This window comes from Pelodiscus sinensis, chromosome 4 (genome assembly GCF_052426305.1).
Source record: "Pelodiscus sinensis isolate ZL-2025 chromosome 4, ASM5242630v1, whole genome shotgun sequence".
NCBI classification, from domain to species: domain Eukaryota; kingdom Metazoa; phylum Chordata; order Testudines; family Trionychidae; genus Pelodiscus; species Pelodiscus sinensis.
The window spans coordinates 9,103,764-9,175,852 of NC_143055.1; positions in this window are offsets into that span (position 1 = coordinate 9,103,764).

A 72,089-nucleotide genomic window follows, 5' to 3' on the forward strand; every position below is an offset into this window, starting at 1 on the left:
ATGTTCTGATTGTGCCACCAATCTAAACAGTTCTGGCCACTGCTACTTGGGGTGTTCCTGAAAATTCAGAACGAATTGGACGCAGTATTCAAAAGTTTCCATGTTAGACAAACAAACAGATATACCATCCAGGTGAGTTTAAGGCCTCATGAGCGTGGCCAATAATATATGTCTACTTTTTTTTAACCTTGCTAAATTCTTGACCTCTATCTTGGGTCAATCAGTTCAACAGGCTAATTAGACTTATGGGGGGTGGGTTTATAATTATTTCTTTTATGTCAGCTTTAAATAATACAGGCTAATATGGATCATTTGACAGCTTGCTTATCTGAGTATTTCGAGTGTGCATCATGCTGGTGAAGAAGATGGCAGGCCTCCTATTACAATAGGCAACGCGTTTATACATAAACATCTGCACACACCTACTAGCTTCTATATGTGGCTGCTTCTTTGATTAATTCAGTATAAAGGATCGTGTGAAGCAAAACAAAAACAATTTCATGTGGCAGTTCAGCTCAGCAAAACATGACAACTGGAATGTATGTTCCCTGAGTCCAGATGCATGATGCTTTTCCTTCTACCTTGAATGCTGATGAATCTGTCAGCCGTACCTCTGATGTGGACATGCTAAACAACCGATGTATGTATTTGAGCTGAAGTTCTGGTGTTTCCATGAGAGCTACAGTGAAGTGTCTCTGGACATGCTTAGGGCACCCTCTTGTGTTGAGTTGCTATAAATGCATGACTTCTACAGTGCTACAGTTGATCCACATTGATTTCACACCCTCATGGGTGTCTAAATTCAGTGTCAATCAAAGACTTCTTCACTGGTGTCTCAGAAAAGATGGGTGGGGAAAAAAGAAGACCCTTGCATTCGGGAATGGAGGGAATTCTTGGCAAGTCAGTGGTTGGTAGAAGTTTGAGTCTTATCCTTGGCTGCTGTAAATTGGTGAGTCGGTGATTTGTCAGAAGATTATGTGTCAAATCTTGAGTTGGTGTAAGTTGTTGACAGTTTATACCAGCTCAGGATCTGGCCTGATCAGTAGAAATCCTCTGAGATCTGCTTCATGATTTTAAAAAGAATCAAAATGAAAGCAGCCTGGGAAAGTTACTCCCTATAGTCGGCTTCATGAAATAAAAACTTTTCTTTAATCTCCAGCCACTCTGAATAATTGTCGTATGATGGATTCAATTCACAATCCTTTTCTCTAGGTCTTAAAAGGCTTGTAAGATCATGATCAATAATACTATGAATCTAGCCTGGTCCTCCTTAATATGCTTGTGGCCTGTCATGGGCAAATTGACCAAGTCTTACTTTCTACACTACACACATATTTCGGAAAAACAGTAGGCGTTATTCCTCGTGGGATGAGGTTTAAAGAAGTTGGAATAAACCATCCATTATTTCAAATTTATTTTGAAATAACAGAATTGCTGTATACACACTCGCATTCTTATTTCAGAATAACAGCTGTTATTCCAAAATAATGCTACTATGTACAGGTACCTTAAGTGGTGTAAGTGTCATTACGTAGGACAGTGAACTACATGCAGTAGACATGTAGGTTACATCAGCATAATTTTTTCTGATTTTCCTTTCTAGCATCCACTGTACTATTGCAGTTGTATGTTCCCAGAACATTCACCATAGTGATAGCTTTTGGGAGAGCCTCAACTGGACAGCAGATGTGCCTATTTCCAGTGAGAGAATGATAGCGAGACTTCCACTCTCTTTGCAGTTGTGCTAAATGAAAATCTAAACTGGCCTGAACAAAATCACCCTCAAATTGTCTTGGTTGGTTCATTTCCCCTCCTCCCCCTCCTGCTTTTCATAGATTGATCCAGGTTTATAAACTGGCCAATAACTCTTGCACAAGGAGGGCTACATATTCTTGCTTCATGGGCATGTCACAGTGACTGAGTCTATCTGGTGTTCTCTGCCTCTTGCCACAGGCTTCAGTGTTTTGACAAAAACCTATTCTGTTGGGGCTACCAGTGAGACGTAGTCCCCCAGCAGCTTAAATACAGACAAACTGGGAGCCAGCAGGCCTTTCAGGGGAGAGTGGTGGGTGAGAAAAGCTGACTTGAACCTAGTCTCAACCCATCACTATTCAAGGCCTGTGCTTATAATGCTTTGAGCAAGTATTGCCACTTCTTTGTTTGCAAATTTAAAGGTGAAGAGACCCAAATTCTGAGTTCTCTTGTTTAGCCATTTAAAGAGCTCATGGTTTTGCTGTTCTTCTCTGGGCAGGAGACTATAAGTATGCATTGAAGTCAAAGAAGACAGAGAACAAAATAAGGTCAACATGTGCAACATGGCAGAAAGTTTTAAGGGGGACTGCCAAAATTTTGGACTCTGCTGCAGCCTATGACGTACTATAATTTGGTCTATTTAAGTATTCTCAGATCTTAATACTGCTATTATAAATAGGATTACATTGACAGCTGGTCCAACAAACCAAAATTTGAAAATTTCTGACAAAGGAAGGGAGCAAATTTTGTGAAAATCTGTGCAAAAATATTCCCACTTTCTGATTGATTTTGTGATGCAAAGTCTTTTAAAATGACTGGAGAAAATTCTTGCACCTCAGTCTTGTGCTCTCGTCCTAGTAATGTATGGGTTTATCTGGACTTCTAAGTCAGTATCCAAAATCAACTGCAAGTTGCTTATACAGGACTTGTGTCTGTTTTATAAAGCACTGAGGAAACCGTTGGCACTCAGCACAATCACCTCAGAAGGTCAAGAAAGAGTCGCTGGGCGCTTTGATGAAATCAGTAAATGCATTTCTGTTTATCCAGATGAAAATGTGTCTTTAGCTGACAAAGGTCTACTGCAAACATTTGAATAATACGATACTTGATGCTGCCTCAGCACAGGGGTCTTCACTATATGACTGGCTGAGGTCCCTTCCAATCTGCCTTTCCACGATTCTCCTTTTTTTAAGTAACTGGGATGGGGAGGGGAGAAGCACTATGTTAATTTCAGATGAGGCCTGTATCATATGACATAATTATTGTCACTGTTGCTGCGGTAACCAACCATGATGATGTGATCAGAGGACAAGTACATTTTAGAGAACATAAACTGTTTCTGAAAAGTGGGATAAACAGATGGATTTTTGTCTTGAAAATGGACGCCTCAGCATTTGCTTTCTGACAGAACTTATGTGGAGAGAAAATAAATACACATTCACTTCCTGGTCACTGCTTAGAAGCTTGGCCACAGGACTGTGAGGTTTCTGAATTAGCCTGTACTCACTCAACAAAGCGCTTTCCTCCCCCCATAAAAACCTGATACTCTGGCCACCTAGCACTGAGGCAAGGGTCTGACCTCTGCATCTTGTTCTGCATGATGAAATTTTCTCCCTTTTAAAGATGTAGCTACACAGCAAAGTAAAGCTGACAGCTAGGCCCTGTCAGCTAGTGTGGGCTGCAAACATAAGAATGTAAGAATGTTCATACTGGGTCAGACCAAAGGTCCATCTAGCCCAGTATCCTGTCTGCCAACAGTGGCCAGCACCAGGTGCCCCAGAGAGGGTGGACCGAAGACAATGATCAAGTGATTTGTCTCCTGCCATCTCTCTCCAGCCTCTGACAAACAGAGGCCAAGGACACCATTTTATCCCCTGGCTAATCGCCTTTTATGGACCTAACCTCCATGAAATTATCTAGCTTCTCTTTAAACTCTGTTATAGTCCTAGCCTTCACAGCCTCCTCTGGCAAGGAGTTCCACAGGTTGACTACATGCTGTGTGAAGAAGAACTTTCTTTTATTAGTTTTAAACCTGCTACCCATTAACTTCATTTGGTGTCGTCTAGTTCTTCTATTTAGGGAACTAATAAATAACTTTTCTTTATCGGCCCTCTCCACACCACTCATGATTTTATATACCTCTATCATATCCCCCCTCAGTCTCCTCTCTTCTAAACTGAAGAGTCCCAGTCGCTTTAACCTCTCCTCATATGGGACCCGTTCCAAACCCCTAATCATTTTAGTTGCCCTTTTCTGAACCTTTTCCAAGGCCAAAATATCTTTTTTGAGGTGAGGAGACCACATCTGTACACAGTATTCAAGATGTGGGCGTACCATAGTTTTATACAGGGGCAGTAAGATATTCTGGGTCTTATTTTCTATCCCTTTCTTAATAATTCCTAGCATCCTTGTTGCCTTTTTGACCGTCCCTACACACTGTGAGGAAGTTTTCAGGGAACTACCCACGATAACTCCAAGATCTCTTTCCTGATTTGTCATAGCTAAATTAGCCCCTATCATACTGTACGTATAGTTGGGGTTATTTTTCCCGATGTGCATTACTTTACACTTATCCACATTAAATTTCATTTGCCATTTTGTTCCCAATCACTCAGTTTGGTGAGATCTTTTTGGAGTCCCTCACAGTCTGCTTCTGTCTTGACTATCCTAAAGAGTTTGGTATCATCTGCAAACTTTACTACCTCACTGCTTACCCCTTTCTCCAGATCATTTATGAATAAGTTGAAAAGGATTGGTCCCAGGACTGACCCTTGGGGGACACCACTAGTTACCCCTCTCCAATCTGAAAATGTACCGTTTATTCCTACTCTTTGTTTCCTGTCTTTTAACCAGTTCTCAATCCAAGAAAGGACCTTCCCTCTTATCCCATGGCCATGTAATTTACAGAAGAGCTTTTGGTGAGGGACCTTGTCAAAGGCTTTCTGAAAATCTGAAAATCTAAGTATACTATATCTATTGGATCCCCCTTGTCCGCATGTTTGTTAACCCCTTTAAAAAACTCTAATAGATTAGTAAGACAGAGATACTAGAACAATTTGTAAAGTGAGGGTGATGAGAGCCATTGAACCCAACTGTGGATCCTGTGTAGGGTAGCAGGCATCTAGTCTGAGAAGAGGCAAACAAGGAGAGGACTTTAGGGAAGAAGCCAGAGGGTCAGTGGCTTAAGGGGAGCTAAACCTCCAGGGAGAAAGCCCTGGAAGGTTGTGTTCTCTAATGTGAGCATGGAAGGGCTCTACAGCCCATGAGAGGGGTGAAGAATCGGTAGAAAACTGAGCTCAAGGAGGGCAATATAGTTCTCTTATGTTTACTTTCCACTTTGTTTTCTATCTCAGTTGGGTTTACTGTCAGTTCCACTCTCCACTTTGCTGAGACATTTGGTTTGGACTTTATTTACCCAGGAGATGTGGATGGAACTGAGGGTGACTTGCTGAAGGGGCCAAGTCACCATGCAAGATTACTGTAGCCCGGTGGTGGGCAACCTGCAGCCGATGGGCTACATGCAGCCCATTGGGGTTCTATGTGTGGCCAATGCACTCCTCCTCTTTCTCCTCCTCCCCCTTCCCGCCTCTTCCATGCTGGGGGCCTCACACTTCCCTACTTCTCCCCTTTCTGGAGTGCTGTGAATCAGCTGATTTGCACCCGGTCCCTGCTCCTTCCACCTCTCTCCCAGAGCTTGAATCATTGGATCATAGAACACTAGAACTGGAAGGGACCTTGAGAGGTCATCAAGTGCAGTCCCCTGCCCTCACAGCAGGGCCCAGTACTGTTTAGACCATCCCTGATAGATGTCTATCTAACCTGCTCTTAAATATTGCAGTGATGGAGATTCTACAACCTCCCTAGGCAACTTATTCCAGTGTTTAACCACCCTGACAGTTAGGAACTTTTTCCTAATGTCCAACCTAAGCCTGCCTTGCTGCAGTTAAAGCCCATTGCTTCTTGTTCTATCCTCAGAGGCCAAGGAAAACAAGTTTTCTCCCTCCTCCTTGTGACACCCTTTTAAATACCTGAAAACTGCTATCACGCCCCCTCCCGGTCTTCTCCTTTCCAAACTAAACAAGCCCAATTCTTTCAGCCTTCCTTCTTAGGTCATGTTCTCTAGACCTTTAATCATTCTTATTGCTCTTCTCTGGACCTTCTCCAGTTTCTCCACATCTTTCTTGAAATGTGGTGCCCAAAAGTGGACACAATATTCCAACTTAGGCCTAATCAGCACAGAGTAAAGTGGAAGAACTACTTCTCGTGTCTTGCTCACAACACTCCTGTTATCGCATCCCAGAATCATGTTTGCTTTTTTTGCAACAGCATCACACTGTTGACTCATAGTTAGTTTGTGGTCCACTATGACCCTAAATCCTTTTCTGCAGTACTCCTTCCTAGACAGTCGCTTCCCATTCCGTATGTGTGAAACTGTTCTTTCTTAAATGGAGTACTTTGCATGTGTCCTTATTAAACTTCATCCTATTTACCTCAGACCATTTCTCCAGTTTGTCCAGATCATTTTGAATTATGACCCTGTCCTCCAAAGCACTTGCAACCCCTCCCAGCTTCGTATCATCTGCAAACTTAATAAGCGTACTTTCTATGTCAATATCTAAATCCTTGATGAAGATATTGAACCGAACCGGTCCCAAAACAACGCCACGAATCAGCCAATTCACAGTGCTCCAGAAATGCTGGGAGGGAGGAGAAGGGATGGGGCATGCTCAGGGGAGGACACAGGGAAAGGTCCGGATGGGGGTTTGAGAAAAGGGGTGCCGTGGGGGGTGGGCCTGCAGTGTACGGGAGGGTCGAACAGCCTCTGGCAAAATGAGAGGTGACATACTTTAAAGCAAGGCTACAAGTGAGGAACATGCTGATTACACACAAACCGTGACAGCCATGCGCTCTTTCTGCTTCTTTATGTTACTTTTTACCAGCAACTCGATTCTGCTTCTTTACCAGGCCTTTTTCCAAACAAAGTGACTCTTTATTAGGGTCAAATTGAGTGCAATGTTATATAATCTTATTCGTGGGGTCATGGTTAGTCACCTGCCCGATTTCAGTCTTGCAGCCCACTGAGATGAAGGAAGGCTCTTCAGGTGGCCCACTTGTTTGCCCTTGTGTGCCCCTTGCTGCTGTCAGCGGAAGGAGACAGCGCTGAGTTGCTGCACTGCCACCTCATGCCAGGTGAGGGTGCCTATGGGGCGGTGAAACCTCATTACAAGTTAAGGCGCATTTGAGTGAGAGAGGCCCAAACCAGCTCTGCCTATTTTATAAACGGTCATCATGGTCCTGTATAGACAAATGAAAGAAGTTCAACAGAATTGTTCTTCTCTTTTCTCAAAAGTTGGTCTCTTCAGGCTTCCAATAATTTTTCTTCTTGGAGTTCCAGCCAATGTTTTAAACATGATCCTGGCTCAGAGCTGCTTAGGGACTTGACTTTGGCTTTACACAGGTAGTCAGCAGGACTGCCTTTTATAGGCAGATGTAGCTTTTTTTGCTACTCTGCCTGCTATTAACATGTCTGGCTCAAGTTCCTTGCTTGTCCAATCTCCTAAACACAATTTCAGGGTAGGAAAGGTTTGTTCTTGCTGGAAACGTGGATGTAGCCGATGGAGCATACTGAAAACACTCCTCCCCCCAAACATTCCAAAGCCCAAGTACATGTTTGTAGTTTTTGAATATTTTGCACTATTGTAGGCATTAAAACACCTGTTGTTACCCATCTCAACTATTTATCAGAACAGCCTGAGGCAATGACTTTAGACAAACACTTAGGAATGCTTCCTAAGATTACTTATGCACATCTGAATAGTTAGATGCCTGAAGCAGTAATAAAAGATAATCTTTCCATATGAAATATGACTAGAAGGGGCACAGGAAGGACACAGTATAGAGAACAAGAAAGAAACCTGTCCTGACCTGTTAAAATGTCAGCTGGGGTTTAATAGCCAGACTTATCTAAGTACTTTGAAAGTAAATTATATCTGTAAACAACAGGAGGCAGTTGTGGGCTGTGGAGGCAAAGTAATCCAGCTTGGTTTTCTTTTCAGTGCTCATAATTTATTGAGTGCAGTAACAGTCACTGTCTCTCAAGGTGAAAACCAAAAATCAACCTTGCAGTCAATAAATATTTAGCCCTTTCAGATAGCAATGTGAGGCCGATGTGAGAGCACTGAATCTGTCGGTATCATTCCCTTTTCAAATGTTTTCATTAAGACAAGGGCTGTATAATACACACATATATTTTTGTACTTATGCATGCCTAATTGATTCACATTGTATGAACATATTGCTATCTGTGAAAAGATACCTTCGCAGTGTCCTTAAAACCTCATTAGCTTCTGCTTAATATCCATTTAAGCTTGAGTTTTATTCACAAATGCTAATTACAAACATTCTTAATTGTATGTCACACATCACTGTGATTACAACTCCATTTCCTCTGTCTTCACAGAATGCGGATTTAATATTTTGCTAAGTCACCAGCCTAGATAATGCATAATGACTTATCACGTATACGAAGGCAAATTTTTCCCATTGTACTGTGGATTTGGTTAATATGTGCAGCCGGAAAAGAGAGTTTGCAAACAGCAGAAGCAAACTAATTTTAGCCACTTTCATGGTTCAGTGTAAGAGCAATATAGCACCGACTTTCAAACAGGAATCAGTAAGTGACCCTTTGCTAAGCAAAATAAACATCAGAATACACAAGCGACAAGGAGTCCTGTAGCACCTGCATAGACTAACAGATGTATTGGAGCATGCTGCAGGACTCCTTGTCACTTTTGCAGATCCAGACTAACACGGCTACCCCTCTGATACTTATCAGAATACACAGTTCAGCTTTATTTTGTGCTGCATTGTCCAACAGAAACTATCCCTCCGTGTTAAATGATAAAATTAAAAGCAAAATAGAAGGCGAGGGAGAGAGATTGGAAGGTTCAGACTGTATCAATTACATCGCTAGCCTGCTTTGGACGTGCAGAGAACTCAGAATACAGTTCAGGGCTAGATTGTGCCTTTAGGAATAGCTGATGAAGGGGTGTTGCATAAGCTGTACCATTCTAGATGGTGCTTGGTCCTGCCATAGGGCAGGGGACTGGACTCGATGACCTCTCAAGGTCCCTTCCAGTCCTAGTGTTCTATGATTCTATGATTCTATTTGCTGCCTCAAGAGAGATTATGCTTCAGAGATACCCTTCTCAGTGAGAATGGCTCTCCTGGTTCCTCCTTACTCTCTGTAGGGAAGGGGTAGTCAATTCTCTGTTGGCCTACACTATTAATACATTACCATGACTAACCTTCCTCTGCCCAGGCCCACTGATGGGGGGAGCACAGGGGACAATTGCCCCCCATGACTAATGATTCTAAAGAGTCTGGGGATCCCGGCTGCTATGTGGAAGCAGCAGTGCCCAGAGACCCGGGCCCTTTATATCGCTGCTGGATCCTGGCATGCTCTGGGCAGCTCAAAGGGTGGGGCGAGACGGACAGCGTGCCACAGTCCAGGCAGTGATAAGGCCTGATTGCCCCACCTCTTCCACTGAGGCTCCGCCCCTTCTGGGAGCAGGGAACTGGAACCCAACCCATCACCTTGTCCAGGGACCCAGCATAGCTGTTAGCCCCCCCCCTGCTTCTGGCCCCCCCTTTGCTTATGAATTTTACACGGACAATAAGTTATGGAAGGGGGGGACAGAGGCTGAATTAAATCACTGCCCCACTCTTATAGGGAGGAAATAAATCATAGCATAGACCTTCTGACCATTTTGCAGGGAAACATATTTTCTGTCTTAGCTAGGGCTTATCTAGACTACGCGGGGCAGTCAAATGAGGATATGCAAATTCTGCAGAAAATTGCATATCTTCTTCCGATCGCACTTTCAAAAGCAGAGCTTTCAAAAGTGAAAGTAGTTTAGATGCTGCTTTTTTGGCGAACCTCCCTCCCCCTTGTCGAAAAGCTGCGTAAACCTCATTTTTTTGAGGAAGAGCTGCTTTTCAACCAAGGGAGGGGGGTTCGCTAAAAAAGTCTCCTCTAAACTACTTTCACTTTCGATGGTGGAATTTGCATATCCTCTTTCGACTGTTCTGCATAGTCTAGATTAGCCCTTAGAACAGTGTTTCTTAAAGTGTGTTCCCGGCACACTGATGTGCCGCGAGGCAGTTGGAGGTGTGCTGCAGAGAACAACAGAGTTAAAAATGGTCACCCTTAAAGGGCAGGCGACCCTTTTTTTTTTCTCTCAATAACTTTTTTGTGTGTGTGCTCCACATAAAAAAACATTATTGTTTGGTGTTCCTCCATCTTATAAAGTTTAAGAAACACTGCCATAGAAAGTTTAAGAAACACTGCCATAGACTCCGCCACATCCCTAATTAAGCTGTTTGAATGATTAATTACCCACACTTAAAAATTTGCACCTCATTTCTTAATGTATGTATCTAGCTTTAGTTTCTCTCCTTTGAATTTGCTTATATCTTGGTGTGCTAAAGATTTCGGAGAGGTCTTTTATCAGAAATCTCCCTCATTAGTGTTTATCCCCTGCTTAACCTTCTCTTTGATAAATGGAAGAAATTGATTTTACTCCTATGCCGTGAGGCAGTTTTCCCAACCCCTAGCATCCTCCTTGCAGCCTTTGTCTGACCATTTTCCATTTGGTCAACATCCTTTTCAAAATATGGACACCAGTCTTGGACACGCTAATGTTAGATGGAGTCCAGATATCCAGAAGGTCATTTCCAGGTGATAAGAGCTATAGAGGAGAAACCCGAATGTGATGGGACAGGGACACCACTGTTAATTGAGTGAAACTAGCTGCAAAGGGAGTTGTGAGACACAGGGCCTTGAGCAAGATGACTCCAGGACTTAAATATTGTATGTGTTGCCTCTGATGTGCTTAGCTAACTTGACAGATGAAATATCCCTCTGCCCATTTTTCACTCTATATACTTTATTTGCAGCTTTATAGCTGGTATCTTGTTTCTTATCGTTACAGGCTTATGGAGTTGAAAGTAATTAATCATAATGAACAGAGACTCTGCCAACAAAGGAGGAATGGGCAGTTTTGCGGACTGCTAGATAATAAAGAGATTTTAAAGGCATTATTAATTGTTAGCTATTTGTCCCCAGCTTACAAGCAGCAAACCTCCAATTCACCCCGCTGCAAAAAGGGCACCTGATCCATCAGGTTAGAGACATCAAAGACCATCATGTGATGCTGGACACATCACTTCCTTGTGTACCATTGATTGTGAAACAGACCTGCCTTAAGCACGTCAGCCCAATGAGCCGTTGGCTTGGGGGAATCTGACATTCCTTGGAGTGCAAGCGGGGCTGCTGTGGTCCCTTAGCTCTCCAGACTTTTACACGGCTTTGCTGCTGAACACCAACCTCTCCAGGTTCTGCTAACAGCATGTAAAATAATTTCCAGCTGGATACTATGCTCAGCCATCCGTAAATTGCATAAAGGATGAAACCCACATCTCTCCAACCCCAGGTTTGATTACTTTCGTTACAATTCTGTACCTTCCTGGGCTGTGCAAGCTCACAGATCGTCTGTCATTCCAACACTGTCCATCAGCTCTTGAGAGATTCCCAAGCACTTCCACCCAAACGCCCTGGTTTAGGTAAAACAAAAACTTTTTGGTTAATCAACTTGTTTTATTAAGTGATTACAAGTGATAAGGCATCAAAATCAGACTGGGTTAAGAAAATAAAAGGATGAACACATGAGCTAATTCCAAACTTTACTAAGGCTAATAGGTTTGATGAGAAAAATTCCTTTCTTGATTTTAAACGTCTACTGCAGTCTGTTCTGGCTGGAAAATGTCCAGCTAGGACCAGGCCCCAATTCAGTGGTGATTCTTTTGTCTTTCTCATTGCTGTGAGTAGAGATGGAGGGAGAGAGGAGATGTGGAAATCACTATCTTTTATTTTATACCCTCCTCCTTTCTTGTAGAATTACTCCCCACTAGGGAGCAGACAAACAGTCTACTGTGTACATGAGGTTTGACATGTTTCTGGGATTAAATGTAAATTCTCTGTTTATACCTTCCGTCCTTCTGCCAGTTGGCCAATTAAGCAGGGAATGGATGTTTAGCACCTTGCCAGCCAGTCAGCATGCCTTTGTCTACAACATATTTCAGTAACTACCATATATTATAATCTCATCATGTTACACACACTTTAATTGGATAATAATATTCAGCAGATTATGAGTTTTTAAATGGTACCACACAGGGCATATAGCATAACCTTACAAAAGTGGTGAACGTGGGGTATAGGGTATCACTGGAAACTTTGTCTTTAAAATGGTTGCTAATGGCACCCTTGCAGGACTTAGGACTTGTAAGCAAATGGGGATTGATAAATGAAAGAAATTGTCTCCAGTTATTCCTTTTCCTAAGCTAGTCTTTCTTCTCTTCAAATTCAGACCTTGAAAAATCTAAAGTAGCATAAAAATGCTGGGCTAAAGGTCACCTTTTTGTCAAAGATGTAGGTAGAATCTGAGCACCATATGAAAAAAATCAAGAAAGGATAGTAAGTTTAGGTAGAAGAAGGGAAGTGAAGGCAGAGAATTAAAGTAGAAAACCATCAAAGAACTAAAGACGCCAGTAGACAGAATTTGTGGAAACAAACTTTAGCAATGTAAAAGTTTTTAGGGAGGACCAAAGAACAACTAAAAGACTCCTGAGATGGAACACTATTCCCACACTGAGTTATCATGAACACACTGTGAAAATAGTTGTGCTGAGGCTCCAAACTGATGAGGTGAAGTTAAGCATGAAAAGAACAATATAGGAAAAATATTCTGGCACAGCAAGATCTATTAGGCTGGAGAACAGTCTCCTAAGGGAACTGATGAAAGACTAGTCATTTGACACAAGCCTACGATGAAGAATCTGTAGTGCTTGGAAAACTATAAAACAGACTTTGTTAGATTGGAGAAGACATTCTAGTTTCTGTGATCTAAATTGTAACATCATCTTCAGACATGTGGAAGAGAATAAGGGGCTATTTACTGATCATTTTTATTACAGTGGTACCTAGGGAGCAACTCAGAATGAAACCCCACTGCCCTAGGTTTTCCACAGCTTCAGAGTAAGAGACAATCCTGCCCTGAGGAGCTTACACTAATTGACAACATTGTCCGAGGTTAGTTGTAAAGCGGTGCAGCCCTGGGTTGTACCTAAGTCCGAAAATTGTAGTCTATCCCTATTATATTACATGGCCTATTATCTAACAAATAATCTATAATGGTACAAATACCGGTAAGTATATGTGTGACGGGGCGGACAGGCCCCGCACTGAGGAACAGGGGATAGCCCAGGCCCAGCTGGCAGAGGAAGCTCCGCCCCTCCGACCCTGCTGGGCATGCTCCTAGCAGCGGCAGGCTATAAAGGCAGAAGGAGCCCTGCAGTCAGGGGGCAGGGTGAGGGAGGAGACCAGGCCAGGCCCGTGTTCCTGCAGCAGCTGGGACCAGAGGCGCCGCCCGCACCTGACACGGAGAAAGCAGCTGCCGACCCAGGACGTCAGGAGCGCGCCCCAACCCCGACAGGTGCAGCCTCAGAGGCGAATGGGCCCCAGGGGAACCGGGGCGTGGTAGGAAGCAGCCCAGGGCAAGGGCTGCAAGGCCTGGCTCGGCCTGTATCGGCCGGATTCCCCGCCGAGCCGGCAGGAGCCACAAACCCTCTTATACCATATATCCCCTGGTAGAGGGGCCTGGACTTTTGCCCTGGGACTTTGTATACCGTATATCCCCTGTTAGAGGGGCCCGGACTTTTACGTTGGAACTTTGGGTACTGTGTAGACCCAGTGAGAAGGGGCCGAAAGCCCTGACAGGGGCGCAGCCCTTGACAATATGCATTAAGGCATACACACAAGCCAATATAGTCAAGGTTGAGCTTTCAAGCCTTAACATTGATTTTGTCTGTTTGAATGTTTACAAGGAATTATTACATCTGCACTGCATTACAGATATTTTTTTTAAAATCATTGGAAAGGCAAGTCCTTCAAGTAAAAAATCTGCAATACGCGACAACCGTCAAGGTACAGCACGCTAAGTGTTTCGTTCCAACAGCCTCCCTTTAAGTGCCATCAGAGAAAACAATCTTTAGCATAATGATCCAGAAAGGAGGCTTTGGCAGCAATTGAAGACGTGGTTCTTTGACTGTTTTAGGAAGGAGAGTCTGCAAAAAAGCTGAAGATGAGAAATGCTGAGAGGCAGCCATTGTGTCTATTTGAAAATGGTGCATAGGGGATGTGTACAGAAAACCACATTGGAGTCATATGGCATGAGCCCCTTTGGGTCACTGTTCTCTAGTGTTTAAAACTGAGTGACCTTTCATGGAAGTTAAGAAGCACTATCCAGCAGTTTGCTCCTGAGCTGCTGCTAAAGGGAACTTAGGTACATGGAAAAACTTGAAAAACAACGAGTAGTCTAGCAGCTCCTTCAAGACTAATAAAACATGTAGATGGTATCATGAGCTTTTGTGGGTACCACCCACTTCTTCAGGTGACTGGAGTGTTAAAAGTCCAGATCCAAAAATAAATAGGAGATGGGGAGGGCGGACAGAAAGGAAAAAAATAGTGAATAAGTGTTCAAGTTACAAGAAGCTGATAGAGGAGGTGCAAATTGTTCTTAACCAACTAAACAATGGGTGCTTAAGTCATTGGGATGTGGAAGGTGGTGTGCTAGCCAGGTAATGTCTTTATTCATACCTTTGTGATGGGTCCCAAACTTGTAAATGAAGCTAAATATACAGAGTGTGCATGCACAGAGCATCACAGCAGTCCCTTTAGGCCGGCTCCTTTACCCCAATCTCTGACCTTCAGCCCCATGATCAGTCCAGTCTGAATGGACTGTGCTGTGCACACAACTGCTGGCAATGAACCAGCAATGGGAAACCTAACAGAGCGAGGGTATGTCTACACTGCGAGGGTATGTCTAACGGCCATTTTTCTGAAAAAAAACCCTTCACTTATGTCCACACTGCAATCGCGTTCTTTCGAAAGAAAGTCGAAAGAACGAAGGGGTTTTTCTGACATTGGTAAACCTCTTTCTGCAAGGAAGAAGTCTTTTTCTAAAAGAGCTTTCGGAAAAAGGCATGTGTGGATGGGGGAAGAGGGAGTTTTTTCGAAAGAAGAAGAAAAAGCACAGGTGCCCCGGTGGCCACTCCATTCATAGTAATCACAGCTTAAATGGAAGATAGTGTCCATTCAGTGTGGACACTAGCTTTCACACAGCGCTTTGGCTGCGTAGACGCTGTCTTTCGGAAGACGTTTTTTTCAGAAGATCTCTTCCGGAAAAGCTTCTTCCAAAAGAAGCCTGAAGTCTAGACATAGCCTGAATGGGACACACAGGTAGCCCTCCTTCATCTCAGTGGGCCACAAGACTGTTCCAGCCAAGACAGTCTCGGAGGATATAGTAATTTTGCTAACTGCGCTCCGTGCTTTGCGAACAACATCGCTAGCTGGCTTATCAACAGGATGTGAAAAGAGGAACATTTCATAGCTACTGTTCCAACTAAAGGTCAAAGGGCTTGAGCCAAAGGACACTGAATTGAATGAGTCTTTCCACTGATTCTGGGCTGTGTTTAAGTCCATTATTTGGAAGTTGTAGAGCAGTGGTTCTCAATGTGTGATCTGCGACCGTTTTGCAGGGGGGCTCTGGGCTCGGAGCTCACCCCCCACGCCTGCAGCAGGGAGCCCGTGCTGGCGCTTCAGTCCTGCTCCTCCCCCGGCAAGGTTGGAGCACCAGGTCTGGCTTCCTGCTGCACGGGGGTGGCGGCTGGTGGGAGGGATCTGGCTTATGGGGAAAGGAAGCAGCTCCCTGTTTCCTCGGCTGGGGGACAAGCAAAGTAGGAAACTGCTCACCTGGAGGCTCTCTCCACTACTCCCATTGGCCGGAATTACACCAAATGGGAACAACAGGGGCCAGTACCTGGGAGCAGTGGGAGACATGGAGCCAGGGAAGCACCCCTCCCATTCCCTTCCTGACAAGAAGCTGCCCCCCCCATTGCCCTCACACACATCCTTCCTGCCTAGACCCCGCACGGCCACCCTGTTCCTCACTCTCCCTCCCTCCCAGACCACCCATCCTCAGCCTCCTCCTGCACCCAAACCCCCTCCCAGATCTCACCCCTAGCCCACTCCTATACCCAACCTCCTGGACAGACCCCGCACCCCAGCCCCCTCCTGCACCTATTTTCTCATCATGGGTAGTTGGCTGGTGGTATGCAGAAAGGTCTGCATTGAGCAGGATTGGCCAGGGGCCACAAAGTCTGAGAACCACTGCTGTAGAGAACTGATCAATGTAGGCATGGGAAGTAGGAGTGTGGGGGGCGCTGCAGCACCCCCACTGATTTTGTGCTTTGCACTGGGGTCCTAACCAGCAGCTTGCACCCAGGAGCCCACTTCCAGAGGCAGTGGAGCTGGCACCCAGGACTCCAGATGGAAGTCCCAGTTGCTGGCCCTGTGGGTTCCACTGTCATTCTGATGGTCCCAGCTGCCAGGTGCTCCACTGCCCCCCACGATGGTCCCAGACTTGGGCAATGAGGGGCACAGATAAGGCAAGGTGGGGGGTGGGAGGTGCAAGTCAGCATCCCCACCCTAAAAATTGTTCTAGCGCCACTGCTGTTAAGCCTCTAATGTGGCCACACCATTATTCAGGGAGACCCTGACTGTGTTAATAAGACTTCCATAGAGTTGAAAGGTTGATTCTGTTCTACATCGCTGGCATCAGACTCCCAACATTTTCTGTCAAAAATCCCCTGTCAGGCTGGACATGTCCATCACTGGTCTCGAGTCAAATGTTGGTTGGCTGTTTTTTTTTTCTTGACTATTTAAGGCTGAACTTCATCTAGCCAATTACACGTATTTTCCCATTTCAAGGAGAATTCTACCCACATTTTTTTCTTTAAAGTCCCAACTAAAGTCAAAACAGCTGCAGCTTGAGAACTGGCATGGAAACATCTTTTAGCGCTTTTGCTAGGGTTGCTTAAGTTTAAACATCACATTGAAGGTTTTTTGGTGGGTGTGTGATTAAAAAATAGAGCTTAATATTGCCTTGTCCACGAGAAAACTATGTACGTACACAAAATCGCGTAGCGTGTTATTTTAGTGTCTCTCTTCTGTTTGTACTGCAAACTTGTTAGAAATGCCACACTTGTTCAAAAATAAAATAAAAAGTGCAAAAAACAATTGGGTATCTCTTATTTTTTTTCAACTATCCCCACTAATATTAGGTGCTATATAAACACACAGTGGAGCTTTCAGTCTAAATAAACAAAAGGGGAAAGCGATCAAATATACAAACATAAATTTGGGGGCTAAACTGGGGGAAGATCAAGGCCAGGACTTTCAAAGGAGCCTGCCTCAATGAAAGGTGAATGCTGAACCCTCAGTTGCAACCCCTTGAAAATCCCAAGATAGAGGATTGCTTTAAAGTAATCTGGGAAACCTGGGTTAGAAGCAGGAATCAAACCAAGGTTTCTTGAACCCCTGGCTGGTCCTTAGTTGTGACAGTTGTCATGCTACCTCATTAACTAGATGAAAGCAGAAAACTGAGTTGATCTTGTGGCTGTGTCCAGTCAACCAGTAGCAGCAAAAGAGGTGGGGAAAGTCGGGACAAAGCTGACAGTATAGAGTCCACACCACTGTTCATTGAGTCATGAATAAATGGTTTATGGACATAAAATTCATTACTTTAGTTCGTCCTCACATTTAGCAAGCGAGTTTTGTAGGAAGGATTTGTAGGAAGTGGTGAGAAATGCATTCGTCTCAGAGATGCTAAACCCCTTCTCAAAGAGGTACATATATTACTCAGGTTGATGGCATAGGAAGAGCTGAGGGTAGTGGAGGATTTGAAATAATACAAAGCCCACAATGTAAGCAGTGTCTGTGTGATAAAGATAGGCAATTACATTAAGTGGTCTTACAACCATGAGGGTGAAGTTACTGCAACATCAATAATGGAAGGGTCTATATGAAATTCCTTAGCTGAAGAAGAAAAAATCCTTTTGTTCTGGTTTGTTTTTCAATGGGTGGAACTTAATGAGGCCAAGTTTTTCAACGTACTTACAGACATGTCTCTCGGTAAGAACTTAATCCAAGGCCCACCGAAGTCCAGGGAAATACTATTTCTGATGTCAGTGGTTTTTGGATCAGGTCCTAAGGAAATTATTCTCTCTTCCACTAACTTTAAAATCTTTTGACATTGGGGGTATGTCTAGACTACATGCCTCTGCCGACCAAGGCATGTAAATTAGACATTCCGACACAGTCAGTGAAGCAGGGATTTAAATATCCCCCACTCCATTAGAATAAAAATGGCTGCCACGTTGTGCCGGCTCAGCTGTTTGTTGGCACGAAGGGTCAGTCAAGACAGGGATCGGTTGGCAAGAAAAGCCTTCGCCCACCGATCCTGTAAACCTCGTTGCACGAGGCATAAGGGATCAGTTGGCAAAGGCTTTCCTTGCCATCCGATCCCCGTCTTGACTGCCGCTTCGTGCCGACAAACAGCTGAGCCGGCACAACACGGTGGCCATTTTTATTCTAAATCCCCTCTTCATTGACTATGTCAGTATATCTAATTTACATGCCTCGGCTGGCAGAGGCATGTAGTCTAGACTTACCTTGAGGGGTGCATCTACACAGCAGGGCTTAACTCGAAATAAGCTATGCAAATTTAGCTACGTCAATTGTGTACACAGCACTTATTTTGAGGAAGGTTACAGGAGTCAGAATAAGAAGTCTTCCAGTTTGACAGTATCTTGACATTATTTCAAAATAATTGCCTGTTAGTCCATGTCTACATAAGTTATTTCAAAATAATGCTAGTTATTTTGAAATGTTGCTGTTCAGATATACTCTGGACAAGAAGTATAAAGTAAATGACAATCAGATACTAAATGAGGAAACAAAGAGAGAGACACCTCCTCCAGAGATGACCCCCATGCCCTACAAGCCTCCATTCTTGGTTTGAGAATGAAGCAGTTTCAATGCATCTTGCCTCTACTATAGTCCAGAAACCACCCCGCATGGAGACCAACGTAGCATGCTACAGCTATACAATGACATAGTTATGACATCATTACAATGACATCATTAGTATGCTACCTTATCCTGTGTTCATGACTAATAAAATTCAGTGTCTAATGCTAGGTGGGTTGAAGTTTATTCACATGCTCCCTTTCCCCGAGTTTATAATTCCTTGCACCGATAACATTTAGTGCCAAAGATAAAATGTGTGTAAAGCAGAGAAATTGGCTGATGACTAATCCCTGCTCCGAAATGAGAAAGCAATAGCTATTGCCTACTTGCACATTTTGCTCTGCGGGTTTCCTCTACACAGGGTGGTATAAAACTTCTAACCAATTTACCTAATAATAATATCCACAAAATGAATTTCTTCATACTGGCAAATAAAATTAAATGTAACCGAAGGTCTGACATGATTAATGAAACCTTGGGAAAAATCAATTCCTCTTCAATCCCTAAACGACACACACAAAATGATATCAGTAGTGTAAGGATCTAATTCTTAATTGTGTATGTGTGTGGATTTTTTTTTATTCGAATAGCTTATTATGATAAATGGGATCTGTAAACTTCAGTACCACACAGCAGATATTTTTAAATAATATTAGAATCATGTTTATGATGTTAGTTATCAGGAAGGACAAAAAGGTTCATGGTTAGTACAGTAATAAGGAGGCTAAATTGAGAAAGTAGCTAATTCCACCCTCTTGAAGCAGTGGGTATGTGCAAGACCATCTCTGTGAGGGATTATTACTGGAAAGAATATTTGCTATAGGCCTCACCTGAAGCCCATTGAAGTCAATGAAAAGGCTCTCACTGAACCATAGGGCCGCAGGAGGTCATCGAGTCCAGCCCCCTGCCCAAAGCAGGACCAACCCCAACTCAATCATCCCAGCCAGGGCTTTGTCAAGCTGGGACTTAAAAACCTCCGGGGATGGAATTCATATCATTAGACGCCTCTTTATTAATACACAGAAAAATCTATCGGCACGTTTCCCAAAATTCCCAACATGACCCCCATAGTCATAGAATTCATAGCCAGCTACAGGTTAACCTGGCAAGTATGGATGGGCCGGGGCAATATCTGCCCATTAAACAAAGTGTGTAGAATATATAATTACTTCTATGTAATGACATTAAAAGAATATAAAGCTGTGATGTCAAGCACTCAAAAGTTGAGAAGTGTCAGAAATGAGGTTCCCTGTGCAATCTTAATTTCCTCTTTTGTATATATGTGTTATGGTACAGCCTTGGATTACTTGATCACATCCTATTTTCTCCACGGGATTCCTGCATCATTCAGTGCATGGGATGAATGAGTGTTCGCTTAATGAGCAGTTCTTTTGTTTTATCTTCATTGTTCACTGTGTGGTCCCACGCTGGTAGAGGTAAAACATTGTTAGTAGCTGACATAATAAGTCCTTTTCCTGTAGGCCAGCAGAGAGCTATTAAGTGGTCACAAGGCAGCTCCTATATCTAATCTATCTATGGTATTTGTGTCACCATAATATCTGAGTGTCTCATAATCCTGAATGTATTTAAATTCACTATGCCCCTGGGAGATACAGAAGTGCCATTATCTCTGTTTTACAGAGATGAGCTAAGGCACAAAGATATTATGCATTTTGCCGAAGGTCCACAGGAAGTCTGTAGCAGGGAATTGTAGCTGGATTGCCTAAATTCCAGGCCAGCACCCTAAACTCTGGACAACTCTAACTTCCCACAAAAGCCTCTCTCCTAATTAGCGATCTCGCCTGTGTTCCCAGAAGAGAGGCTAAGGTTTGCGCCAAACTGGTTTCACTGACTATGGGATATGGCAAAGCTTCCCCTTTCTTTTTTCTTTCCCTGTTTTCTGGATGAACAGATGACTTCCTTCTCCAGTGCTGTACTATTTGGCTACCTCCCATAGACTAACTAAACTTCACTGAAAATGAAAAAAAAATCTTTCTACCTTAGCTGACATGTGCCGGTTGAAAATGCAGTCTTCATGTGTCATCCGTGTGTAATGTCACAGTATAATCTGATCTGACAAACCATCCACATGCCACGTCAAGCCAAGGAAACCTGAAGGACACTGTTACATTTTTTTTTGCAGCTTTTATATCTTTTCCATTTTTCATAACAGACATCTTTTCAAAGTGGCATAATGTTCTTTGATCAGTGCCTTGCTCAGAAGTTTGATGTGAGAGCCCCGTGAAGAGACGCAGGGTTCATTCAGCTATGTCGCTGTGATGTCAGAACCTGTGGGTCCTATGAACTGAATGGGGGGGAAAAGGGGACTTTTTCTCTGAGGGTATGTCTACACTACAGCGTTATTTCTAAATATCTAATTTAGAAATAACGCATCTTCACACAAAATGCATTTCAAAATAGCTTTTTGCTATTTCAAAATAGCACATCCACACTGATTGGATGCTGAATCGCATTTAAGGCCAGCCAGAACTGGTTCCGGCAGGGCATCAGGTCAGAAGTTACCTTGTGACCAGGGCGGCCAGCAGGGTACCCTGGGAAGGGCTAGAGGCCCCCTATTTCGAAATAAGCATCTACACAGCACTTATTTCGAAACAGCAGTTTCAAAATTGACGCTATTCCTTGTGGAATGAGGTTTACCAATTTCTAAATAAGCCCTCCACTATTTCAAATTAATTTTGAAATAGCAGTTGGCTTGTGTAGATGCTAGGAAAGTTATTTTGAAATAATGGCTGTTATTTCAAAATAACTTTGCTGTGTAGACATACCCTGAAGTACAAAGAAATTTGGCCAGGGACAACTTCTACAAAAAGAACCTTAACTGAAAAGCTCAGGAGAAAACCTGTATTTCATTTGATCCAAGAAAACAGGTAAGATAGGACCATCTCCTCTGGGTCAGTGCTAATGGGAGTAGAATGGGAACTCCAGTTGCTTTCAGGGTTTCATGTACTTATTTTAACAGTGGATTGGGCACAAGGGACAGCAGATATAACTCCAGCTTGATACACAGCCATTTTACATGGTCACCCCCTGAAAAAGCATGACACTGGTCTGGCTAAATTGGGCTCCTTGAAACTGCTGATGCTGAAATACCCTCTAGATGATATGAAGTATCAGCAGGGTAGCCGTGTTAGTCTGAATCTGCAAAAGCAACGAGGAGTCCTGTGGCACCTTATAGACTAACTGAAGTGTAGGAGCATGAGCTTTTGTGGGCAAAGACCCACTTCGTCAGATGCATGTCCATCTGACGAAGTGGGTCTTTGCCCACGAAAGCTTATGCTCCACACTTCAGTTAGTCTATAAGGTGCCACAGGACTCCTCGTCCCTCTAGATGATGAATTTCAAACCTGAGGGGTTTCAAAAAGACCAGCTTTGGCTCACAAGAGCAGGGAGCGCCTGGGGTAGGTGCCTTGCAAGTGATTGCTTGTGAGCTTTTGGAGAACCTAAGACTCCACTATTGTCCTAGCAGATGGCAGCCACATCTCTCTACTAGTGGGAACCAAATGGGGGGGGGGAACATCTGGTCCTATTCCCTCCCCTTCCTATCTCAGCATGAGGACCAGAGGTTGAGGAAGTTCACTGCCTGCACAACAACCCTCCACTGGTAATGTGACCTAAACGTTGAGCACTCAGACCCTAAGGCTACGTCTACACTGGCCCCTTTTCCGGAAGGGGCATGTTAATTTCAGAGATCGCAATAGGGAAATCCGCGGGGGATTTAAATATCCCCCGCGGCATTTAAATAAAAATGTCCGCCGCTTTTTTCCGGCACCTTGGAACTCTGCCTTTACAGGTTGGTCGAATGCAGTCACGCAGCCCAGTAAAGTCCAGTTCCAGAGTCTCCTTTTGGATCTCTCAAAGTTCCAACAGACATAACTCCAGGATTTTGGCTCGTTCCATTTTACAGAGATAGGGGGCACCGGCCAAACGGAGATCTGGATTTCAGATTTTCCTAAGGTTCATGGATGGATGTTGGTTCTGGGGAAAGGATTGGTATAGATTGCCTCAAGCGGGAATGTCCAGCAGTTAATCACTGTTGGTTTCTGGTGGAGTATCTCCCCACACCTGTTCACCTGCAAGTCTGAGGCTATGGCTACACTACGGGGGGTTTCCAGGATACATCTGTAGATGGGCCAAATTTTGGAAAAGCATTTTCCGAAAAAAAACTATGAGAAAAAGGTATGCAAATTGCGGAGTGTAATTTGGGCACCTTTTTCTGATAGATCATTGTAGTGTAGACATAGCCTGATTGTCGTCTTGTTTGTATTGGTTTTGCTCTGGTGTAACTCTACTGCCTCCAGCAGAGTCACTTCTAATTTATACTGGTGTAAGTGAGAGGAAAATCAGGTTCCTTCCTCTCTTGTGTCTTTTTCCTTTATATTCTATCAGTTTATTTTCACCTTCCTCTTCTTTTTTTTTCATTTCCACCACTGACTTCAGTAGCTTAGTCCATGACAGTTATTTTGTTTTTGTTCATCTCCTATATAATTGGTTCTAAAAGGTTTAAGGTAAACAAGGAGCAAAAGCCTGATAAACAACTGCTGAAAGAAAGCCAAGTACAATAAAAGATAGCAGGGTGGAGTAATATTTGGGAGTAAGATGTAATTTTAAAGGTCAATAATGCACCAAGGAAATTTTGCCTGCAGCATGGCTTACATTGATAACAGAGAGTTTGGTATCTTTAGAATTTTTTTTTTTTTTTTTTGTGAACTGCTAAATGAGTTTAGCAGCCTTCCTCTGAGTTTTATCGTTCTGTCTCCCGTATCTGGCTTCAGGCTAACATCTTCCCTTTTTTTCTACCTGGTTTATCATCTGAGCTTTTAAAGTCTTTTACTAAGTCCTGAAGTTTGGTGTTTATTAAAATTATTTTTCATTTCTAGCTCTGAGGGAGTCATCGTGTGCCAGGGCTCCCAGGAACCACAGTAACAAGAGAGAGTTTTGGCTTTAGATTGCGAGGCACGGTGGTCTAGCGAGGAAGGATCAGTTCCTGGCAGATTTGAGTTCTGATGCCAGTTCTGTGATCAACTTACTCTGCAACCTTGGAAAGAGCATCTCACCTCACTGGGCTTCTGTTTCCTCATCCTATCCTTCATCTTGGCTATGTCAACAGTGAGCTCTTGCAGGTAGAGACTATTGCTTACATTGTGCCTAGCATGAAAGAGCCTTGATCTCAGTGTGGTTTCTTCCAGTGGGGTCTGATTATCTGAATGGGGCGGGAGACTGGGGCTGACATGGGGAAACCAAGGGGGTAACTGGAAACAAAATGGCAGATGAATTTTAATGTTCATAAATGCAAAGCGATGCATACTGGAAAACATAATCTCAACTCTACAGATACAATGATGGGGACTAAATTAGCGCTTACCTCAAGAGAGAGAGAGCTCTTGGAGTCATTGTGGATAGTTCTCTGAAAACATCCACTCAATGTGCAGCAAGAGTCAAAGAAGTAAACAGAATGTCAGAAATCATTTTAAAAAGAGATAGATCTCTGTATAAATCCATGTTACACCCACATCTTGAATACTGCATGCAGATGTGGTCACCTTCTCTCAAAAAAATGTGTCTTGGTGCTGGAAAAAAATCAGAAAAGGGCAACACAAATGATTAGAAGTTTGGAACAGCTGCTGTATGAGGAAAGATTAATAAAAACGGGGGCATTTCATCTAAGAAAAGAGGAGATTAAGGGGGGATATGAAAGAGGTCTGTAAAATCATGACTGGTGTGGAGAAAGTGAATAAGGAAAAGTTATTTACTTGTTCCCATAACATAAACACTAGGACTCCCCAAATGAAATTAATAGGTAGCAGGTTTAAAACAAACAAAAGGAAGTATTTCTCCACATAAAGCACAGTCAACCTGTGGAACTGCTTGCCAGAGGGTGTGGTGAAGACCCGGACTTTAACAAAGGTTCCAAAAAGAACTAGATAGATTCCTGGAGGTGAGGTCCATCAATGGCTATTAGCCAGGATAGGTAGGAATGGTGTCCCTGGCCTCTGTTTTTCAGAAGCTTGGAATGGGCAACACGGCTTGAACCTGTTCTGTTCACTCCCTCTGAGACATGGCATTTGCCACTGTCGGAAAACCGGATACTGGGCTAGATGGACTTTTGGTCTGACCCAGTGTGGCCATTCTTATGTTCTTATCTTCTTAAGATCTTATGTTCATGATTGACCAGAAAGCTGCCCCGGCACCCAGCAATTCAAAAAGGTCTGGGCCTCCTGGACACTGCAGCTGTTGGTTTACACTGATCAACTACAGGCACAACCTCCCGCAGCTCTCAGTGGCCCGGAACAGCCAACCGAAGCCACGGAGTGCTCCAGGGCCCACGCCGGTGAAAGCTCAATGTAAACTAACTGTCTCCTGGGCTGCGTGGCTTGCCCTGTGAGGCCACATGTGGCCCATGGGCTGCAGGTTGCCCACCTCTGCTGTATGCGATTAGAGTATTTCAATTTTCCTCAGCAAGGACCTAGGAATCAGTTCCAGGAGCCAACTAAAGACAGGAGCGAGGTTTAGTGGCTGTGTTGCTATTCATTTGCACGTGACAGGGTTTGGGGGAGGGGAGGTTTGGCTTGTGTTACATCAGACAAGAGGATTATAGATAGTAAAGCCAGAAAGAACCAATATGAACGCACTTGTTGCACCGCTCTATTTCCATAGACGCAGGCTGCACAGCCCATGCTAAGTGTCATGTGGTAGAGCAGGGTAGGCAATATTCGGCCCGTGGGCCAGATGCGTTTCACCAGAGTTAGCCCCGGCAAACCACTGGCACTTTATTTACTTATGCGTCCACAGGTACAACTGCTTGCAGTTCCCATTGGCCACCAATTGCCATTGCTGGCTATTGGGAGTTGTGGGAAGTGGTATCCTGAGCCATGCCACTTCTCACAGCTCCCACTGGCTAAGAATGGCCATCAGTGGCCAACAGGAGCTACAAGTGGCCATACCTGCAGAGACGCAGGCACATAAAGGACTGACGGCCTGCCAGGGGATAACTCTGGTGAACCACCTCCGGCTTATTGTCCACCCTTGTGGTAGGAGAAACAGGGCTATAAAGACTGAAGCACTTGGATTCACCCACTGCTAAAATGCCCCCATCTCTGGGGCAGAACACAGGCTCTGTCAAAGTGCACAGAAGTGATACCTGGCAAACATGATAATATTTTTGGAGCATGATGTGCAGCTGTTGCAGGAGTTATTTGTTCAAAGTGCTTTATCACTAAGAAAATGGAAGGCTTTATTATTCCTAAACATCACCAGTGGAATCTTCAGATATATGAGATGCATTTTTTAATTAAAGTTTTAGCCAATAAAAACCCCATAAAATATTAAAATAAAAGTCATTACTATTATAAAGTTCTAACAAGAATATTACAACACTCGTTGGGTTTTTGTGGGGGAGGGGTTTGTTTGGCTTGGTCAGTTGTTAGGGGTGTGTGTGTGTGTGTGTGTGTGTGAGTGTGTGTGTGGAGGGGCTGAGGGTTCAAGCTTTTCACAGCCTAGGGCTTGTCTGTGCCAACAAATATCAGAGTAGGGCTGCATTTTCAACTGAACTCACTGCATCTAATAACACAAACACAAAGGTAATTAATACCATCAGCACCAATTAATATTGCTAAAAAAACAACGCCCAGAAGGCAATCACATATGAATTTTAACATAAGAAAATAATCTTAGCAACGAGAGATTATTTTTGTAATAACTAATTATATGCTGTTAAAGGTGCTTTTCCTCAATCCTCACAGTAAGATTTGTTAGTGTAATAAAGTGTCAAAGCTTTGAGTGGTCTCTGTCTAGGACTCGGCTATAGTGAAAACCTATTAAGGGAAGTATATCAAGGAAAGTACAGACCAGTCAGTTTAACTTCTGTGCCAGGAAAGATAATGGAGCAAGTAATTAAGGAAATCATCCGCAAACACTTGGAAGATAATAAGGTGATAGGGAACAGCCAACATGTATTTGTAAAGAACAAATCATGTCAAACCAATCTGATAGCTTGCTTAGATAGAATAACGAGTCTTGTGGATAAGGGAGAAGCGGTGGACGTGGTATACCTAGACTTTAGTAAGGCATTTGATACGGTCTCACATGATATTCTTATCAATAAACTAGGTAAATACAACTTAGGCTACTATCAGGTGGGTGCATAACTGGCTGGATAACTGTTCCCAGAAAGAAGTTATTAACAGTTCACAATCCTGCTGGAAAGGAGTAACAAGTGGGGTTCCACAGGGGTCTGTTTTGGGACTAGTTCTGGTCAATATCTTCATCAACGATTTAGATATCGGCATAGAGGGTATGCTTATTTAGTTTGCAGAGGATACCAAGCTTGGAGGGGTTGCAACTGCTTTGGAGGATAGGGTCATAATTCAAAATGATCTGGAGAAATGGTCTGAGGTAAAGAGGATGAAGTTTAATAAGGACAAATGCAAAGTGCTCCACTTAGGAAGGAACAATCAGTTTCACACATACAGAATGGGAAGCGACTGTCTAGGAAGGAGTACGGCAGAAAGGGATCTAGGGATTATAGTGGACCACAAGCTGAATATGAGTCAGCAATGTGATGCTGTTGCAAAAAAAGCAAACATGATTCTGGGATTCATTAGCAGGTGTGTTCTGAGCAAGACATGAGAAGTCATTCTCTGTGCTGTCTACGCGGTGCTGATTAGGCCTCAATTGGACTATTGTGTCCATTTCTGGGAACCACATTTCAAGAAAGATGTGGAGAAATTGGAGAAGGTTCAGAGAAGAGCAACAAGAATGATTAAAGGTCTAGAGAACATGACCTATGAAGGAAGGCTGAAAGAATTGGGCTTGTTTCGTTTGGAAAAGAGAAGATTGAGAGGGGACATGATAGCGGTTTTCAGGTATCTAAAAGGGTGTCACAAGGAGGAGGGAGAAAACTTCTTCTTCCTGGCCTCTGAGGATAGGACAAGAAGCAATGGGCTTTAACTGCAGCAAAGGAGGTTTAGGTTGGACATTAGGAAAAAGTTCCTAACTGTCAGGGTGGTCAGACACTGGAATAAATTGCCTAGGGTAGTTATGGAATCTCCATCTCTGGAGATATTTAAGAGTAGGTTAGATAAATGTCTATCAGGGATGGTCTAGACAGTACTGGGTCCTGCCATGGGGGCAGGGGATTGGACTTGATGACCTCTCGAGGTCCCTTCCAGTCCTAGTATTCTATGATTCTATATCAACAACAGCAATCTCATAATTACCTTCACATTAAAGATCTGAATTTCCCTTGCAGAAATTCAGTTTTGCCTTTTCATTATGATTTTATTTTATACTAAATACTTGACTCAGTAAAATGCAGCAGAAAATTCAGATCAGATTGCCATGTTTCTCAAGATGAGTAAGGCTATATCTTCATTGCCAAAAAGATAATGGGGGGGGGGGGGCACTGAGGTGAGGAAGGGAGGTTTTCAGATGATAAAGCCTTAGCTATCCCAGGGTATGTCTACACTACAGAGTTTTGTCAGAAAAACGGCCATTTTTTCAACAAAACCTGGGTAACGTCCACACTGCAATTGTGTTCTTCCAAAAGTAAATCAGAAGAACCGAGGGGTTTTTCTGGTGTTGGTAAACCTCTTTTGGTAAACCTCTGAAAGAACTCTTTTGGAAAAAGGCGTGTCAGGACAGGAAAGAGGGAATTCTTTCAAAAAAAGAGGAAAAAACACAGGTGCCCTGGTGGCCACTCCATCCTTAGCAAGTACAGCTTAAATGCAAGATAGCGTCTATTCAATGTGGACGCTATCTTTTGAAAAAGCAGATTGCTTTTTCAATGTGCTCTTGTGTGTGGACATGCTCTTATGGAAGATATTTCTTTGGAAGATCTCTTCCCAAAGATCTCTTCCCAAAGAAGTTTCTTCCAAAAGAAGTCTGCCTTCTAGACATGACCCCACTGGAAAATCATAAGTGGAAACAAGCCTCCTCTAGTTTTTAACCATAATCTTGCTGCAGTCACTATTACTTCTCAAGCACTTGACTGGAACCCAGAATCTTCAGGATTTTAATCTCACTTGATCTCACGCTGAAAGCTATTTCTGTTCACCCAGCTGCAAATGGGTACCTGACCCATCACATTAGGAGAATCAAAGGCAGTCAGACGTGATGCCACATTGTTTCCTTCTCTACTATTGTCTATGAAACTGATGTGCCTTAATTGCATCATTATCTCAGTGGAACCTTTGCCATGGTTACCTGCCTAGTTATGTCCACAATAAGACCATAGTGTCTTGTCTCCACTCTGATGTTTACAGCTAGCTAGTGAACACATTCATTCTCCCATGGTCAAAACACACCTTTTTTGGGACAAAGCCTGAATTAATGCCTTTTGCTCTGAATCGGGCTCCCAGCCTTTCAGAACAAGCCTTGCAAGAATATTAGGTCAACACCATACTCAGTTAGAATGAGTCAGACATTGTGTTGGGGTGTAACAAAACATGGGATTTTTGACAAAACGGGAATACTCCTTGAATTTTTTTTCTGAATATTTTCTGTTTTGGACTGAAAACCAAATAAACTTTACTTTTCTGTGGTGTAAAGCCAAACAGGGTCAGTTTTAAACCAAAACTGTTACAGTGGGAGAGGTCTAGGTTGAACATTAAGAAAAACTATTTCACTAGAAGGGTGGTGAAGCACTGGAATGAGTTACCTATGGAGGTGGTGGAATCTCCATCCCTAGAGGTTTTTAAGTCTCAGCTTGACAAAGCCCTGGCTAGTTTGACATAGTTGGGATTGGTCCTGCCTTGGTGAGGGGGTTGGACTTGATGATCTCCTGAGGTCTCTTCCAGCTCTATGATTCTATGATTCTAAAACATTTAAGTTCTCAGTTGCCCAGAACAGAAACATTTTGACATGAAAGGAAGGGACTGGAGTTAATCCCATTTGTGCAATCATAGCTCCTAGCCAGGGTGTAAAAGAAAAAAGTGAAATGATAAGCATTTGTCTACCCTGTTCTCAATCACCAACCTTGGAAACTGATTTTGAGACGCTACATGTCCTTCATGATATCAGGAATTTTGCCTCGCTCAATGCTCTGGAGTATCGTGACTATAGTGGGTGCTAATACACTGCTCCTTTCGCAGATAATTTTCCCGCCCAAAAGTCAAATCATAATGTCAGACTTCAGGGTATCCTGTGAAAAGTTACATGCAAAAACATAACCTCTCCTGATAGCAATAAGATCAATGTGTAGACTTTTAGAAATAAAGGAATGAGATTACTTGGAAGTATTTTCAAAAGCAAAGGATTTTTCTGAGGAAAAGAGGAGAAGGAATACATGGTTAATATAGAATAAAAGACAGTAATAGTTCCTATAGCTGTTGTTAGTTGAAGGTTATTCCATTAATATATTAACTTGCATTATCAATAAACATGCAACAAATCATTCTCTCTTCCTCTCTCACTTCATATAGAAGTGTATGTCCCCCCACTTTTAATTTACTTCTAAGGGTTTTCCTTTTACTCTTACTCCTATTTCCACTGTCCCTGCCATATTTTGAGGTTGGAAGGATGGTGAGCAGGATTTTAGATTTATCCTATTTTCATTTATATTAGGCATAGCTTTTTAAAAACTGATGCTGAACTTTATAAACATGCTGATAAATTCAAAGAGGCATCTCATAAAAATGTCTGGTTATGGCAGTGCTTCCCTTAGTTATTTTATATTTTCTGATTACCCTTGTTTTGATGCTTTTGAATATGTTTATCTGATGTGAAAGGCCTTCTAGAAACATTGTTCCAACACCATTGGGTGTGCTGTGATGTGCTATGCTTCTGAACATCCAGTCAGAGTCTGCCTTACTCTAACTAGTTCTGCTCCTGACAGGTCGATCAGAACTGCACCTTGCCATATAAGGCAAAAGCCACCTGCTCAAGTCCCTGATCTTGCACTGCTTATCAATAATTATTAATAGATAACTAGTAATATATCAATAATCAATAACACGTTGATAATCAATAACTGGGAAGAGTTTTAACTGAGACTGTGTGCTTAGAGAAGTTCTCCGAGAGTCTGGGTTTAGTTGAATCAATAAATCCAGTCACAGGTGACTTATCAGTTTGTTATGATTAAACAGCAGTTTTAAAAATACACTAATGTTTGAAACACTATGAAAAATTCCACTTAGTCCACAGATAGAAGTTGTGGTCCTCTAGTGCTTTGCTATCTTAAATATCAGCCTCACGCAGCTCTTTCCCCTAGAAGCTGGGGATAGGTGCATAAAAGAACAGGCATCCTTTTCCCTAGTCCCTAATTTGGTGGGCTGTAGAAGACATTAATTAACACCCTGTCTTGTGCTTCATGAATTAAGGACACAACAGAAAATGGTTTTGAATTCTAATGGGTCAGAGTTATTTGTCAAAAATGGCATTATTTGTTTCCAAGTCACTAAAAAGTGCTATTCTCCCTTCTCTTTTGCCCACTCAGTCCTTTCTAAATGGGTTATAATAATTGATTTTAACACTCCATTTGTGTGAATCATCTCACCAGGGTTGAGAAATACCAACTAGCCTGAATTTATGCAGCTAAATGAGCAATTCTAATTCCCCCTGTTTGTTGCCCAGACTAATTTAGTGGCCTTTTCACCAGTGCTATGAAAGAACTTTCCCTCTTCATGTACTCTGGTTTCTTGAAAAATGTGGTTCTCAACAGCTAGCTTCACTATTAAATAAATGCACATATCACCCCTCTTTTTAGCTTTCCCTTTTGCTATTGGTTTAACACTCCCTTGACTGCTCTAGCCAACCTGTCCCTGAGGAGCTTCATTTCCAAACTACTAAAGTGGAGGACTTCCAGACTATTCAGTCCTATCTTCCTATAGAAAGGGAACTAATGTTCCATAAAACCAAAACCTTCCACCTCCCGCTACTTTCTAGCCAGGAGTTCACTTTCAGAATCTTCAGCCATCTGTTTCCCTTTGCTTGTGGTACAGGAAGGATCTCTGTGAAGATCATTTAGATACAGGCAGTCCCCGACTTACGCGGATCCGACTTATGTCGGATCCGCAGTTATGAACGGGGCTTTTCTCGCCCGGGAGGACACGGACTGCGGGACCTTGCAGTCCCGCCACCTGTGTACTCCGGGGCGAGAAAAGCTTCTCCGCGTCTCCCTGGTCTGCAGACCAGGAAGACGCGGAGCAAAGCCGCGGAGGGGCTCGGGCTTCGGAGCAGCAAAGCCTCGGGGGAAGCTGGCAGCGGGGCAGCCCAGACGCGCCACAGCTGTCCCTCTGCCGGCGTCCTCAGAGGCTTTGCTCCCCGTCTCCCTGGTCTGCTGGTCTTCTCCCTGGTCTGCTGGTCTCCAGCAGACCAGGGAGACGGGGAGCAAAGCCGCGGAGGACACGGGCGGCGGGACCGCGGTGCGTCTTGGTCCGCCGCCCACGTCTTCCTGGTCTGCTGGGGGGGGGCGCAGCTAGTACGCCCCCCCCCCAGAAGACAAGGCTTTTCTCTGGATGCCTGTGGCAGAGCAGCTGGGGTGCTGCAGGTTGGTCCCGCAGCGCCGCTCTGGGCGCTACTGGACCAACCCGGCAGCACCCCAGCTGCTCTGCCCCAGGCGTCCTGATTCAGCCGCTGCTAGTCAGTTTCAGCAGCGGCTGCATCAGGATGCCTGGGGCAAAGCAGCTGGGGTGCTGCTGGGTTGCTCCAGTAGCGCCGAGGAGCGGCGCTACTGGAGCAACCCAGCAGCACCCCAGCTGCTCTGCCCCAGGCGTCCCCAAGTCAGCTGCTGCTGAAACTGACCAGCACTGACTACAGGAAGCCCGAGGCAGAGTTGCTCTGCCCCAGGCTTCCTGGAATCAGCCACTGATCATTTTCAGCAGCAGCTGACTTGGGGACGCTTGGGGTTCTTAAGTTCTTAAGCAGCTGAATCTGGACACCAGTTCCAACTTACATACAGAGTCAACTTAAGAACAAACCTACAGTCCCTATCTTGTACGTAACCCGGGGACTGCCTGTATTCTAGCTCTCTGGTCAGTTCCTAGGAGCTAACATAGCTGCAACAGCCTTTCTTGGCTACCCTTTAAAACACAGAATCCAGAAGTTAATACAAATAAACAAACAACTGGAATTCTGTCAAAAGCAAGTGAAAGTGTAGTTGTCTTTGGAGCTTCACAATGGCAACAGGTGTTGACAACATTGGCCAGGTGTGTCTATTTTGTGTGCTCTTCTGGGCCATGGTTCCTCATCAAATGTCTCCTGTTTGCAGCCTCTGTTTGTGGCTCTCGAGTTCACCTATCATGTACCTTTTTAAATCATGACAATTTTCTTCCACTATTTGATCTGAGGAAGTGGGTCTGGCCCACGAAAGCTCATCATCTAATAAACCATCTTGTTAGTCTTTCAAGTGCTGCATAGTCCTGTCTTTTGTTTCAGCGAGACCAGACTAACACGGCTACATCTCTATTACTTTTTAAACCAAGCAAAATGCAGGACAATGTAGCACTTTAAAGACTAACAAGATGGTTTATTAGATGATGAGCTTTCGTGGGCCAGACCCACTTCCTCAGATCAAATAGTGGAAGAAAGTAGTCACAACCATATATACCAAAGGATACAATTAAAAAAAATGAACAAATATGAAAAGGACAAATCACATTGCAGAACAGAAGGGGGATGCGGGGGGGTGGGAAGGGGGAGGAAGGAAGGTAAGTGTCTGTGAATTGCTGATATTAAAGGTAGGGAGAGTGGGATGTTTGTGAGTTAATGGTATTACAGGTGATAATTGGGGAAACTGTCTTGGTAATGGGTGAGAAAGTTCAAAGACTTGTTAAGTCCTTGTTGGCAAGTGTCGAATTTTAACATGAATGACAGTTCAGAGGATTCCCTTTCAAGTGCAGATGTAAAAGGTCTTTGTAGCAGAATGCAGGTGGCTAAGTCATTTAGAGAGTGTCCTTTCTGGTTAAAGTGGCAAGAAACTGTTTTCTCTTTGTGATCTTGTCTGATATCTGTTTTGTGGGCATTAATCCTTTGGCGAAGTGTCTGAGATGTTTGTCCAATGTACATAGCAGACGGACACTTTCGGCACATGATAGCATAGATTATATTTCTGGATGCGCAGGAATATGTGTTCTTGATCTTATAACTCACTTGGTTAGGTCCAATAATGGTATCAGCAGAATGAATATGTGGACAAAGCTGGCAACGGGGTTTGTTGCAAGGGAAGGTACCAGGGTTGGTATTAGTGTGGTATGTCCTGTGGTGGTTGGTAAGAATCATCTTGAGGTTAGGTGGTTGTCTATAGGAGACTATGGGTCTGTCTCCCAGAGCCTCTTTGAGTATGGTATCCTGTTCCAATATAGGCTGTAGTTTATTGATAATGTGTTGGACAGGTTTAAGTTGGGGGTTGTAGGTGATGACAAGTGGTGTTCTATTGTTGGTTTTCTTGGGTCTGTCTTGAAGTAGATGGTTTCTAGGTATTCGTCTGGCTCTTTCAATTTGCTTTTTTATTTCTCTGGGTGGGTAGTTGAGATTTATAAATGCTTGGTAGAGATCCTGAAGCTTCTGGTCTCTGTCAGTGGGGTTAGAGCAGATTCGGTTGTATCGAAGGGCTTGTCTATAGACGATGGATCGTGTGGTGTGTTCTGGATGGGAGCTGGATGCATGTAGGTAACTGTATGAGTCGGTGGGTTTTCTGTAGAGAGTGGTGTCTAATTTTCCATTGTTGATTTGTACGGTGGTGTCCAGGAAGTGGATCTCTCGTGTAGAATGGTCCAGGCTGAGGTTGATGGTGGGGTGTAGGTTGTTGAAATCTCTGTGGAATATCTCCAGTGTTTCTTGGCCATGTGTCCAGATCATAAAGATGTCATCGATGTACCGTAGGTAGAGGAGGGGTGAAAGGGGACGGGAGTTGAGGAAACGTTGTTCTAGGTCAGCCATAAAGATGTTAGCATACTGTGGGGCCATGCGTGTACCCATGGCTGTGCCGCTGATCTGGAGGTATAAGTTGTTCTCAAACTGGAAATAATTGTGGGTGAGAACAAAGTTACATAGGTCTGCTATCAGGTTGGCAGTAGTGTCCTCTGGGATAGTGTTTCTAATTGCTTGTAATCCGTCTTCATGTGGGATGTTGGTATATAGAGCTTCTACATCCATGGTGGCAAGGATGGTATTATTGGGGAGGTTATCGATGTTTTGTAGTTTCCTTAGGAAGTCAGTAGTGTCTCGGATATAGCTGGGGGTATTGGTTACGAAGGGTTTGAGAAGAGTGTCTACATAGCTGGATAGACCAGTAGTGAGCGTGCCAATACCAGAGATGATGGGACGTCCGGGGTGCCCAGGTTTATGGATCTTGGGAAGTAGATAGAACAATCCTGGTCGGGGGTCAGAAGGTGATTCTGTGAGGATTTGTTCCCGAGTAGCTGTGGGGAGGCTTTTAAGGAGACAGTGTAGTTTCTTTTGGTAGTCCAAGGTGGGGTCAGAGGGGAGAGGTTTGTAAAATGTGGTGTTTGAGAGTTGTCTGGTTGCCTCCTGGTTATAGTCGGCCTTATTCATAATGACCACAGCACCCCCTTTGTCAGCTGGTTTGATTACAATGTCCAGGTTGTTTTTGAGACTCTGGATGGCATGGTGTTCAGCACGGCTAAGATTGTGTGTCGCTTGTTGTCGTTTGCGAATAATGTCAGTCTGTGCGTTGTTGCGGAAGCTGTGTATATAGAAATCCAGATTGTAATTCCGACCGTCAGGGGGAGTCCATATAGAATTATTTTTCCTTTGGTGTTGGTAGGGGGGATCTGGTAGGTCAGATTGATGTTCAGTGGTGGTTTGGAAATATTCTCGGAGACGGAGGCGGCGAAAAAAAGCCTCAAGGTCACCACAAAATTGTATCCAGTTTGTGGGGGACGTGGGGCAGAAAGAGAGACCCCGGGACAAGACAGACTCTTCTGCTGGATTGAGTTTGTAGCTGGAGAGGTTAACAATATTATCCGGTGGGTTGAGGCAGTTGCTGTTGTAGCCAGTGGTATGGAGCAGGTTAGAAAATTTATTGTCTTTTCTTTGTTGTAGGGAATAGAAGTGTGTATAGTAGATTTCTTGTCTGGTGGAACAAAAGTCTTGCAAGGTGTCAGTCGGTGTGGATGTTTGTCTTGAGATGAGACGATCTAAGTTAGAAATGTCATTCTTGATGGTTTTCTGTTTCTTGTATAAAATATTTATCAGGTGGTTTCTTAATTTCTTGGATAGTGTGAGGCAGAGTCTTTCACTGTAGTCAGTGAAGTATGTTGATCTTAGTGGATTGTTCACTTTCAGTCCTTTGGGTACGATGTCCATTTTCTTGCACTTGGATAGAAAGATGATGTCTGTCTGTATCTGTGCGAGTTTCTTCATATGGTTGATGGATTTCCATTCCAAACGGCTAAATGTAGTGCCTTGCATGTAGAATAGTGATAGAAATGTAGCCGTGTTAGTCTGGGGTAGTTGAAGCAAAATGCAGGACAATGTAGCACTTTAAAGACTAACAAGATGGTTTATTAGATGATGAGCTTTCGTGGGCCAGACCCACTTCCTCAGATCAAATAGTGGAAGAAAGTAGTCACAACCATATATACCAAAGGATACAATTAAAAAAAATGAACAAATATGAAAAGGACATATTTGTTCATTTTTTTTAATTGTATCCTTTGGTATATATGGTTGTGACTACTTTCTTCCACTATTTGATCTGAGGAAGTGGGTCTGGCCCACGAAAGCTCATCATCTAATAAACCATCTTGTTAGTCTTTAAAGTGCTACATTGTCCTGCATTTTGCTTCAACTACCCCAGACTAACACGGCTACATTTCTATCACTATTTTTAAACCAAGTCACTTTGCTTAGCTCAGCTCCTCTCCTTCCTTTCAGGGAGGCGATAAACCATTCAAAGACGGCAAACAGCAGCTCCAAAAGTCAGAGCCTCCTGGCCCTTGCCCAAGGCACCACCAAAGGGATGTCTCTCCCCTGTTTACTCAGAGGCCTACTTTCCAGCTACCCAGCCATACACAGAGAAGAAACAAATACACAATCAAACCTCCCACAGATGGACCAAACAGAACACTCACCCAGTCCTGCTACCTCCAAATGCAGCATCTCCAGCTGTGTGCTCCAAAACTCTCCTGGTAGCTGTCATTGACAGCAGCTGACACTGCCATGTTCACCTAGCAAATGAGTTAGTTTTATACTAAGTCTAGGCACTTTCATCATCATCATCATCATCTCAGGCTGATGGTTAGCCTACATTTTGTTTACCTTCTTCCCATTATTTCCAGTTATATCCCCTGCACATGTCAGTATTTCTGGTATGGACCTTTTAGCCATCCCTTAGAGGATCACGTGGTTCCCGCTCAGACAATCTATACCTCTCCTTTTCTTTCTTTAGAAATCAGTTTCTTCAGGTCCTTAATCATTACCTTTGTGCGTCTCTGAGCTTCCTTTGCTCTGTTTGCTTCTTTCTGGCAATGAGATACCCTGCACTGAACCCCGACCGAGACAAATCACTTTTGTGATGTGTAGCAGGTTGCCAGATAAACAAACCCCGGTCAACATCTTTACACAGTCAGCAGCTTTTGTATTGAAGGAAAGGTTAGGATCTACAAAATGCAGCCATAGCTAAGGAAAGTGGGTAAGTATGGATTTTCCATGTCCTCACTGATTTCTCTTAGCGCTGTTTAATTATTTGGACCAGTCCAATTCTAGTTTTGCCATTGATTTTAACGGGCCTAAAATTTGCCTTTATTGCGGAAGGCAACAGCCAGTCTCCCATTTTTCAAAATGCAATGACATAATCAGGTGTTTATCACAGAGCCTGCCATCCACTTGTCCTTTCTCTGTACTCTTTGGGTAATAGGCTGTGTTTGAGTATGTGCGCCTAAAGAAAGATAAACTGAGCTGGTATTAAACAAACACACAAAGCTATTTCCTGCTGCAGTGAATAATTTAACATGATTCAGAATTCTCAGCTCACTGGAGGTGGCTTAGACACTGCAATTAACATGGCTATGGATTGCTTCTCTCACGTTAGACTTTCTCTACAATTAAAATCTGCTGCCTTTTTGCATAACATCCATTATGCTCGGAAGAAACTCCCTCCTCAAATCTGGCTTCATTCTATTACTCTTTTATCATATGTCAGAGGGGTAGCCGTGTTAGTCTGGATCTGCAAAAGCGACGAGGAGTCCTGTGGCACCGTATAGACTAGCAGATTTATTGGAGGATAAGCTTTCATGGGCAAAGACCCACTTCGTCAGATGCTTGTAGTGGAAATTCCAGAGGCAGGTATAAATATACAGGCATAAGAAAAGAGTACTAATCAAGAGTAAGGCTAGAGATAACGAGGTCAATTCAGTCAGGGAGGATGAGGCCCACTTCTAGCAGCTGATGTGGAGGTATGAATACCAAGGGTGTGTCTAAACTACACCCCTCTGCCAACAGAGGGATGTAGATTAGGCACATCGCTATTGCAAATGAAGCGGGGATTTAAATATCCCGCGCTTCATTTGAATAAAAATGGCTGCCACTTTTTGCTGCTGTGGCACTTTGCTGGCAAAAAGCAGCAGTCTAGACGGGGATTGGTCGACAAGGAAAGCCTTTTCCAACCAACCCCTTATGCCTTGTGCAATGAGGTTTACAGAATCTGTTGATAGAGGGGTGTAGTTTAAACACACCCCAAGACAGGAGAAACTGCTTTTGCATTTGGCTACCCATTCAGTCTTTGTTTTATCCTAATATTATCATATGATGGTTTCTGGGGGCACCGCTGAGATGGTCAAATCAGAGTGAATTGCTTAGAAACATAGCTACTTACAGCCCAAGACTGGGGGTTCTTCTTTATAAGGCCACTAAACCAGTCACACAGAGCACTTCTGTTTGCCACCCGGGCTAGCAAGAAGTTACACCGGCATCCCCCCTTAGATACTCCAGCTTTTCATCTGTGTAAGGTGCAGTAATGGTTCCGGCACAGGAAAAGTTATGAAAAACAATTACACCACATCTGAACAGGTTCTTCTGATCTGAAAGAATGAGCTACAGTCCCAGGTCAATTTACACCTCAGATCTTACCCAGAAGAGCATGCTGTGCCAATCCTTTCGAATCTAAAATCCAAAGGTTCATTAGTAAAAGAAAGAAATTAACAATTTTTACTGTCAACTTTTTAACTTTTGAGGCAAGCGGCCATGGGTTACCTGTTTGACTGCAGGTTTGCAGCAGAATTCCTCAAAGGTGTATTGGCAACACATAAAGTCCCTTGTCAATGAAGTACTGCTAGTCACTTAAGTATCCAGACTTTCACTGTAGGTAGGCGAAGCCTATTGATATCTCTCAGAAGCAAATACTCGAAATAGAAGTACAAAGACAATACTCATAACTTCACACACAAACATCATACAGGCATACGAATGATATAAACAGAAACAACAAAGCATAAGCTTTCAATAGACACCACACTTGGCCCATTTTGTACGAAACATGGGGCAAACACACAACGATGCGGACAACAATGTTCTGCCGGTTCACATCAAAAATCCAATAATGTCACACCTTCCATGACCAACCTCTTCGTGGCAGTTAATCACACCCATATGCTTGACCTTATATTTTCCCATTAAAAAAAATTCTAGTATTCGCTTGGTGCATTTGCAATGATGATTTTTTCTCTCCTGGAACTTCATTTAAGTTACTGTGATACCACCAAGGAAAACGTAACAAATAGGCTGTGTCTACATTGGCCTCCCTTTCCGGAAAAGGGATGCTAATGAGACACTTCAGAATTGCAAATCCACGGGGGATTTAAATATCCCCCACGGCATTTGCATTTACATGGCTGCCGCTTTTTTCTGGCTCGGGGTTATTCCGGAGAAAAGCGCCAGTCTAGACGCGATTTTCCGGAAAATAAGCCTTTTCCAGAAGAACCCTTATTCCTACTTGATCTTCCGGAAAATTCCAAAGTGTCTCATTAGCATCCCTTTTCCGGAAAGGGATGCCAATGTAGACACAGCCCTAAAGATAATGGGTTATTTCTTCGTCCTCCCCTTCCTGCGCTGCAAATAACTTTATTAAACTCTTCAGGCCACAAGGAGGGCACCGTGTGCCAGGGGCATCCCGGAGCTTAGCCCTGCTTCCCCCCGGATAGCCTGCAGACCATAGGGGAGGGGGGCTGCTGCAGGCCAGGGACAACTCCTGGATCCTCACTTCCTCCAAAGGCTGCCGGCCACAGGGAGAACACTTGAGACCAGGGCCAGCACCTGGAGCCTGCCCTTCCCCCTGGACAGGAGCTGGCCTGGGGAAGAAGGACTTCTGGATGTGGGGGCATTCCCTGGAGGCTGCCTCCCCGAAAGCTGATGGACACAGGCAGCCCACAGCACCCTGCCCTAAGTCCCCCACATCCAAAGTACTGTGCAGACTTCTACCCTCTACTCCCTTCCCTCCACCTCTGCCCTGAGCTCCCCCCAGCCCTCCCAACCCCCTCTACCATGAGCCCCCATCTTCTGCTCTCACTCCTGCACCCCCACCCCTTTCCCTGAGGCCCCTACACACCGAACCCTGTGCCCTCAACCTCCCAACTCCTGTCCTCACTGCATCCCCTATCATGAGCCCCCAACCCTTCCAGCCCCCATCCTCACTCAAGCACCCCACCCCCTTTTTGTGCTAGCAAAAGACAAACTGCAAATATTGTCTACCAACAAATGTTATCTATTGTTTGCATTAAGAAAAGAAGGAAAGTGATTCACACTTCTTTTTTCCTTCATTTTTGAAAAACTACAATCATTTAACTAAAGCATGTACATTTTCCTTTTATTTTCCACACTAACCCCAAAACCCCAATAACTTCGCTTAAAGACCTGAGCAACGCCAGGTACATCTGCTAGTACAGTGTGTCTCAACCAGTGGTACGTGTACCCTTAGATGTACTCGAGAGTCGTCTGGGGGGTTCGTCAACACAACTGAAATTTGGAGAAAACTGAATTTTTGTTTTAAGTTTTACAGCTTTTGATTATTTTTGTATTTTTTATACCCAAAAATTTCATCGCCCGCCAGGCTACGATTAAGCTGTTATACAAATGTGTTGCAACGGTAGAAAAAAATGGTCCGTGTCTGAAAACTGTAGGTACTGGAGGTACTTAAAACCTTTTTTTTAAGGGGTACTTTATTATTATTTATACAGCACCGTAAGGGGTATCTGGTGCTTTATGACTGCTAGCACAGTGTTTCTCAACCTTTTTTTATAAAGAAGGCCACCGCATCATAATATTGGTGTGTCTCAGAGTATGCAGAGTTAGGGGGAAGTCAGTACGGGGCAATGTACAAGTACACACAGTCAGATTTACTGTCATTCATTTTCTATCTGTTTAAACATAATGGGTGTGTCTAGACAGCATCCCTTTTCCGTAAAAGGGATGCAAATTAGACACATTGCAATTGCAAATTAAGCAGGGATTTAAATCCCTCCCCCCCGCTTCATTTGCATAAACATGGCTGCCGCATTTTTCCAGCTCGGAGCTTTGCCGGAAAAAAGCACCAGTCTAGACGTGGATCTTTCGGAAAATAAAGCCTTTTCCAAAAGATCCCTTAACCCTCTTAAAATATGGGATAAGGGATCTCTCGGAAAAGGCTTTATTTTCCGAAAGATCTGCGTCTAGACTGGCATTTTTTTCCGGCAGCCATTTTTATGCAAATGAAGAGGGGGGGATTTAAATCCCCACTTTATTTGCAATTGCGATGTGTCTAATTTGCATCCCTTTTACGGAAAAGGGATGCAGTCTAGACACAGCCAAGGAACTTACTGCACAGGCTTTGTGCCTAGGCATGAACAGGTTGCCATTCCACTCCAGTTGGTGGCTGCAGTAGGGAGACCAGGGCTGCCCAAATCCACTGGGAACCAGCCCAGGGTCCAGCAGCGGTGAGGGTTCTGCCATTGGGTGAGCAGGGATTCCAGCCACAACACGCTGACCCCTGTTCTGGCAACAAAACCAGATTAGAGTCTGGTTTCCGTGGGCTCCTCCTACAGCCTGGAGAGAAGGGTCTGTAGTTCAAGGGGCCTCTGTTTCCCAGAGTATATTGCAGATAGCAGCCTTGGTGACTACCCCCTCCTTAGAATATGTTTAACTACTTACGCTAAACTATTGGTTCGATCTTTTATTTATCTCTGGCACTTAGCATAAGTTTCCCAGACCTAAAGAAGAGCTCTGTGTAGCCTGAAAACTTGTCATTCTTGAAGGGATGTCTTGCTGATGAACAGAAGTTGGTTCAATGAAAGATATCTAAAGATCTATTAGAGAGACAAGGGGTATGAGGTAATGACTAGTATCTCTCGGGAAAATGATGAAAACGTCAAGGATATGTGAGAACCAGGCAACCCTCCATTTCTAAGATGTATTCATTGACCTGTCCATTCCAATGGTGAATGTTCACCATCATACAGAAGAACAATGTGTCCAGGTTGGAGTCTTTCTCTTTCTGCCGTTAAGCTACGATGGAAGCTTTTTTGACAAATCCAGCCTGAGTTTTGGTAATAATACAAAAAAAATGACTCAAAAAACTTGAAAGCAATCGGATGGAATATGAAATGTATACGTTAGACCAATCTTTTTTTATTCATAATGAATAGTTCTGTGGCACCTTAGAGACTAACAAATATATATATAGGATCATGAGCTTTCTTGGGCAAAACCCACTTCTTCAGATGATGAGCTGGAGAGGACAACAGGAACCCAAAATGTATAAAAAAAAAATAGCGGGGGAGGGGAGAGAGGGGGGAGGGGAAGGTACCTGTCAATTGTAGGGCTGGTGCTGATGACACGAATTAAGTGGGCTGGAAGTGTCCCATATTTAGCTTTTGATGTAAAAATGGGGTGCTTAAAAAAAGAAAGCCAGCCTTCCCTTCTTTTATTGTTAGCTCTTAAGGGGACACGTCCTTTTCATTACATCCCGTCAATGAACGTTGTATAAAGCTTCCCCATTCGAAACATTAGGAAATTCTGCATAAAAACTAATAGCCAGAACAGACCCAAACATTTCACTTGTGATAAAGTCTTTCATGCTTAGCATTTGGAGAAGTCATACAGCACGTGTTATAATGGTAACAGAGGCTAATTTAGAGTAATGACACCCCGTTACTTTTGCAAAGTGCTTTCGATGTCTGTGTACAAATGTTGTGTATGAACTGAATGTCAGTTCACTTAAAGATGCAGCAACACCATGATAAAACACAATGCACTTTTCTTCTAATAAGGCATAGGACTAAGGTCCAAGTTAGAGCAGGCGTTCTAAACTCAGTGTATTGGCAAAATTCCAAATGGATAATTACTTTGTGCCGGACTAAATTCCTCCTGAAGGTTATATTGGGTAAAGCATTTCTCATGGAGCAGAGCTGTTTTAAGACTGCTGTCTTCCAGACCAGTGCTAGCTGCATTCCAATGATGGGGGAAATACTCCTCATAGAAATATAATTTTTAATGAGTGCTTTGGGATCATTGACTTCAAGGTGATATGTCCAATACTATAAATGTCAAATATGTTTTCTAGTTATTACGTGCATGGAATAAAATCCTATAATACAAAAAAAAGTCCCTCAAATGTGTGATTTCAATGAGCAACATAACCACAGGCACTGGGAAAAAATGCTTTTGGGCAATTCACATTTGTTTTAAAAAAAATAATTATTTCAACATTCTGCTCCATAAATAGCTTTTAATGAAATGACATTTCAGAGGTGTATGTTGCATGTAAAAATAAACAGCTGTTCACCTGCTGAAAATTCCATTTGAAAAAACCCAAGCGAGATGAAGTACAATTAATAAAAATCAGTGAACTTCCTTGAAATTTGGTTTAAAAGTTTCCAGTTAAGCAAATCATTAATTGGCACAGGATTCTGTTTCAGTTCAGAAACAAAAACTTTTGGATCATAGTGTGCATGCACTTCACTTAGTGATGATCCTCAGGGCATCAAAACCTACCTGTTAGGTGTCAATATAAGGCAGAGCCCTGAATAGCAGAACTGTCGCTTATAAAATCACATTTGCTGTCTGGTCACGCCCCTACCTGTGTTGGGAAAAGCAGAACAGAATAGGCAAATACAACACTAAAACTGACAACTAGTATACATAAGGTGTGCAGGGATTGCCGTCTTTCCAAAATATAGTCCCGGCATTCTTGCTTGTTGTCAGCACAATGCTGAGTAGTCACATGTGGTTTGCTTTTGTCCTTGCTTGCAACTGATAATGCTCTTTAGAAGAAGCAAATGATGCAGTAAATATTTTCCTACTGTGACTTTTCCACAGAATCACAAAGGTGTTACTCTGTCAGCACTGGGGAGGGAAAGCGGTTCATACCATCATGAAAGAGAGGGGAATTTGTTTATGCCATAAAGAAAAAATGAAACAATGAAAGAAAAATCATAGACATCATTCATTGCAATGTATTTAACTGCAAAATGGAAAAGGTAGGAAAAAAGGGGAGGGAATAGAAGGAACATTTAAAAACAAACCTGAAAATGTCAAAAATTAAATAAAAATGCTGAAATATGTGGAATGGTAATTATTCCAGAATTTTTCTCAGAGTTTCTACTTCCCCCCCACTCCTCCGACTGGCTCTGCGCATTTCTCTTGCAGGAAGAGTTGTTTGTAAACAATTTAAGTGTACTTGTTATATGAGCAATGAGTAGTCCTGTGGCACCTTAGGGCATGTGTACACAGCAAGGCAAAAGTTGAATTAAGCTACGCAACTTCAGCTATGTCAATTGAGAAGCTAAAATCAAAATAACTTAATTTGGCTTTTGGCACTTGTGACAGACTGCTGGCTAAGCCAGAACTCTGCCACTGTAGCCTGGCTAAAGAGGCTGAGGGGAAACACATGAGCAAGCCCCCAGGCCTGAAGGGCTATTAGAAGCAGGTATGGGCCTCACTGGGAGAGGACTATATAAGACAGAGGAAGGAAGCTAGAAGGAGGGCAAAGAGGAGCCAGGATGTGGCTGAGTGTGGACAAAACTCACTTCTTCAGATGAGCTAGAATGGAAATAAAAATTCTGGGTTCCTGTTAACAGAAGAAGAAGGGGAGAGGGGAAAAAAGGTACCTGTCAATGGTAGTACCAGTGCTAATGAGACTAATTGAGTGGGCTGGAAGCAGGATTTGCCCACAAACTCATGATACTGTATATATTTTTGTTAATCTCTAAGGCCTGGTCTACAGTAAAACTGTAGTACAAAATTAGCCCCTTGAGGTCGATTTTATAAGTGATGCGTCCACACTACCAAGCCTGTTATTCCAGAATAAAGGGTCACAGAATTGAACTCTGTAGTCTTGCTTTTCACAAGGAGTAACGCTATTCCCAAACTTGTAAGTCCAAAATAACATTATTATAGACACTCCAGTGCTGCTAATTTGAACTCATTGGTCTCTGGGAGGCCTCCCGCAGCTTCCCAGAGGGCTTCTGTGGACTCTGAGTCCGAGTCAGGCTCTATTAATGTGGATGCTCTACCTCAGAGCAAATTCAGTTCTTCCCCATAGGGTACGTCTAGACTACAAGCCTCTTTTGAAAGAGAGCGTCTAGATAGCAACCAGTATTTTTTTAAAAGAGAGCCACTTTTTTGAAAGACAGCACCCAAGCAGTCTGGATGCTCTCTTTCAAAAAAGCACTGTTTGCGTTCAATAACGCCTTTTTTCAAAAGAAGGCATTATTCCTTGTAAAATGAGGTTTTCTGCGGTCGAAAAAACTGCCGTGTTCTTTCGATTTAATTTAGAAAGAACATGGTAGCAGTCTAGACACAGGTGAATTTTTTTTGAAAAAAAGCCACTTTTTAAAAAAAAAACGCTGTAGTCTAGACACACGTAGTAAGGACACGGAACTTTGAATTTGTAAAATTGGGTGCTCAGAAGTCAAACTTAGTAAATTTGAAATAATCACCTCATGTAGACAGGGCATAAAGTACCACAGGACTATTCATTGCTTTTAAAGTTACAGTATATCCTGGGTACCTCTCTGAGACTTTTAACGTGTTATATGAGGTGTCCAAAGTCTGCCAATGAGGGCTTTCAAAGTTTCTCCTTACCTTCGCAGACTGCAACCAGCTGCTTTTCCAGCACTTTTTGGAAATGATGGTCCTGCCTTTGCTGCTTGAATAGAACTTGCTCCTGGCCCCAAAAGAGACTGGTGTCATCATGTCAATGTCGAGAATCATTAAAAAAGGGATAGAGATTAAGACAAAGAATATCTTGTTGCCTTTATATAAATCCACGGCACGCCCACATTTTGAATACTGCGTACAGATGTGGTCGCCTCATCTAAAAAAAGATATATTGGCATTGGAAAAGGTTCAGAAAAGGGCAACAAAAATGATTAGGGGTTTGGAACAGGTCCCATATGAAGAAAGATTAAAAAGACTTGGACTTTTCCTTATTCATTTTTTCCATACAAGTCATTATTTTATAGACCTCTATCATATCTCCCCATAGTCTTCTCTTTTCTAAGCTGAAAAGCTATTTAATTATTCCTACAATAGAAGAACTAGCGGTCACCAAATGTAATGAATAGGCAGCAGGTTTAAAACAAACAAAAGAAAATTTTTCTTCACTCAGTGCACAGTCAACTTCTGGAACTCCTTGCCAGAGGACGTAGTGAAGACCAGGACTTTAACAAGGTTCAGAAAAAGGTAAATTCATGGAGGTTAATTCCATCAATGGCTATTAGCCAAGATGGGTAGGAATGGTGTCCCTGGCCTCTGTTTGTCTGTAAATGGGTGACAGGAGAGGGATCATGTGAGGATTTTCCTGTTGCATTCCTTCCTTCTGGGGTGTCTGGTATTGGCCACTATCGGTGGACAGGATACTGGGCTGGATGGACCTTAGTTCTGACCCAGTATGGCCATTCTTATGTCCTTATGACCAATGGTTAATGGTCTGCATAAATTTGTTTCAAGCAGAGTTTTATTGCTGAAAAATGCAGATTTGGGTCAAACAAAAGTATTCACAAATTCAGGTAATTGTTGACAACTTTGGTTCAAACCAATTTTTTGAAAGATAAAATCAGAAAAGTCAAAAGATGATTATTTTTTATTTCCAAAACAAAAGGTTTCAACTTTTCACTTCAAAAAGAAGTTTTGTTTTGAGTTTTTGATCGTTTGATTTTAAAACACTTTTTTGGGTGGAGGTAGGTGTTAACATTTTAAAAAGTGTCTTTTTTCTTTACTTCTGTGTTACATTGAGAAATTTTTAAAAAATTCATTTCTTGGTTCAAGCTGAAATGATTCCCACCTGTCTATTTCCCCGGGGCTGGCTCCTGAACAAACAAAAGGTTATTCACCTAGTTCTAGTCGATAGGCCTCTTTAGCTTCCAAGAGATTGCATTTGACAGAGAAATTACAAAATTACACAGAATAAATTATAACTAATCTTATGACTAGGTAACAGCAACTCCAGCTAAGCCAAATCATGTAATTACAAGATAGTGATTAAACAGGATTAAACATTTTACATGTTAATGGCGCCTCAGTTTTTGTACTTATTTTCTGACTAAAAAACATGGCACTAAACTCCCAGAGTGAAATCCTGAAGCCAGTGAAGTCGAGGGCAAAATACCCTTGCCCCCAGTTGATCCAGGATTTCACTCCCATTTGGTGTTTATATTCTTTATTTTTGAGGTATTTGGGGTATATTCAACCTCATAGTATCTGAGTGTAGCCCACACACCTACTGGTGTGGTTCACTGTCCCATGTAGTGGCACTTATTCTCTTGCTCTCTCTTTAAGAGATCTGAGTTTGCTCTACATCCTTCGCTGGCTTTTTGCTCAAGCTATAGAGGTGCATGCACTAAGCTCCAGAGGTCCCAGGTTCAGTTCTACTGGTGGATGCTACAAGAGCACCAATGTGTAAGTGTGGCGGGGTAGCCCCACCACCCCCGGAAACCGCCGCAGGCCCGCGGCAACCCGGGTGCGGAGCCGGAGCCGAACCAGGGCAGGAAGCCCCGGCCAAGCCAGGACGGGCGATAGCGGCACCCGGACCCGGACGCGGGGACTCCGGGGGGGGCGGGCGCCCGTTCGGGACGGCACCGGGGGTGGCGTCACCAGCGCGCCCCGGGGGCAGGATGCCGGCCGATGACATGGGGCGGCCCGTCATCTCCCCGCACCGGTGGGGACTTTAAAAATGGACTCCGGGCCAGGAAACGGGGAAGGCCTGGGGAAGGGAGGAGTGGCCCAGGCGGAGGCGGACAGAACGAGGTACTGGCGGCCCTGGGTGCAGTTTAACCCGGGGGGGCCAGGCCTAGAGGAAGACTCTGGCTGGGGGGGAAGAAGCGGCCCAGGGCAGGGCCGCAGAACCCGTGAGCGGGGGAGTTTAGGGTTCCCAGATCCCGCCCCCCCGTTTTGAGTGAGGACAGGTGTCCTGACTCTAGGGCCCTGGGTCGGGGTCAGGAGCGAGGGCGGGCCCGGACCTCCTTCCCCCCAACCAGCCGGGTAGGTTGGTGCGTGGCCTGGGCCTTGAGAGGCGCAACGATACCAGGCGTAATTGGAGTTATATTGGAACGAGAGGGGAGACCAGGGAGGAGGGTTGTCAAGGGGAGAGGGTTCCCCCCCTTTCTCCGCAAGGGCGCCTTACAGTAAGTAAATCTTTATCGGCCTGCCAAAAGCCTTGCTGATATATCAGACTTCTAAGCAAATAGCCAAACAAAATGAGCTCTGAGATATTACCAGTCCAGTTTCTGATCCCTAAGAGAAATGCCTCCTCCGTTAGCTTTTGAACAGTAATTAGAAAAAAAATCTTAAGTCTGTAAATTGTTTTCACTGGGGGCTGTGTCTTTCTGTGATTTCACATTGCTAGCACCATGGGATTCCAAGCCTTGCTTCGGGTGTTTGAGTGAGACTGAATTACAAATGTAGAATAATAATAATAATAATAATATGGATTAAAATATCAAAGAGAACTGTTGAATACCGTATAAGAGTTCAGTAAACACATGTATTAAGAGTTTCATCCTAGGTGTTGTTTGCCTTCCCAAAGGCCAGCCATCCCCTGCTGTGGCTTGAGCAAACATCCCATTTTGAATAGGCCTATTAGCATTGTAATCACCTCTTCATCTCCCCGACTGTCTCTACATTCCCTAGCGGAGCAGTCATTTTGCATATTTATTTTACACACTAGCTCCAAGTTTAATCCTGCTGCAATAAGTACAGGGTTTTTTTAATCTCACAATCAAGTTTTAGGATTGCCACAGTAAAGAAGCTGAGAAGCAAATCGAGCACCTTACTCCTGCGAATTTAAATTCCAGGCACTGTCACAGTTAGAACATACCTTGGGACATATTTTAGCTAGCAGGGGAGCTCAAGATAAGATTGCTTTGTAGCCACGGGCTTGATTCCAAGCCCATTGGAAAGACTCCAGTCAACTTCACTGGTCTGTGAATCAGGACCCATAGGAATGATCCACTGGTCATTGGACGAGGCCCTCTTTGGATGGTTCCTCAAACACATTCATTTTACTGGCAGATTTATGACACTTGCATTATGCTCTATACCATAAGAGTATATAGAAGAGAATGGTGACTGTGTAGCAATAGGCATTTGAAGTGTCTCAGTTATCTACACAACTGTCAATGTTCTTGGGCTATCTGGGACTCAGCTAGTCTGGCTATATTAATAGAGTACATTAATATAGTAATATAAAATACACAGAGAAAGACTGGAACTCCACTTCATTTACAAGTTTAATTCTCATGCTAATGTTCTAAACTGTGATTTCGGATGGCTCACAACGTTATCAACCAACCAAACAATGAAGGTGCCAATGGTTCTTGATGTCTGTGTAGATCCTGGTGTTAGTACTCTTCCTTTCCTAGTGCATGCACATGGTTCTTATAAGCCTCTTTTAACCATTTAGTCTTTAAGGTGCTGATAGACTATTGGTTGTTTTTTAAGTTTTTCCTGTTACAGACTGGCTCCGCTATCCCTTTTAAACTTATCTACCCACTGTCTTCCTCCTCCCCCCTTCCAATCCTAGTGCATGAACATGGTTCTTATCAGCCTCTTTTAACTATTTAGTGTTATGTCGTGGGGAGTTTCACAGTATAGGAAGAAATCAGTGGAAAGGCAGAGAGCTGGAGTAGGTGCAAGTGTCCATTTTATTGCATAGCACAGAACTCACCAGAACAAGCCCAGACTAGCTGGACTGACCCCAGTGACCTACTCAGTTACCATAACAACAGATCTATATCTACAACCCAATATACAACATTTAGTCTTTAAGGTACTGATAGACTATTGGTTGTTTTTTAAGTTTTTCCTGTTACAGACTGGCTCTGCTATCTCTTTTAAACTTATCTACCCACTGTCTCCCCCCCCTTCCAGTTTTTTCTATCTTCCCTCCCACCTCCCTTCCCTCTTTCCGTAATTTATTCTCGGTTCTTGGTTCTGGACTTCCAAAGTTCTGGTCATCTGAAGAAGTGGGCTGTAACTAGAAAAACTTTAAAAATAACTAATCGTGTAGTAGCACCTTAAAGACTAACTCGGCTATCCATCTGAAACTTTTGAATAATAATGTAAGACATTTGTAGACTGGGTCCTAAATTTCAGACATGAGAAAATGAACAAGAGTGGTCCTGTGGTTAGAGACTAACCAAAATATATAGAATCATGAGCTTTCATGGGAAAAACCCACTACATCAGGTGGACTGGAGTGGAAATAACAGAAAACAAGAGATATCTACAACAGCAGAAATACCCATAAATTGTAGGACCTGTATTAATAAGGCTAATTAAAGGCTATGTATGGAACACATCCAGCCCACTTAATGTGGAAATACAATTGTTAATAGCTTCAGAGGGGTAGTAGAGTTAGTCTGTAACTGGAAAAACTTAAAAAACAATGAATATTCTTGTAGCACCATAGAGACTAATAAAACAAAACAGTTGTTAATGGCAGGAGAAACTGGCTTTGTAATGTGCCAGCCAGATAATGTCTTTGTGAACAATGAACAATGTAAACAACAGACTGTACGAAGCAGAAGAGGAGGAGAAATGGGAACTGATGTGCTGAATCAGACCACTGACGATCTAGTCTTGCGATGTCCCAGCTCTGGCAATGATCAATATTAGCTCCTTTGTCTAAAGATGCAAAGAACCCTGCAATAGATAGTGATAGGGTAACTTTCCCCCAGAGGAAGTAAGAGTCTGTGTTCTGCCCTGAAGTTGGATGGTTTGCCTGTTCCAAAAGTCTTTCTTTCTTTTAATCCTTTCCTTTCTCCCTTTAGACAGTTTTGTTGCCCATGTAGCTCCCCAGTTCTTTTCTGAATCATCTTAAGCTCTTAGCTTCTTTGCTGCTTTGTGGCAACAAGTTCCACAGGATGTGTGCGACAGCAAAAATGCCCAGGGGAGACTTGGTTTATGAATGTGCATATGTTGGCAGTTCTGTAATGTTTGATTTTTAATCTAAAACAATAATAAAGATAACATTACTGACTTCCTAATCCAGGGAGAATTCGGTTTTCAGAGGAATATAAATGAGAGAAAAGCAGCTGCTTGGTGGAGCAGACTGAGGCCTTGTTTATAATAACCCCCACCATTGATCTAATCTACGTCACTTCAGCTTCGCGAATAGCATAGCTGAAGTGGACATACTTACCACAGTGCCTTGTGTGCAATAAAGTCAACAGGGGCTGCTCTCCCGTCAATGCCAGCTACTCTACTCATCCTGGTGGAGTGCGAGCATCGATGGGAGAGCACTCAGGCATGATAAATCAATCTCTAAAAAGAGGCGATAAATCAAAAGCAAGTGGATTGATCGCTGCAGTGTTGATCTCCAGCATAGTGGATACAAAGTTTTAGAAAGGCATGCACGTAGGCAGCAAGCAGAAAATGTTCAGGCTTTTGAGAAATGGGGCTGGTTTCAATAGTGAATGGGGGGGGGAGGTCAGAGGAGTGATGCAGTAAAAGACATGAAGGTTCAGATTTGTGATTGGTTCATGAGTGAAGACAAGAAGAATGAATTTGATTTGCTGGGCCAAGGCAGCTAATAGAGAGCTTTAAAAAGCGAGACGGCTAGAAAGATCATGTTAGCCATCACATTTTGGAGGGATAATTTTCAGGAGATAAGAATGGCTACTCTGGATCAGATCAATGGCCCTTCTAGCCGAGTATCCTGTCTTCTCAGAGAGACTGGTGCCAGAAGTTTAAGAGGGAATGAAAAGAAAAGGTCAATTTCAAGTGACCCATGTTGTCCAGTGTCAACGTCTGGCATTTGGAGGATTAGGGATGTGCGAAGCACAGGGTTGTGTCCATGAATGTCTTAGCCAAATTCATGGAGGATACGCCCATCAATGGTTGATAGCTAATTATTTTTAACCCAGTTATATTTCATGACATCTCATGGCAACAAGGAACCTGAATTGACTGTGCGTTATGTGAAGAATTACTTCCTTTCCCTGTTTAAAACTGCTGCCTATTAATAGCATTCAAGTGACCCTTAATTCTTGTGTTTTGTGAAGGGGTAAATAGCACGTCCTTAGTTATTTTCTCCAGAGCACTCATGATTTTACAGACTTCTATTATGCCCACCACCCTTGGTCCTCTCTTTTTTAAGATGAACAGAAAGCACTTTCTTAAGTCTCAGATCACAGAAGCAGTGGCACACCACTAATCATTTTGCTGCCTTCCTCCACACCTTTTCCAACTCTAATATATCTTTTTTTGTAATGGAGTTGACCAGAATTTCCTGCAGCATCCAAGATGTGGGTGTAACCATGCATTTATATAGTGGCATTATGACATTTTCTGTTTTATTATCTGTTTCCTAATAGTTCTCTGAAAATATCTGCTTTATGTGCAGTGGCAATCAAAAAGGCTAACTGTGTGTTAGGAACTATCAGCAATGACTGCTAGATTAAATTAGCTGATGCCACTCAGCAAAGAAGACACCCATCATTTTGTATGTATACTTGGAATTATTTTTTCCATGTCCATTACTTTGCACTTAATCATCGTTTCATTTCATCTACCACTTCGTTGCTCAATCAGTAAGTTTAGTGAGATCCCATTGTAAATCTTCAGTTAGCTTTAGCCTTAATTATGAGTATTTTTGTATTGTCTGTACTGATCATCTCCTTTTCTAGATCACTTATCAATATGCAGAACAAGTCCTAGTACTGATCCTTCGGGAAAACTGTCCATTTATTTCTACCCTTTATTTCCTATCTTTTAATCACTTATTGATCCATGAGAGGACCTTCCCTCATAACCCGTAATTGCCTACCTTGCTTAGAATGTATGGTATGTGTCTCTGTCAGATTTCTTCTGAAAGTCCAAGCACATTATATTAACTGGATACACATGCTTGTTGAAATCCTCAAGGAATTTTAAGAGGATGGTGAGTCATGATTTCCCTTTACCAAGTAGCTGACTCTTCACCAACTTATCATGTTCATCTACATGTCTATTGAGTCTGGTTTTTTACTATAATTTCAATCACTGGCCTATAAGCAATAAGATCACCTCTTGAGCATTTTACAGTCACTGTCACCATCCTGATCAGCAAAAGCGACAAGGAGTCCTGAAGCACCTAGTCTGTCACTTTTGCAGATCTAGACTAACACGGCTACCTCTCTGATACTTGACACCCTGATCAGCTGGCCGGTAGCATATTCTTACCACTATGCTCTTATTGTTCAAGCATGGAATGTCTATCTATAGAGATTCTGTGCTACAGTTTAGTTCATTTAAGATTTTGATTTTGTTTGACTCTAAAATTTCTTTCACATATGGAGCCATTCTTCCCAGTGTGACCTAGTCTGTCATTCCTATATATTATACTAGAAGATTTACCTGGTGCTACTCAGGTCTACAACTCAAATAAGTTTTGTTTTTCTTCATTTAAATCATTGTTCTGAGGTGGGACTAGGGATGAGGGGTTCAGCATGAAGACTTCCCCAGAGAAAGGACTTATTCCAGCCCTCTCTCACCATAGCAGCTTGGGGCCAAATGAAAAGCTCCTCTCCATGGACATTGTAGCTGTAGCAGGCACAGCGAGGGGAGGGGTGCATGTTCCCTAGCTGGGGGACAGACAAACAGACACATAAACAGACTAGCACTCTGAAATATATAGTGGATAGCTGTGCTTTTCTCCATCCCCTGCCCTTGCTGGCCCAGTGGGATTACAGCTGTCCTGGTCCCCATTTCTGTCCTATTGGTGCCCCGTGTGATCATTCAGCAGTATAACTCCCTCCTGCCAGACCACTCCCATTCCATTTTATGAGAAACACTTGAATTCCAGGGTCATCTCATTGTCTTGGCACAACCAAATCCTTACCTTGCTTTAAGTTATGATAAGAAGAAGCTGCACACCAAAAGTGGATCGAGGAAGATATATCAAGGGCAGAGATGTGGAGTTGTGTGCACTCAGGCTGTGCCTAGACTACATGCCTCTGTCGGCAGAGGCATGTAGATTAGACAGATCAGCAAAGGCAAATGAAGCCGCGATTTAAATGATCGCGGATTCATTTACATTGACATGGCTGCCGCGCTGAGCCGACAAACAGCTAATCAGCTGTTTGTCGGCTCGCACGCTAGTGTGGACGTTCCCTCTGTCGACATCAAAGCCCTTTGTCGGCAGCCCCATTATTCCTCGTGGAATGAGGTTTACCGGGGCTGCCGACAAAGGGCTTTGATGTCGACAGGGGGAACGTCCAGACTAGCGCGCGAGCCAACAAACAGCTGATCACCTGTTTGTCGGCTCAGCACAGCAGCCATGTAAATGTAAATGAAGCCTCAATCATTTAAATCGCGGCTTCATTTGCCTTTGCTGAACAAACAAATCTACATGCCTCTGCCGACAGAGGCAAGTAGTTTAGACGTACCCTCAGAGAGATGGTGATACTTGTCATCTCTCAGCCAGACCAGAAGGATCCTAGAATGCTTTGTACTCGGTGTATATTATGTGGGCATTAATTCATCTGCTATTAAACTCCAGCCACCTCTCTGGTGATTTGTCCCATCCATTCCATGCCAGGAATAATAGACAAAAGTTTTATGAGAGGGAGTGAATAGTTTCCCCCATTGAAACTATTACAGGAATTTATGTGAGCAAAATGTAATTATGCACACCATAATTCAGGCAGCACAGTGGTGTTATGTCTCATCCAAAAGACAACACCTGTAAAGCCTTATGCCCTTCAAACACAAAACTGGGACGTGCTTTCAGTCCTGATTCGGCAGGAAACGTGCTCCCAAAGAGCCTGATTGTGGCAAGTCCTGAACGCACTCAGCTCTTCATGTCTTTATGGAAGAGAGAAGGGTGCTTAGCTCCTGGCAGATTTGTATCCTAATGAGGTTGGTGGAAGGGGTGAGTCAAACGGCCAGATCCTGCTCCCATAAAGGCAATGGAAGTTTTGCCGTTCATTTCAAAAGGAGAATGATCTGCTCCCAGGACATATTCCTTTGCACCTGTGTTTTGCTTGAAGGTCTGTCATCTAGCACAGGCCAAACCTGACTCTGCTGGGAGTCATAAACACCGGTCATCTGAAGAAGTGGGCTGTGCCCACGAAAGCTCATGATACCAGCTACATGTTTTGTTAGCCTGTACAAGATAAACTTAAAAAACCAACAAATGGTCTGGTAGCACTGTACAGACTAACTCAGCTACCCCCTGAAGCTTCTGTTGAGGGTGTCAGATCTGACAAAGTCAGAGGCCTGAAAAGTACAGCTGGAAGGGGTATTGCGCCTTATGTGGGGCTGTGAAAACTTGGGGCCAGATTCACAAGGTAGTCCTGACTCTTTTATGCCACCATGAAGCAGTCTGGGACTCAGCCACAAATGACCAGCAAAGAATTTCCCGGACAAACTCCTCGCTGGCTTATCTGCAATGCAGCTAGGCCCTACACCCATGTCCTTCTGTTGGTCTAAGGGACATATTGGAGGCAGAAGGAAGCCTAACAGATGCAGGAGGGGTTGTGCTGGTGTCCTGTCCTGCCATGGCAACCTTGCACTGGCATAGCTTTGCTCCATGCAGAGAGCCATACAACCCTTTATAGTTATATTTTTTAAAATGGGTCTGTATGAAGCAAGTCCCTCAAGCCTCTGTATCACTCTATATTTCGCCGTGTTTCATTTTTACTAGGCACCATCCCATTGAAGGTATTGAGCTGATGCTTGCATCATTCATTGCAGCATTATCATGTGGAAAGATGCCCCCAAATCAGAAGAACCAACAGCCTCCACGGGCCTCTGGCAAGGTGGAGTGGGGAGGGTGGCTCTGCTCTTTTGGAAGGGGCGGGTATAAGGGGTGGGACCAATGGCAGCCAGCTCTCAGTGCTGCTCAGAGTTCAGTGACACCCCCCTGCCCCAGCCAGCCCTTAGCACTGCCCAGAATGTGTGGCACAGCACTCCGGTGAAGATTTAAAGGGCCCAGGGCAACGGCTTCCTTTGTCCCCCCTCGCCCTCTCATTGGTGGGCCTGCCCATAATAAAACTAATATAAGAGAATCTTAGACTTGTTGGACTGGAAGGGACCTTTTAGTCCGCCCCCCTGCACTCAAGTCAAGTTACGGCTGCTGCTGCCTCGTATCATGGGATTAGAGCAATGAATCTGTCTATTCAATTGGCTCATAAACTACTCGCTTAAAAATGAAAGAAAAAAACAAAGAGTAAATTAAAAACATTCAGTTGTCAGAATTATCCACCTAACTATCCTTACCCACTGTGCCCCGCAGAGAGGTTGTGAAGGTTAATTAGGGAATGCTCATGAAGTGGTCTGAAGATGAAAAGCGCTGTGTAAATGAGTAACATCAGAGGTGCCATTTTTCTCCGAGAGACACTTTTCCTCATTTATCTGCCCCTTTGTGACCTCAGGATTGATTACTGCAACAATCTACCCTCGAAGACCACTCAGAAGCTGTCGCTGGTAAAGTTGTTTCCTTGCTTCTTGAATTTGACCATAGAAAGCATCCAATTTCTCAGGCACTGTACCAGCTTCCTTATAGCTTCTGGGTTCTGCTTTTGATCTTATATGATTTGATACCCTTCCCGTGGGTGTTCTGAAGACTACGTGTGACGGACCGCCCTTCCCCCTCCCCCATGCTTCATGAAATGGACTTATGGACATAAATATACATAACTCAAAGGTGCTTTGGGCAAATTATTTCACATGACTTATCAATCTTCATGTCATAATCCGCTGGTTCTGTTTAATTTATTTTGGCATATGTATCGCTCTTGCGTGTATAGTTAGACATGTGTAGTAGGGAATACTTTGATGGCTTTCCATTTACATGTTTAAAAGTCATAAAGGCTTTTGGAGGCCTCAGTGTTTGGAGGCCTCAGTGCCTGGGCAATCATATGCAAATAGCCTTTTGTACTTAAGTCTGAGCAATGGTTGGTGGGGAGCAGTCAGGTGACTCCCCATGCAATAAGACTCATAGACTTTAAGGTCAGAAGGGACCGTTATGATCATCTAGTCTGACCCTCTGCACAGTGCAGGCCCCAGAATCTCACCCACCCCTCTTAGAATAATCCTCTCACCTATATCTCAGATATTGAAGCCTTCAAATACTTTGAAGGCCCCAAGATGCAGAGAGTCCTCCAGCTGTGATCTGTGCCCCATGCTACAGAGGACGGCGAAAAACCTCCAGGGCCTCTGCCAATCTACCCTGGAGGAAAATTCCTTCCCGACCCCAAATATGGTGATCAGCTAAACCCTGAGCATGTGGGCAAGACTCACCATCCAGACACCCAAAAAGTTCTCTATAGTAACTCCTATCATCCCTCCATTGACCTATTTCCCACTGATAATGAATGGTCAATTAGTTACCAAGATCATGTTATTTCATCCAACCATCCCCTTATCATAGAATCATAGAACTTGAAGAGACCCCAGAAGGTCGTCAAGTCCAGCCCCCTGCTCTAGGCAGGACCAATTCCAACTAAATCAACCCGGCCAGGGCTTTGTCAAGCCGAGACTTAAACACCTCTAGGGATGGAGACTCCACTACTTCCCTCTGTAACCCATTCCAATGCTTCACCACCCTCCTAGTGAAATTGTTTTTCCTAATATCCAACCTGGACCTCTCCCACTACAACTTGAGACCATTGCTCCTTGTTCTGCCATCTGTCACTACTGATAAGGGGATTCACCCTCCTCCGATGTATCCAGCCAGCCCAAAGACAAAAGACCTTCCTATTCTTTTTAAAGACCTTAGGGTGAGGGATTTCCCTGGTTTGGAAGGAAGTTGGAACAAAAACAGTTTTAGGGTGAGTTTGTAATAAGTTTCTGCCTAGGATTTAGTGTTAGAATTAGCTAAGCATTTTTTGTTTCTTTTGATTTGTAATCTACTTTGCTCTGCCTGTTTTCACTTAAACCCTACTGCTTGTACTTAACAAAATCACTTTTACTTACTATCAAGCCCAGTGTAAATAATTGTAACCTGGGGGAGCAATCGGTGTGTACATTCCCCCTTTCATTGTTAAAGGGAGTTACTAACTAATTCTTTGGGACTTGATCCCATTTGGGGAGTGGTATCCCAGGAAGCTGGGCCCTAAATTACCCTCTCCTTAGACCTGAAGAGATTCAGTTTCTGTACTACTTCTCAGGAAGACAGGGATCTCAGCAGGACTGAACGGTGAGAAGCCACAGAGAGGAAGAAGGAGGGTAGCCGTGGCTTTGACAGCACCCCAGGAACCACCCCCAAGGAGTCGTCTGTGACCTCAACCCATCACACTACGTTAAAAGAACAAGCTGTCACTCTAAATTCTCTGGGATTTTCTACGCCCTCGTCACAGGCTAAGGGGCTCTGTAGGACAGCATGTGATCTATTCCTTCCAAAATCAGTCTGCAGAAAGCCAGCCTAGAGCAAGATGGGTGAGTTGTGCCTTTCAGTTGTGCCTCCCTAAGGAGCAGCCTGCTTTGTCTCCCTGTGTTTTTTCTTAAAATTCAGGGCTTCACCTTACAAGAATCAAAAACAAACAGTGTTAGGTCGCAACCTTCCAGAAAGTAACATAAAGTATTCCAACGTTTCTCTTGGTATGTGGTGCAGATATTTCCCACCTAAGGTGCCTTTTCTCTTCCTGTGGACACAGCCAGGATGGGAAGGGAAGGGGTCCTTAGCCTCATTGGTCAGAAGCTGGAAATGAGCAACAGGGGATGGGTCACTTGACTGTGTCCTGTTCTGCCCATTCCTTCTGAACACTTGGCATTAGCCACACTCAGCAGACAGGACATTGGGTTGAATGGACTGTTGGTCTGACCCAGTGTGGCTGTTCTTATGTTCTTATCTGCTACAGCAGAGAGAAGAGGTCACTCAGGATGTTGGTGTTCACAAACCCCAAACAGGAATGTCTGGCGGCAAGATGTGCTAAGACGAGGGCCCTCGCTTCTGACATTTCCTCCCTGCAATGAGCCTGGAGGACAGTGCCCTTTCCCAGTGTGACCATATGAAAGGAAACCAATTATTGGTAAATATTAATGTTTCATGATTTTTCATGCTTAAATGCTCATCGTACTTTGCATATTCATCTTTTCTGTATTGTCTGGGCCCACTGTGTTGGTTCTTGAACTTAGTGTGTGACCCGTGTTCAGGAATTTATATATTGGGTCATACTTAATTCTCCTCAGCACCTTTCAGTCTGTGGAGATCCAAATGCCCAGGAAAAGGACCCCTCAGAACTAATGAACGATGCCTCTAGAAGTATGTGTGATTAAATGTTTTTATTTGACCAGGTTATTTTGACGTCTGGCATTGTGATTATCGCTATTAAGTTCAACACACAACAGCGTCTTCTAAAGTGGAAAGTGAACGGTAGCTAATGCTGCCTCTAGCTCTTACTAGCTATCAGCAGAGACATTTCTAGAAGGATGGTTTGGCTTTACTGTGAATCAAGATGGCTACAGTATGGGCAGGGGAGCCAACAGGCTCGCCGGCTCCACTGGGCAAGGTGGAACTCCCCGGCTCATCTCTTCTGGAAGGGCTGGTGCCTCAGTTGGAAGGGGCAGGGCTGGGGCAGCCAGCTCTAAGCGCCATCCAAACTGCAGGGCACCTCTTTCCAGCCCTCACAGATGCCCAGTGTGCGCAGCATGGGCTCCAGAGGCAATTTAAAGGGCCCAGCAGCGGTGACTGGGAACCCTAGGCCCTTTTGAATCACCAGACCCAGAGCAGTTGCCCCGTTACCTCCCCACCCCCATTTGCAGACCTGGCTATGGGGAGAGTGCTTGCCACATCTTTTAAAAAAGCATAGCAAGGGGAGAGTGCTACCTACTGTGTTACTAGCAACACTTTTACTACATAGCAATGCCTTAGAGGCTATATCTAGACTTCAGGCTTCTTTCAGAAGAACCTTTTTTCAGAAGAGATCTTCTGAAAAAAATTCTTCCGAAAAAGAGCTTCCACACACAAAAGCACATTGAAAAAGCGATCTGCTTTTTCGAAAGATAGCGTCCACACTGAATGGACGCTATCTCACATTTAAACTGTGATTACTATGGATGGTAGTTTTTCCTCTTTCCTCTTCTTTAGAAAGAATTCCCTCTTCCCCATCCACACACTCCTTTTTCTGAAAGAACTCTTTTGGAAAAAAGCTTCTTCCTGGTAGAAAGAGGATTACCAATGCCAGAAAAACCCTTCTGATCCTTCGATTTACTTTCGGAAGAATGCGATTGCCGTGTGGATGTAACTCAGGTTTTGTCAGAAAAACGGCCTTTTTCCAACAAAACTCTGTAGTGTAGACATAGAGAGGTGAATTTCATCTAAATACTGAACTAGCCCAACTTGTTTCCATTGGGAAGTCAGGTTGAATGGTTTGGAAGTCTGAAAGAAGCAACCATGCTGAAGTCCAATTGATCCTGGGTGCTATTCATTTCATCTTTTGGAATGTGTTTGTGTTTCTAAAAGCCTGAATTGTTTCTTTTTTCTCTAATGGAGTCTAGTCTGCTATCATGGCTCATTGGTTTGCTTGTCTATGGATAGGTTTGTTTTTTTGTTTTTTTGTTTTTTTACTGCTTGGAGTGCCTATTTAAAGCCACGAGAGAAGTGTGACTTAGTATTTTATTTTGTCTTTTCCTTTTCCTCTTCTCTGTAGGAAATAAAATTCTGGTCACCAAAGACTATATAATGGGGAAATAAAATAAAAGTTTCAGCTCATATGATGTAGAATAAAGAGCTCCCTAGAGCAAAGTAGCTGACAATGTAGCACCAATTCAGTGGGTAAAAGTTAAAAGCAATGTCTTGTTAATATAGAGTGTAAATGCTCTCTAAGGGTTAAGTATCTTCGTGCTTGTATTTGAGGCCTTAAAAATAATCCATGGGTCAAATTCAGACTAATGGATATGAGGATTTGGCCATATATCATTCAGAAAGTTTCAGAGAGCATTGAAAGTACTGGCTAGAGAGTTCTGCTGAGAGAGGGTGTCAGCCGACGGTCAGGGCTCCCTATATCTGTCCCTTAAGACCGGCTGAAGTTCTTTTAAATTGTGCTTGGTTCTATTACAGCAACTGAAGGAGTCAGGTTAAAACTTAAACAGTTACAGGTTTATTAAAGAAGCTTATAAATCATATGGTTACAATGGCTATTGCTCTATTTCTTAACTACTAGCAAAATATAGATCTTAAAATTATAGATGGTTACAAAGAAGATAAAGATAGAAAAATAGAAATAATGGTACCAAGTAACAGCTTACTCTTTCTATGTGTACACTTAAGACAGAGGACCACATCCAGGTACAATTTTTACCCCCTTCTGTGCCTCTCGACTCCAGCATGTCAGGCCAGGGCTGGTCCCTCAATTCCTAGGAAAGACGAAAATACGAGGTGGGCGTCCCCATAGAACCTCGGGAGGTCAAACACCTAACCCGACCAGCAGGTAGAGGGTAGAATGACACTCAAAGTGAGTGTGTGCTGGGCCCATCTTATATACCCATGGGGTCACATATTTCTCTTTCTTGTCTGTCATGCCAAATGGGGCTGGTCTGTCTTCTGTGAGACCAGTTCTTACAAGGGAGTTGTGAACTTAATTTACACTTGTAAGAGAGAATTGAGATGATTAAATTGGAAGTACTGGGCATTCTTTTCTCAGTGGGGGATTCCTCTCCCAGGGACTGTGTGTTCGTATCAACATAGGTGCCAGCCGGGCACACTCGCATATCCTGATCTTGCATTAAAGCAGATCAAAGCTTGATGGCTATGCTGATTGCCTTAATCGCTCTCTCTCTCATCTGGTTTTTTTTTTTAGCTTCTCAGGATCAGATGAGCCAGCATAGACTATGCTGATTTTACTCCTCCTTCTCTGCCCTGTATGCTTCAGAGAGGCAAATAAGATGGATGAGATGGGGAGTTGGTCTGTCTGGCTACAGAGGGCCCGATTTGCAAAGGTATTGAGGTGACTACATCTACACTGCAAGCTTATTTAGGAAAAGGCTATCTTCCAGAATAGCTTATTTCAAAATAGAGCATCCACACCTACAGGGAAGCCTCAAAATTAGTCTGAGGCAGGTTCCTCTAATGTGGATGCAATTTAGAGCCCCAGGAGGCACTACTCAGAATGGGCCTGGTGAGGAGCTATTTCGACATAGCAGCAGTGGAACGTCCACACACACCCTCTTCTGAAAGAGCTTTTTTGGAAGAGGCGTTATTCCTCGTAGAATGATGTTTACCAACGTCGGAAAAAGCCCTCCGTTATTTCAATTTTCTTTCAAAAGAACTCCATTGCTGTGTGGATTCTAGTATTGTTTTTCCAGAATAACAGTGCAGTCTTGATGCCCCCTAAAAGGGCAGATAGGGCTGTAGAGGGATATTCAAAAGCACATAGGCAACTAAAGTGTCCCCAAAGTCAATGGGATTTTAGTACGTTGGGATCTATTTTAAAGGTACATATGAGCCTAGTTGGATTTTCTAGAAAAAACAAGGCAACTAACCCTACTAATCTAGAAACTTCCATTTTAGTGGGAGTTAGGCCCTTTGGTGCTTTTGAAAATCCCCCTAGGCATCCAGATGTCTTAAAAAAACCTGGCCATGGGGCTCTTCTGAAAATCCTACAATGTGTTTATCCACATTTATTGGCAGCACCAGAAGACCCATGCCACAGATCAAAGAATATTCCGGAACGGCGACGGAACTGAGGCAGGGAAATGTGTGTAGCATTTATTGTTTTCTTACAGAACTTTTTCTGTGAAAGCGTGAGCACTGGTGGTTTAGAATCCTGGCTAAAGTCCATCTGCGTGTGCACGTTCTATATTATACATTTCACACGTCCCTTTGAAGTGCTAGTCACAATATACACACCTGGCTGGCATGCAGGAAGAGGATGTATTTAAGCACTGGTGGAGTCTGGGAAGTCAGTATTGATCCCAGGGGCTGGGCAGTTGGACTACAATGTTTCAGCTCTCAGGAGGTGGTGCTTCAAGGCGGATTTGCACCTCACGCGTGTTCCCAGAGACCCCCAAGTCAGAGGCGGCACCTGGACTTAAGTCAGACTCCAGAAGTTTAAAGAGCATGAAGCTCAGTGAGCAGAATCCCCTCACAGAAGGGGGGCTGCGAAGAGGCAGCACTTGTCTTGAGCTGTGACACACTTTGCTGAAAGCAAGAATGATAAATGGAGATTTAAAATAATGGCTGAGTTATTCCCTCTGTTTCCCCTTGCTCCTGGCTTTTCTCTCTCTGGCTGTTTGTAAGGTCTTCATAGAAGGGGGTGTCTGATTGAATCTTTTTGCCCCAGTGGGGGTTCAAGGGTGTTTTGACAGGATGGAAGCAATTTTCGTCAATAAACGTGAAGGGATATCCCATTTGTGTGCCAGCTGGAGTTAATATGAGTAGTGATGTTGTGAGATGAGGGCTGGTTGAGATGTATGATGCCCTTATTTCCGTCACCTTCAGTGGGACTTGGAATAATCGCTGGCACTTCCCTGTTAAGTAAGGAATCAAGATGGGTGAATGGGTGAGTTGGTTTAAAACTGGAGGAAGTTAAAGGAAGGACAGCAGAGTCAGACTCTTCATTAGTAAGTTCATTAGTCACCTACTGTGATGAAGGTAAAGGATAGCAAAGACAAGATAAGAAAAGCTTTTTACATATGTGCCAATCATTACAATTCTTCTTCTTCCTTTCCCAATATAAAACAAAGTGTCTCACCAACTAAATGTCCTGAAAACTTTAAAAGGCCATTCTACATCTGAGAGGGAAAGCATCCTGTAGCTCTCCAAAAACCAGATGGCCCGTTAGCTTTCCTGCTGTACATGAATTAAAATACAGATTCTAAAGTAGCAGTCGTGCCTTTAAAGACAATAAACAGACACAATGTTGTTTGCACTGAAGTGTAGAAAACTATGGTAATAGACTGTATGAGCAGATTGTGTTATGTCCATTTTTTGTGAACCCGAAGATATAGAGTGGGCTAGATACAGTTGGCATAGCTGGGCCGTGATGTTTCTCTATGTCTTTTGTTTAGTAAATACTATATTTAATGGCCTTCCATTAACTGGCAAATGGAGCAAGTTAATTCTGTATTTAAATAATAAAACTCCAAGGAAGTTCATAATTGCATATCATTTTACCAAATCCTGAGCCATATGCTAGGAAATTTCAAACTGCTAATTAAACAAAGCATGCTGGAGCATATTTTTAACAAATACTTTATATCATTATTTAAATTCAAGGCAAATACTATTCTGCGTTCTACAAATAGCGAAAACGATATTCCATAAGATATGCCATCTGCATTTCAAATTGATGCCACCCACATTCAAACTCCTTATATGAGCCATGCCACTTAGCATTTATTGGGGGAAAGAAACACATCCAAGGCTTTTTCTGTAAATTTGACACAACTATTGTAATTCTCAGTGCTTATTAAACTCACTGGGGTAAAACTGCCAGAGTGCTGACTGCCAGCTTCCAGATTACACAAATTGAGAACTGTGCAAAACCAAATTGAACTGTCCTTTAACAGCTCAGAAAGAGGAGTAATTGGAAATAAATCAAAATAAATGCAAGGGTTTTTTTCACACTATATTTAGAAACTTCAAATGATCCACAAAGCCTTATCGCATATGGAATCCTGCAGATTGCATAATCTTCAAATAGCTCTGCTAAAACTATCCCTAAATCAGCTGGGACTCAGTATTCAAGAATAAAATGCATAGAATAAAGCACAGTGAGTGGAAAATACAGCATTAACACATAGAATCATTTTTCATGCCCTATGTCTGTGTCTTTCTCCACCACACTCCCCCAACACAATGCTTCTGAAATCCAACAGCTGTTTGTTTTAGGATCCAAATATCCACCGTGCACTGTGTTTGCAGGTGCTCAGAGTGCAAAACAGACTACCTTGGCTGTGCCAAGGCAGCTGCTATAAGTCATGGGCTAATTGCGGCAGTTAGTTTGCTAAGGAACGACAGGGTAGAGTTGTGATAATTAACATGGCAGTAATGTGGCGGGGAGAGGCAAGGGATTTGAGAAAAGACATCTGCTGGAAAAATGTAAAAAATCAGTATGTCACCATCTGAACGTTTCTTGTCCTGCAATTGATTTCTTGTGGACAGTTATACTTCCACAGAGCTTATTTATGATTATACCACACAAGCGATCAGCTGTTGAAAGCGATGGGAAATCCAAAAGCCGGGAAATACTAAGTTAAGGCTGCAGTTCTACCTTGTTAGGCCAGAAATATATTGCATCACTTACAGAATGTTAACGAAGAGCTTACCTTAGCACTGCAAGGCAGGGTGAGCTAGGAACTCTAGACTTCTGCATTTTAACATTAATAGAATTTATATTGTGTGATTTAAAAGGGCAGTATAAAAAGTGAAATGTATCATTTATATCCATGGTGCTGAAAGCTCTAAAATCTCTTCATAGCACACACCATTAGCCTCCACAAAGACTGCAGGAAAAAGAGCTTAAGTTATCTTGTGCATCAGTGGTTGTTTTGCCTGTGCCGGTATAACTCCAGTCAGAGTGTGTTACACCTCTCCCTCTCTTCCCAATCTCCAGAGAATGTGAATCTGCTTTGATCTCTGGAAAGGCCACTTTTTAATCTTTGGGCAGGGCAGATGTAGCAAAGTTTGGGCAAGACAGCCTGGCTCATCTGGGCTATGTCTACATTGGCGGGTTCTTGAACAAGAACTCACAGAGCATCCATACTGCCTGCCCGCTCTTGTGCAAGAAGATTTACAGTACGGCGTCAGAAGACAGGGCTTCTTGCGCAAGAGCTACTCTCTTTTCTAACAAGTGTAAGCCCTCTTGCACAAGAGGGCAGTGTGGATGCTCTAAAATGGCCATCAGAGCTTTCTTGTGCAAAAGAGCATCCACGCTGCCATGTGCTCTTGCACAAAAGCACATGGCAGTGTAGATGTGTTCTTGCACAAGAACCCTTGTGCAAGAACTCACCAGTGTAAACATAGCCCAGGACTGATCCTTTGCTTAAGGGGGGAATATAGAACATAATAACACAAGAACAACCATATTGGTTCAGACCAATGGCCCATCTAGCCTAGTATCCTGTCTGCTGACAGTGGCCAAAACCAGATGCCCCAGACGGAGGGAACACAAGAAAGGGATCACATGAGGATTTCCAGACAAACAGAGGCTAGGGACACCATTCCTACCCTGTCTTATTCTCTATCCCTTTTTTAATGATCCTTGAGGCTATGTCGAGACTGCAGGCTTCTTTCAGAAGAAGCTTTTCTGGAAGAGATCTTCTGAAAAAACTTCTTCTGAAAGAGAGCATCTATACAGCAAAAGCGCATCAAAAAGCAATCTACTTTTTCCAAGGATAGCATAGTTCTCCATAAACATAATGGTGTTTCTATTAGCTATCTATCAGTATATTTGTTGTGTGTGCCACTCAGGGTGCTGAAGCAGTTCATTTTTCAGCACATCTCCCCAGAAGTGGGAGCAGTGCTCAGCATCAAGCAGGTAGCAGGCTTTCGAGGAGGTTAAAGCACCGGCTATCAAGTGCTAGTTTTGACGACATTCATGGAAAATGGGTTTCATGGACAATGGCTTGATTTTTTCTAGAATGTGGAAAATACAAACCAATGGTCTACCCCAAAACCTGTGCCAGCACCAATGCTTTTCCATCTGTACACAAATGACCAGCCAATCACCCAATCACATTAGTTCATGTACACAGTTGATATATACCTAGTTATCCAAGTATGGTCATTCCTAGAACTTGAAGATGCTCTAAACACTGACATAGGGTATGTCTACACTACACAGCTTTTATGACAAGGCAGTATCAACACAGCCCTGCTGCTAAAAGTCAGGTTTGGTGAAAGCTGTTTGTCAGAACTTTTGACAACAAAATACTTCCACACCCTAAGAGAGTTTCACTTTGTCGGAAAATCACCATTTCGTACTTTCACTTGCCATGGTAAAACTTTGTCATTTGAAGGGGTTTTAAGTACCTGTGACCAGCAAAAGTTTTATCAATTGAGTACAAGTGTAGACATTTCCTTAGTTAAGATGGCTGAGGAATGTAGTTGGTGGCATTTAGAGCCAAGTGTGACCAAGATAATTGTGAGTGTGTCCATATTTACAACACCAGAGCAGACTAAGAACAGAATATATTTCTCAATGGACATCACTGGACACCAGAATCCCCTCCAGTCTATTATAGAGTAACGCTAGATAGATCTCTCACATATCTTAAACACCCGAAGAAAACTATGGGCAAGGTGAGGATGCATGACAATCTTCTAAGCCTATTGACTGGCACTTCATGGGTAGCAAATTCTCAAACTCTGTAATCATCTGGTTTCACCCTCTATTAGTCTGCAGCAGAATGCTGAGCTCTGGTCTGGTTCCGTTTGTCTCACATCAAGTTGATTGACGCACAGCCATACTCAGCAATGCACATCATTCCTGGCACAATTCAATCCACGTTAATACCTTAGCTCCTTCTGTTAAGCAACATCCCTCCTCCACACTTCTGTCAGCAGAATGCTACTGCCAAAATGACTGAGAAAATCAGGGCAAGCCCAAGTGTGAAGAATGATCTGCAACTGGGCTTATAAACTTGTCTCTTGTAACTCACCCAACAGGGCACATACCCAGTTTTAAATTGGCACACTGCTCTTGGGTCCTTCTGAATTGATTTCTAATGGGCTATGGTCAATGGGCAGCCAGCCTACACACCTGAAGCCATCGAGAGGATCCCGCATCTAGCTCTGGGCAAAGGCAGACAGTGTCAAACATCACTACTGGCTGTCCTCTGACCAGATTTGATGATGGTGACCTGAGGGTTCTCCACTTCATTGATGAGGCTTCTGTGAATTGGCGTGGCAAGCTCGTTATCCAATTGGCTAAGACGTGGTGGTAACTTTTGAAAATGTGCATTTGAAATACAAAGGACTAGGCTCTGGATTGGAACATTGCTACATTTCTTGCAGTGCTTTGACAATTATCCCCAACCCACAGGACATATTTTGGGTGGCATTTGTGAAAATGCTCATTGCTGGCATAACTCTGGGTATGTCTACACTACCACCCTAGTTCGAACTAGGGCGCCTCGTTCCACGAGGAGTACAGGTAGTTCGGAATAGGAAGCCTAATCCGAACTACCTAGTTCATGCCGCGTGTAGCCGCGGGCACAGAGTTCGAACTAGCGGACATTTTAAAATGGCGGCGCCCGTCAACATGCAAATGAAGCCCGGGAAATTCAAATCCCGGGCTTCATTTGCAACTCCGGTTGCCTACATTAACCACCCTAGTTCGAACTAGGATGGTAGTGTAGACATACCCTCCATTACTACTGATTTCAATGGGCATTTTACTGTTGACTTTAATGGGAGCAGATTTAAGGCAACTGTGAGCACAATTCATACTCCCATTCTTCATATTTCAATCTATCCATCTTAATCAAGTACAAAAAAAAAGTATCCTACTCTATACTGTAGATCAATTAATTGAATTCTTTCATTTAAATATACATAAACCAAAAAAAAACGTATAAGGAAAGCAGTAAATCTAGCAGTAGTGGTGTGACGTAGTGGGGGTACCTTGATGGGGCTGTGGGTGACCTCTGCTGTCTGTAACACGACCCAGCAGGGCAGGGGGTGAGTCATTATGCAAGGGGGGCTCCAAACCTGTCTGACCAGCTACCCCCCAGGGAGAGAAACAAAAGAAGGTGGAATGCCGCCCCTGGCTGGGGGGCAGGGCTGGAAGAGAGTTAGTTTCTGTGTGAGATCATGGAGGAGACAGCCTAGGGAAGGTGCTGGAATTTAGGGGCCCAGAATACCCCATCTCAAGGGGGGCTGAGGCATCCTAGGCCTGCCCTGGAACCAGATTACATCTGTGCTGTGCTGTATCCTGGAGAAGCAATAAACTCCCTCTGTTCTACTGGCTGGTGGAGTCTGTTCGTGCCACTTTGGGGGTGCAGAAGGCGAAAAAACCCAATGCACCATCACAAGTGGGATATTTCCTTTCCTTTTAATATTTTCCTTTTGCTTATATGGCTTTTCTTGAACATCAGCCAAGATGATATTTTTATCTCTCTAGTTAAAAAAAAGTCAATTTTGATGGCAAAATTATGAATCGGGGGTTAATTTTAATCATCTTTAACGGAAATACTGAAAACCTTAATCCTTTGTGATGCTTCTAGCCAGCACCATTGTACTTAAGAAAAATAGTATAGTGTATACTCATTAGCAAATGAAAATTGCTTTTAAAGGAATACTGGGGAGGTTATTTTCATCTTTATTATAATGCGCCAAAATAGCCATTGATGGACCTATCTTCTACGTCAGAGTAAATTAAACATGTTTCTACATATGCAGGTTCAATTAACTATTAGCCAAGATCAGAAGGGACATACCCCTCAAGCTCTGGGTGTCCCTGAATCTCTGATTGGTAGAAGCTGAGACTGTCCAACAGGGGATACATCACACAATAATTCATTCCCCTGGCTCTGGTCACTGTCAGAAGACAGGCTACTGGGCCTCAATAGATCATTTGTCTGACTCAGTATAAACATTCTTATGATTTTTATTGAAGGTGTGAGTCTGATGCTGCACCTTAAAGGCAATGGGACCACTGAGGGATTTGTCAATATTAGCTAAGGTGTCTGAATGTGGCCTATGGAAACTAATTATGAGTCACCTATATTGGTATATGGGACGTGATCCTGCAAGGGTGCAGAGCCTTCTCAAATTATACTCAGTCCTGCAACAGGCACCTCACCAGCCCAAGTGATGCATTGGAATAAGTGCAATTTAAAGCTATCTTTCCACAGTGGATTGCTAGTCAGGAGCACACCTGGTCCCTTTTGGAAGAAAATATCTCCAGCCTTGCACAGGAGCTCTTGCTAGCTCAGGAAAATGCAATATGCACCTGCCTGTATAAATGAGGGTTAGTCAAGACCAATGTGTTCATTTCTTCCATCGGTGCTTTCAGAGAGCGCTAGCAGCTTACTGTGTAAACACCAGAAGAAGAGCAAAAATCTTTGTAGCTCATGTTACCCTGGAAGTCTAAAATTGTACTCCGTGGTATATTTATTATGTTCCTGACTACCACCAGGACAGAGATCTGAAGCACAGACTGGAGAAGAGAAACTTGCAAACAGATTGCAAAATCAGCTTGAAACTTATCAATAGCAGCAATACACAGACTATTACCATCCAGCTGGGGCATGAGGGGCCCCGAATTTACACAAAGTGTCTTATCCGAGCTGGCTTCGCCTGCATAATATTTGACTGCACACATTCTCATTTGAGCACTTCCCCATGACAGGTTATATTGTTCTGTAATGAATTTTTATGCCATGTTCTGACAACGTTCTGAATGTCACACATTTTAATTAGGTGCCAACCTATTTTAAAATGATCTCCTGGCCATCAGCGTGTCCTGGAGAGCCGGAATTGCTTTTTAGGAATGATTGCTTATGAGGAAGTAGAGAAGCTACAGTAGGAAATCAAACAGATTTTATTTTATTATTTGGGGAATACTTATCTCTTTGGAGGGCTCTGTCTGAAGTACTACAATGGAATTGCCTCATGGAAGAAAATAACTGGCCATGTTCATTCATATCACTTTATCAAGAAAGTGCAAGATTCTTACACTCTCTCTGCTAGGTTTTTTCCCTACTCTTAGGCTACATCTACACTGCGCATTGTTGTGAAAGAAGATATGCAAATGAGGCACGGCGATGAATATCACAGTGCTTCATTTGCATACCTAATGAGCCACCATTTTTGCAGAAGGGGCTTTTGCGCAAGGAGCTGTCTACACTGCTCCTTCTTGCGCAAAAACTCCCTCTTGTGCACGAGCCCTTCTGCTGCTTATTTTCAGAAAGAATGTCTCCTGCGCAAGAGAGACTTTTTGCGCAAGAAGGAGCAGTGTAAATAGCTCCTTCTTGTGCAAAAGCCCCTTCTGCAAAAATGGTGGCTCATTAGGTATGCAAATGAGGTGTGGCGATATTCATCCCCCGCGCCTCATTTGCATATTTTCTTGCACAAGAATGTGCAGTGTAGATATAGCCTCAAGGTCTAGAGTCTGTAAGCTAATAACATGATCATAAAAAGACAGAAATAACTCTCCTCTTTTTCCAATTAAAAAAGGAATAAGGGTTCTTGCGCAAAAGGGGTCTTTTGCGCAAAATGGCCCCATCTACACTGCGTTTTTTCCCCACAAAAACCTCTTCTGCAAAAAGGATCAGAGGAGAATACGCAAATGAGAGTTTGAGAAATGCTAATGAGCACTTCATTTGCATTTCCTCTTCCGCAAAAATCGGACAATGTACTAAGTCCCTGAGTTATGCGGATCTGACTTATGTCGGATCTGCAGTTATGAACGGGGCTTTTCTCGCCCCGGAGGACAGGAGCGGCGGGATGCCCAGATGCGCCGCGGTCCGCTGCCCCCATCCTCCGGGGCGAGAAAAGCTGCTCCCCGTCTCCCTAGTCTCCAGGGAGACGGGGAGCAAAGTCTTGGAGCACGCCCGCAGCGGGACAGCCCGGGCGCGCTTGAGCTGTCCCCCTGCGGGCGTGCTCCGCGGCTTTGCTTCCCGTCTCCCGACCAGCAGACCAGGGAGATGGGGAGCAAAGCCTCGGAGCAGGCCTGCAGCGGGACAGCCCAGGCGCGCTTGGGCTGTCCCCCTGCGGGCGTGCTCCGCGGCTTTGCTCCCCGTTTCCCTGGTCTGACCAGCAGACCAGGGAGATGGGGAGCAAAGCCTCGGAGCACGCCAACAGTGGGACAGCCGCGGCACGCCTGGACTGTCCCGCTGCCCGCGTGCTCTGCGGCTTTACTCTGCGTCTCCCAGGTCAGCAGACCAGGGAGACGGAGCAAAGCCATGGAGGACTTGGGCGGTCCCGCCACCCCAGTCTCCCTGGTCTGCTGGGGGCGGGAGGTGCAGCTAGTGCTCCCCCCAGCAGACCAGGCTTTTCTTGCCTACCCCTGGGGTAGAGCAGCTGGGGGCT